At 40.5% G+C, this 60,948-nt stretch overlaps 1 protein-coding gene across 1 annotated transcript; it reads left to right on the forward strand.

Annotated features, from left to right (window-relative positions):
• The first annotated feature begins 30,949 nt into the window (after window positions 1–30,949).
• si:dkey-91i10.2 (uncharacterized protein LOC555224 homolog) lies at window positions 30,950–59,067 on the forward strand. Its single transcript, XM_041806369.1, has 6 exons — window positions 30,950–32,556; window positions 41,926–42,118; window positions 43,439–43,643; window positions 46,759–47,348; window positions 52,890–53,035; window positions 53,346–59,067. Exons 1-6 carry the CDS (start codon window positions 31,040–31,042, stop codon window positions 54,178–54,180), a joined length of 3,486 nt encoding a protein of 1,161 aa, XP_041662303.1. The 5' UTR covers window positions 30,950–31,039; the 3' UTR covers window positions 54,181–59,067.
• Window positions 59,068–60,948: the final 1,881 nt, after the last annotated feature.

Genomic DNA, 60,948 nt, shown 5'->3' on the forward strand with positions numbered 1-60,948 from the left:
CTTTTTATATCTGGAAAATCCTTATGGTTCCGTTGCCTCACAAAAAAATCCTTCATGAATAAAAAACTAGAGCAACTATAGAAGAAAACATGCAAGAATGAATTACTGCAATGTGAGTTAAAACACTTTCTACATCTCTTTCACTGCTGAGTTTGTTCTGATCTTAGAGAAGTTTGAAAGCTTTATGGAACAATGAAAGTCATAATGCTCTTTTTTTTTACGTGTCAGAGCGCTCAGAGAGGCGAGCTGCCGCTCTGACAACACAAACTCCTTTTTAATGTCCCTTTTAGTGTTACACAAAGCTTAATGTAACAATTACACATGAAATAACTCACTCTCTCCATCCATTAGTCTCTGTATTTCTACTTATGTCTCTTTTTTGTGAGATGAAGGTGTTTGATTCATCCTGCTGCACACATGAGCTGTGATAGAGACAGTAGCGCTTCATTTCTACACCTCAGAGGACAAAAACATCACTCAGTTGGAGCTTCATAGAAAATCCGCTCAGAAGATCAGAGTTTTATTCAAAGTACCACATGGGATTGTAATCACAGCAGAGCAGAGAGGAAGTTTTCAGGTAATAGAGACATAGTTGGTTTGATGTGGGTCTGTAACCTGAGTACGTGTGACCTAAGTCTACCTGTAGCTGTAAAGGTTAGCTCAGTGAAGCGCTTATTATGGATGCAGGCGTCCAGGTGAAGGTAGATCCATAACCTTCCATCATTTCAGGTGATATTATAGGAGGGCTGTGGACAGGAAGGCTCTCTGCTCACTGGGTGACAAACACATACACAGAATAACACACATGCACACTGTATTAGTGATTATGCATTTTTTGATCAAGGCTTGTTTTCCTCTGTGATTACAGAGTAATTATGGCTCACTCCTTCATCAATTAAACATGAGCAGACGGGCAGACTTCGATCTCATCTGATATTGACCACAGAAGTGTGTTAGTGTGGGTGTGAGTCTCTGTTTCTTTACTGATCAAATAACTAAACCTCTCTATCATTCAAGTGTTTTAACCAACGTTAACACAAAAGCTATGGATCTGGTCCTCATAAGTACAATGAGATCCCAAAATAAACAATTAAATGTAAATGTTTCTATTTCATAATGTCCTGGTTAGGGCTGAGCAATATGGCCAAAAATGTATGTCACTTGTTGCCTCCACCAAGGAGGTTATGTCATCGGTTGGGTTTCTTAGTTTGTTTGTTTGTTAGCAACATAACAAAAAGTCATGGACGGATTTTCATGAAATTTTTAGGAAATGTCAGAAATGGCATAAGGAAGAACTGATAAGATTTTGGGACTGATCCGGATCAACGTCTGGATCCAGGAATTTTTAAAAGGATTCTTTACTATTGGGAGATAGGGCTAATGGCAGAGGTCTGCACTGTTACCACTCTACACCAGGAGATGGTGAACAAGAGTAACTTCAATCCCAGCAGCATGTTTTTGGTGTGTTTCTATTCAAAGTTTTGGAGTTAATAGAGTTTGAAAGACGCGCGCCTGGTCGAGGAGATGAGTCAGAGCTTAACAGAGAGAAAGACAGCGAATACTCACAATGCTGGGAGGAATAGAGGAATATTCACCCTCTGCCATGACTTTCAGTTGCCCGATGAGATCATAGGTGCTTCTGCCATGACAGTTCAAATGTAGCGAAGCCAATGCTTTGCCTCACCATGTCTCCACCCCACTGGGGAGGGTGTAATCGGCGAATTAGATTTTGGGAGTGATCCGGATCACTGTCTAGATCCAGGGATGTTTTTTAAAGGATTCTTCACTATTAGGAGATAGGGCTAATGGTGGAGGTCTGCGCTCTCTGAGTGCTTTTCTAGTTTTCTTTATTTTACCCTGATGGTAACAGTATTATATTTTGGTGTTACAGAATCAAAGAGAGGAGAAATATAAATGTAAATAAAGGTGTTATAACTCCCTGTCTCCACCAAAATAAAGCCTACTATGGCATACTCAACTCTTCTCTAAGCAGAATTTTTTTGCAAGTCTATGTGTTCCCTCCTTTGTACTTGCATATGTGGTTTTAAGTTTCATTTCTCTTCTGCTGAAGCTGACACTTCATTTCCTGATAAGGGCGTTCACAATCGAGGCACTCAAACAAATATCAACTTAAGACATTCATTATGAAAAACTTGTTGGAAATATGTTGTATCATTGATCTAACTTAAGTCAGATGGTAAGTGTATGGAGCAGCTGTGTTGAGAGGGGTCTGGCTGCCGGCTGCCTCTGTTGGGACATGAGTGACAGAATTTGTCGGTACAATAAATTTGCTGTTTTGGACGGATTTTTTTTTTTTTTTACTTCAAACTACATAAGCAATGCATAATGCTGACAGCAAAGGGGAAGAAAACGTTTTTGTGATGGGAGGTTTTGGTCCTGATGGACCTCAGCCTCCTGCCAGAGGGGAGGGCCTTGAAAAATCCGTGTTCAGGGTGGGAGGGGTCGGCTTCAGCCAATCACTTTTTGTGCGGAGCAAATGATCAATGCAGCCTATTCCTGTCCCTCGCTGTGGTTGCAGCATAACAGACGGTAATCGATGACGTGAGGATGAACTCCATGATGGCGGTGTAGAAATGCACCATCATCATCTTTGGCAGGTTGAATTTCTTCAGCTGCCTCAGGAAGAACATCCTCTGTTGGGCTTTCTTGCTGATGGAGCTGATGTTGAGCTCCCAACTGAAGCCCTTGACAAGGTTTCCCAGGAAACAGAAAGAGTCCACAGTGGAAACTGAGGGCTTACAGAGGGTAATGAGGGCAGGGGCCTGGGCGGCAGCGTCCTTCAGCCATCTCAACTGTCTTTAGAGCGTTGAGCTCAAGGTAGTTCCACCAGGTCACTAGTTAGTCTACCTCCCACCTGTAGGCAGGCACATCTCCACCAGAGATAAGGTTCATATTGTCTTCAGGAGCTTTCATGGCAGCTGCTGTGGCAAGACAAGGGCCGTTACAACTAAAGAATTTAAAATACTCTGGCTTTGAAAACTGGAGTGCTCATTTTTAAATTAATTTGAGTGCCGAAATTCTACATATTGTAGCTTTATGAAATTCAGTTACTTAAGATTTAAATTAAAAAACCTCTTTAATATGTAGTCAAGGAAGAAATAAACAAAGTTTTGTGAGCTGATGCCTGGTGCTAAAACCTTTGCCATCAGCTCTATATCACACAGGCACTTCGTTTTCTTACTATACCAAGGAGAATAAGTCCAAGGTTGACTGGTTTTATTTCCTTTTTTTTCTCAGTGGCAGCTTGTCATAAAAACACGTCCTTTATAAGAATCACTCCATGACACTTTACAGGAAAAAGGAACAACAGGAAATCTAATAAGATAAATGAATAATACAATAAACCTGAACAACACTCCATTTACAGTAACAACCCCATCAAGAATACTAACCCCTATTTCTCAGAGGGGCATCAAACCCTCTGTGTATCACTTCAAAGCACTGCCCTCTCCGCTGCTCTTTATCTTTATTACACGGCCTCGTGTCACATGAGAGCTGCGGCCGTCATTTGCATGATTTGACTCCTTTGAACCGTCTCTCAGCGGAGGGAAAGACTCCCTCTTTTGTCCTCTCTGAATATCTGCTGTGCTGCTCGTGGAGAAGCTCATGCAAAAGAAGGAAATGTTTGCTTTTGGGTCATCGGCTGTCTGTAAAATGCATCCGCAACATTTCCACCTCCAAACACATGAAATATGAATGAGGCAGAGATGACCTGGAAGCACAGAAGGACACACCGGTGGGGGGTTATGAAGGTGCTTGTTTAAATGCAACAGTCAAACTTTGACTATGAATTTAAGCCTTATTCAAGTGCATTTGAATTCCTAAAATTCCATTCGACTGTTTTAAAGCATTTGGGATGCCTTTGAACATTTTGGCTTTTCTTGTCTTTGCATGTGTATGATGTAGCTTTCATGCATCTTGTGTACTCCTCCTCAAAGATTCAAGTACACATCAGAGTCACACCGCTCTGGAGAAACCACATCAGCAATGCAGAAACTGCTAGCTTGGGATGCTTGTGTTTTCTCTGCCAAGCTCCAGTACCTCTGGAGACACACTGTACTTGTAAATCATAACGTTTAAAGACCCCTGTAGAGTTTTCTTGTACTTTAATGTTTTCACTTTGAGTTAACCACCAAAACACATCATGATTTAAGCCTGATGTCACTGCAAAGACTAAGATACATCCACCCAAAAAAAAAGAGCTTTCAGTGCAGCTCTTTGCTGTTCTTCAAATAAAAATTGTTGACCAGTTCAGTTAAAAGTGCCGCCATAGCTACATCCACATTAATCTCTAGACCAGCCATCATTGTTTACAGGCTTGCACTTGCTTCAGCCAAGCCATGCCTGAAGCTACTGCCTCTTTCTCCTAATGATGCTGATTGGTCCGGCCATTCTCTGACTAGGAGTGAGTGTTTCAGCTTGAATTCTGTACCTAGTGTCAGAAATGTCATCCATTAGTTTCTGGAGAGGCATTTTAAAGCTGGATCATGCCAAATGTGAAATGCTGTCTCAACCTGGTTTTCTTTCAGTCTGTAAACAACAAAGAGTTAGAGCTGAGGCTCCTACAAGCCTCCACTTGTCAGTAAAATCAGCCTTGCCCCTTAACATGCATATTTATGCAAACTTTAAGCATAAACAATTTTTGGAAAATGGATGTAAAAACCATAATTCATTATCATACAGTGTGCACCAATCAAGACATCAGCTATTGAGACCAATTGTGTTTTTATTTTAAAGAGCTGTAAGCATGTTTATTTCTGATGTGACTATGGTTATTTTAACATGGGTGTTGCTGGGGCTTCTTCTGCTTTTGAGCCAGCCCCAAGTGGACACTTGAGGAACTGTAGTTTTTGCACTTCTGCTTAAAGAAAACCTCAAATTTTATGAGTTACTGTTTTTTATTTTCATATCTCATGAAATGCTAGTTTTAATTAGTATTTTCTGTGAACACAGTGGCCACTTTTAACCATAAAGTTATGGATTTTAATCCTGACCCTCTGAGATGGGCGTTGCGTTTACAACAAGAAGAGATGCAGGTTATTAAAAGTTGAATAATTTTGGAACCACAAATCATAGCCTCTCAATGACACTATTATTGCCTTAAAATTTCTTACCAAAGCTTTTCTAGCAATCCAGGAACTTGGTTGACTTTCCAGGAATTTAAAGATAAAATCCACATTGCTTCTGATGCTAACTTTAGATGCTAACTATCATGTTGTATCCCACAATTCTTGACAACCAATAGCAGGCTTTTCTGTCACCACATCGTGCTTTGTCAATAGATGGGGACGGCCTAAATAGCTCATAATGGAGAGAAAGAGAGTCAGAGACCCCGTGATGTGGCCCTCTATGTCTCCGAGGACAGGAACTGCTTTGACTAATGGCTCAAAAACAGCCAATATTAAAAAAGCATGGAGTTCTTTTTGTAAGTATGTAAACATTTTAAAGACTTTATGTCAAAGAATGATTATTTTTTCATATTTTGCTCCCAAAGAGCTGGGAGAACAAGTTTGTGCAAGTTCTTAGCTAGTTGCTAAATTGCCCTCATTCAAAAAGAAGCCATGGAACGAGCACAACAGAAATGAGGTATGGGTTGTTGTTTGCAGTAAAGGTAGATGAGTTAATTCCGATACCAGGTAGTCACTAACCACTTGTTTATGCATCATGTTGACCCATTACTAAAGGGCAGTCTCTTTGAATGCCAAGGAGGCTAAACAGAGCTCTTGACTTGCCCATCCCCGCCTACTCGAGATTCCTGAGCTCATGCTGCGATAGTAAAACATTTCTACTGTACAGCTCTATTCATCTCCAGAGACGTGTACCTCACACTCATACAGTCTAATTGCCTCCTCTCCTCCACACTACCACCTTTGAAGTTTGCCATGCATAGCGTCTCGCACGCCCCCGCCCACCTCCCCACCCTCTGAAGAGACTGCTAGGTGTAGCTGACAGTGCCCCCGGGTGGTCCCTCATTAACCCACATTTCACAGGCTGATGGGATACAGTGTGAGGGGGGTTACGTGTCGGTGTGTGAGTGCATGTGGGAATCTGTCTGAGAGGGAAATGGTAATACTGAATGCTGAATGTTGCCTTTGAAGAAACTCTTCAGCATTTGTATGTGGTAAAAATAGGAGTGATTTCCACAAACTTCTGCTCTGATTCAGATCACCCAGCTCCTCATGTATTTCAGTCATTATCAGTGCTAATGCTAGGGTCATTATGGCTGAAACTGGAGCTTTAAATTGGAAAAAGGATTAATTTCCAGCTTCAGGCATTTCAGTTCTTGTAGTGGAAAAATTAAAAAGATTCAGTATCAGGTTTATCCTCTCAAAAGCACTAGGAAAATGTGATTTTTACAGATCTAAGCAGCCAACACTGCATTTTTGATACCAATTTATGGGAAACAGCATGAAGCAAGATCTTTAAAATCTAATTAGTCTCCCTTGCTTGCACTTGGCACTTAAATTACCCATAATGCAACGTAACTGATATCTGTTCATCAGAGGTCTCTACACTCAAATCTTGTGTTGCTGTGATTGATTTGCTAGCTAAAAGCCACAGCTTTCGCTCATGAACTCCCAAAAATTTTTTGAATAAATTTTACCTTACTTCAACCTCCAGTTAGGATTAGGATTATGGTTGAGGTAAGGGTTAGGATACCAAAAATTTAAAGTCAAAAACCTGGCCTGAAAACTATTGAATGTTTTATAAAGCAGACTAAACGGTCTGTTTACAGGAAAAAAATCCTGTTTCCCACTATTAGGCAGCCGATGTAGCTAAAGCTAAAGCTTACAAAGCTATGCAGATAATGTGGCTACGTTGATAACAACACTTAACAATCTTAAGTGAAGATACTTAATCTATGTAGGTTACCTAGCCAGGTCTAAAGAAGTCATATTAGCTATATAGGCTATGCAGGAAACATGGCTACACAACTTACATAACTGAAGCTAGCTTTAAAATTACGTAAGTAAAGCTAGCAACGTTATCAAATATATACATTATTAAGATAATGTAGCTTCGTTAATAATGAAGCTACACTGATAATGAAGCTAAATCTTTAGTCAAGCTATGTAAACTAAACAAGTAACAAAACTAAGGCTGAAGCTAAGAAAGCTATGTTAGCCACGTAGGCTGTACAGGTAATCTACATACATAACTCATGTAACTAAAGCTAAAGCAAATGGGGCTACCATAGCTATGTTAGATTATGCTACATTTGCTAAAGCTAGACCTAGACTAGACTTTTAGAAATATACAAATGGCAGCTTGCTTTACCTTTGTTAGCTTTAGCTAGACCAGCGTAACTAGATTAGCTTATGTCTTTCGTTGTAATGGCTACTACTACATAGCTAATAAAAGCATTAGCACATCCACTTAGGGCAACAACAACAGAACAAGCATAGGAAGTGGAGCATGGTTCAAAACAGTAACAAAGATGTACACAGGAGTTTGACAGATATTAACAATTGAACTGAGTTGTAGTTTTTGCTGTACAGTGGTCCAAGTGTGGGCTGCACTCCCAGTTTTAGTGTTGCCTCTTGGTACTAAATCATTATCCAGGCACTTGTGTGAGTGTGATTATGACTATTGGACATGTTTAGCAAGGAGGAGACATTTAGTCCGTAAAATCTCTAATGTAGTTATTTTGTGAATGTAACAGACAAACTGGCAAACCTCTCTCACAGATGCTGTAGTTCTGAGCTATGATGTGTTTTTTGCCTTTATATTGGTGTAGTTCAACACAGTCACGGGGTCAATGAAATAGTGGAGAATGCTGAATGCCCCATAATGACAGTATTGGGTCACTGAGTGTAGATGGGGAAAAATGAACTCAAACAATTGTAGCACCAGGCTGCAACAGAAATGAAGGTATCTGAATACTTTCTGAATGCACTGTATGTGAATTAAGTTGTAGAATGCGTAAGGATGAGGCCTGGTAAGCTAACTTGATTCTAACTTCACCCCTACATTTTCTTAATTCATGTTTACAATGCTGAAGTTTTTCGGTAGGTTTTTGAGGCCTCTTTTTAAACTCAGTTTACATCAATTAAGGCAATTTTATATTTATCACACGCCCTTTTAAAAAATAAGACGTTTTTCATATTTTCATCCATGCAGCACCCCACCCTTTATAAAAAAATATATTCCTTATATAAAGAGGTCCTGTTGTGCTCATATTGCAAGTTTCATGTTTCTCTCACTTAATTTTAATTCCTTTATCCCTTCTACCCAACAGTACCCAGAAGTCATCCACTTAAGGCCATCTTTTCAGGGAACAAAGGTTTCCCAAGCCCATTTTCTCTGCATTTAAGATGAGTTCAAGCAGGTGAAATGAAGCGCTCTTGGCTTTAACAAGACCCTGGTCACTCCAGTGGAAACCCACTGAGTTATTCCAAGAATCCTAAGTCGATGAGGAAAGCGGCTATAGTGGAAATAGGGACACTTTTCTGAAAATGTGATGAAAGTGCATCACTGATATTTGTGCCATTTTTTGCTCTGATTGACAGTAAGTCAAAGCACAGGCAGCCTAATGTGATGGCAAACTCCCAAAACAACTTTTTTACAATCTTATCAATATGTTTTTGTTTGACAAAGAAGTATGTCCAAAAAAAACCCTTTAAGAAATAAAGCCTAGCGTCAGTTCATGCATGGTCAAGCGTCAGTAGTGACATGCCCAGCCGTGATCAGCTGGCGGCCAGCTGATCCTAATTATCTTCTCCCAGCTCCCACAGCCAATCACAGCTCTTTCTCCCAACAAATGTAAACACGACATACTTCTCACTAATCCCAGCCTGCATTGATGCTGATGCACCATGCTGCTGCTGCTGCTGGCAAAGCTTAATCTCCTCCACCCCAGCCTCCCCATATATAGCATAAGGATTGTTGCACCTTTATATTTAGTTTCATGCTACTGTGAATTAATTTCTTTTGAACTCATTTTATTGTAGTTAATACACATTGCCATATGTGGGTTTCTAGCCATGCGCTTCCTGGAAAGTCAAAGCATGTTTCTTGACTAACCCTGGGGGCATCTTTTGAGCCTTCTCCGCCAGTTTCACTTGGTGGAGAAGGCTAAAATAGTTAAATGTATGATGAGAGTTTTCCTGAATGAACTGATGTTTGTGTGGTCATGAGACAATTTTCTGCAAAATGCTTCTGAGGCTTCCTGTTGTGCTAACATTTTCAGTCCTCTGATTTTGTCCTCAGTCCTTCCCTTAATTTGCCTCCTCTCTCAGCCATTTAGTAAACTAATCCTTCTAGCAGCGTTTAATGTGCAGCCTGCACTGATCCTGCAGAGCTTTAACCTCTCCCCTCTCCTTCGTCTATCTTCCTCCTGGCAGGAGAAGGAGAGCCACTTCAGTTCATTAGTGGTATCTTATTACCTGCCGGCCCCATGCAAGCCTGAAGTCACTGCGCTTTTATGTCAATCAAAGAAAGGAAGTCTTAAATGAAGATTGATTTAGCTAGATGATCTGATACTCTGCATTAGAAACAAGACCCAATCTCTTTCAGTATAGAGGATGTTTGAATGTTTTTGAGCCGTGAGTTCATCGTTAAACTTGTAAACATCAAATAAGTTGTCTAACTCCAACACTAACAGATTTTAAAAGCTCAAATGTGTCCTCATTGTGTTCATACTCTAATGGAAAATAAAGGCTAATACATACTGTGACAGAATTCCTTCACATTTTTTTCATATTTTCTGGGTGATTTTTTTTCCTAAATAAAGGAAAGTATTAAATGCACTGAGCTTTTGAAAAGACAGAACAGATATTATAACTGAATCAGAAGAAATAAAAGAAAAGGGGGCTTAAACATTAAAAACTAATTCTGTTGATGAACTTATTGATTATTTAGATAAGTGTAGCAACAATAAGTACTAAGATTTAGCATAAACATTACTTTTTTATGTAAAAAAGTGCTTACCTGCATGCTGTAACCCTAAAATAAGAGTTTTACAACCCAATCCAAGCAGGACATTTCAGTTGCAAAGTCACCGTCTTGTTGCCACACTGGAGACTTTTCTTCCAATCACAAATCCTGCTGGTTTGCAGGAATCCATAATGATAATGGCGGTCAGGCCTTCTTATGTAAGACACTGCAGATAAGCACCCCGATCAATAGACCAAGCCAGAGCGCTGCTTATACTGCCAGGACTGCAGCTTTATGTGGATAGACGTTCACTGAGATAATGATGCTAACTGCTGGATTAACAGATGACTCACACACTGACAGATCAGCCGAGTGGGGAGCCGTCACACAGGAAGATTAACCACGCTAAACTGCAGCATGCTCCCAAATATTTCACATATGTCAGAGATGTGTTTGGTTTTATTTTAATCTGCATTGTGAGGGATATTATCTGAAATCATGCTTTTCTGAGAATTATATTTCACAAGCTACAGCTGCAAAGATTAAAATGCACTGAGTTATTTCAGTCTGGCATGACAGAGGAAGAGTTGCATCATTAGAGTAGATTAAGTCTTATAAAAGCCACTCATCAGTTGATAAACTAACATCTCTTTCCCTTCATTAAAACCCTTTTTTTATATAAATGATACCAAATTATACCTAAATATATTTGTGCGACAGTTTTTTATACTTTTACACCAAAACATATTCCTTGTAAGTGTAAACCTCGACAATAAACCTGATTCTGATTTTAAAGGTACCTTAAAACTACTACAGATTTTGGAGCATGCCGGTTCAGCACTTTGCCACATATACCTTGGTCCCATGCTGCTTTGGCTGCCTGATGACCATCATCCAGGTCTGTGCCAGGCCCATGACCCATCTCTCCAGGTATCCTCCTAGCTGATCGCTCTATGACTCACACAGCCATCCCTGATGTCTGGTCCGGCCCTCTGGGTCCTGGGCCCCCAGATGAGGTGAGCTGGACCAGGTCGGGGAAAGTGCTCCAGGGGCCTTTAGAAGCACAGCTGCTTCACCCCTTTCGAGCAGCTGACCCTTACCATCCACACTCTCCTGAGTCATGTCAGCATTAGACACATGGTCTTGCCAAAGATCCTCAAAAATGCACCCAAGAGAAGTTGTCACAGAGGAGTCCTGCCAGCAGCCTCTGGCCAGTCAGTGTCCAGGCCTTACAAGAGTAAGACCAGGAGGACTAAAGACTGAGAGACTTAGACTTTCTTCCACATGCTAAGATACCAGGACTACCTGGGTCTGAAACTGCTACTAAGGTAGTCCTGGGAAGGACCCCAGACCCCAGAGATTCTTACTTTAATAGCTGCAAAGGCTTGTGTTTTAAGATAGCCATTATACAAAAAAACTAAATTTTTATTTTCAATGGAAACGCTGGATAGTACATCAAGACTTCAAGGTATACGTCCCTCTGTAACCAGTAACTTCAAAAAAGAGTAGTTTAATGTGTTTTGTACCTTCTTAAGCATTTTCTCACCTTTGGAGTGTCTCACCTCACCTGACAGCCTCACATTCAGACTCTCTGCTCCCTGGCTGCTCTCGTTGTAACTCACTGTTGTTACAGACCGTTGTTATTGCTCCTCCAGGGACTCACAGAGAGAAACCAGTCAACTGTTTTTATTGTTCGCTGGTGGCCCGTGTCTGCAGACCTGCTGTCGAGCAAAGTGAAATATCACAGCGGCCGTCATGTTTGAGTTGTGTTTGAGTCCAAACAACACACTGGCACAGTGAGGGGAGAGCGGGCCACTGTTTTCTGTCACCTGCTGAGTGGACGACTCAGCCTGAGAGTGCAGTCAGGCACAAGAATGCACCCAAACATCGGTAGAACAAACACAGGACTTTGGTTTGACTTGTTAGTCCATTAAAATGACTCACAGGTGCACATATCTTTATTTTTCTTACATTTTTGATCCAAAGATTTGTTAGTTTGTCTTAAATTATTTCTTGATCTTGCCTTATAAGTGCAAGAAAACAAAATTAAAAGAAACTGACAGTTATTTCTTTGAGTGGTATGGGAGCCCTAAGCAGACAGACATCCAAACTGTTTCTTTAACTCCCCAATTTATGTGGTTTTCTTGACCTCCACTCTAACTTATCTATGGGTAACAATGCTGGTCGCATGTGGCATGAAGTTGATCTCCCTATATCTCAGGAAAACAATAGAAATAGCTCATTATTTGATGAAAATCAGCTTTTTAAATAAGAGATAAATAACTTGACATCTTAAGAAACCACTAAAATTGGCTCATCATCACAGAAAAAACACTTTTTACCCCAAGATACTGATATGAATAAGACAAGATCTTAAAATTGACATGTCATTTACTAATTTTCACTGGAAAACATTAGATGTTTTGATGCATGTCCTCCTCATGCTTCTCTTTACACATTTTTAGTGCTTCAGGAGAAGATTACAAATGAAAACATAAATTGCAATTGGATAAAAATTGTAAATGCCAAAAATAAAGTTGCCTTGAGGCTAAGCCTGAGAACTAGAAATCAGTGTATCCCACTAAGCTGCAAACAAGCTCCATTTTCAGTAAGAAAAACAAACAGCTGAAGGATTAAATGGAGTTTAACATAAAAATTTAAATGTATTTGTCTCAGTTTGTGAGCAGAACAGCGTCTTATTCTTTGTCCTCTCCTGTCCTGACCTTACAGTGAGCTCCTTCAGGTCTCGCCCTCCTGCTGTGCTAATGTTAGCTTGCCTTTCACTCATGAACCACACAGCTGCAGACAGACACCTGCTGAGTCACAGCACACAGAGCGGTGGTGAGAGGTGAACATAAGAAGTGTTTAAATAATGTTAAAGCACCAGGCTGTCAGACAGAAGTCTGCTCTATATTCAAATATAAGTTTGTGTATGTTTTGAATCAACATGTATGGATGGACAGGCTGACAACCTGAAAAGCTTTAAGCCTTGGCTATTGTTTGTTGTGGAAGCATAAATATAACTGTAAAGAAATCTTTATGCTGAATTGTAGGGCTGACAGTCTCAAATCGATTGGGCAATTAATTGGTCAATGACTTTATGTTCGACCGAAATCCAATTGGTTGAATAATCGCACGTGAAATACCCAAAAAGTTAAACAACATCACTAGAACCCTCCCACCAAAGCCCGTGAAGCACGTTTATACTCCGTTTCCCATTAATTGACAACATGTCGAAAAAGTCAGTGTTGTGGCAACATTTTGTTAAAAGGATTATTATTTAATTACAACATAAGGTGGTTATACTGCAAAAATCGTAAGATTTTTAAGTTCATTTTGTTTTTTTGTTTTTTTTAGGTTTTTTTTTGGGGGGGAGGGGGTCTGTCCCACGACAAATCGATTAATTGATGATCTGGTGCAATTTTAGTTGACCAGCAGCCCTACTGAATTGTTCATCATAAAGAGGCATCAGTGCTTTAGTGCTGTGAAAAAGTATTTACTCCCTTCCTGATGCCTTATTTTTTTGCATAATTTAAGTGTTTAGATCATCAAACAGATTTAATATTAGACAAGGATGACTGGAGTAAAAGCCATCCAAACCTACCCGGCCCTATGTTAAAAAGTGTTTGCCCACTAAACCTAATAACTAGTTGTTCCACCCTTGGCAGCAAAAACAAGTTTTTGCGATAAATGATAATGAGTCTTTAACATTTCTGTGGAGGAATTTTTTTTTCTTTGCAGAACAGTTTAATTCAGCCATACTGAAGGACTTTTGAGCACCAACAGCTTGCCACAGAATCTCGATCAGATATAAGTCTAGACTTTTGACTTGGCCACTTCAAACCCTCCGCCAGATGTAACTGGATGCCTTCCAAAAAGTACTACTCTTAGTCTACAGAATATTTTCATAAAAGCCTTGGGGATCATCAGTGGGAAGGTTCCCCACTGTTCCAAGTTTTCTCTATTTGTGGACAATGGCTTTCATTGTAGTTGGCTGGAGATCCAAAGCCTTAGAAATGGCTTTGTGTCTGTATCTTGCATTCACTTGGGTTATTGTTGTCTAATGTTGAATTTGTTTGATGATCTGAAACATTAAAGTGTGACAGATATGCAAAAATAGTCATCCCATATTGTCCTCTTCTTGACATGGAGGGACGAGTCCACAATCCCTTCTTCTTTATTGTTTAATTCTTTTTTGGGCACTTCTGTTGTAGCCATGATTGACACTCCTTGACCTGCCTCCACAAAGACCTATGAACTCAGTCACAAAGAGAGCAGATCACGTCATGACAACAGCATGCACTGATTGGATGGCATTCGTAATGTTGCCAGTCTGTCTACTAGGACAGGACGAGATTTTTATGGCTTAGTCTGACATGATGCTGTCGTAAAAGACCGAAATAAAAGCGCTATCTGATCCGACCATCAGGGGCCAATCTTAACTCTTGCTCTGATGCTCTTCGCCTGTTTGTTTGCTGTCATTTGAAGGGTCCACTGACAATAACACACTCTGCTGAGAAGCACAAAGAAAGAGAGATGCAGTCTCTAGTGCTGTATCCTCTCTGTACATGAATGTTGTGCCGCCTCTCTTGCAGTCTTTTTAAGCCATTGTTTCCTCTTTAGAATAACTACACAAACACATCCCTCCTCCATCTTGGCTGCCTGGCGTTCTGTGGTAACAGTGATGGATGTGGGCTGAAGCTTGACTGATTGTCGTAAGCACACGATCCCAAGGGCACTGACTCTATTGACACAGTGGCAGAGAGGAGATGATTTTATATTCAAACTCCTGAACTCTTCATACTTTATCAAGCTGTCATATTGGGTTATTGATTATAGTGAAAGGTCGATTAGAATATGAGTTGTGTTCAGCTCATCTTCCCGTGTTGTTTTCTGCATTTACACCTGTATCTCATTGAAACGTTGCCATAGCATTCATTCAGCCATGCTACCGTGATGTCACAGAGCGGGGAAGCTTATATGTTACATTTCAGAGATTTGGTCCCTCTGGATTTGCAGTTCCTATTGCCTGTGTTGTTGCCTTTCAGTAGCAGAGTGCTGAAATTAAGTCAAGATTTGTCCCTGCATCTTCAGAGTCTGCTAGTGTGCTCACAGTCAAGTCATGCTGTTTGCTCAACAGCTGTTGGAGCTATGCAGGGACCTGTTGATGGGACAGAAAGGACTAAGGAGAGGGCTCAACAGGCAAAAGTTGGACAACTTCTCATGATCTTATCCACAGTAATAGGCCTTGCTTCCAGTTTCACAACTGAAAACACATTTATGAATTTGAAAATTTAAATCAACATAGGAAAGAGAAGAGGTAGTGCTGACTGTTTCTACTTGGTCTGATTGTCTATTAAGTGTCATAAAAGCACAGACATGGAATCTGGCCAATCTATCTATCTGTGTGGCTTGATTAAGAAGAAGAAAATATGGATTAATGCATTATCCCTTTAATTTGTAATACAGCTGCAATGCAAAGGGCAAAAAACAGCCTGATAGAGACTTAAGGCCATCTTACCCAGCTCTCCATCAAGTTGATTAAGTAATATACAGTGCTTAACAAATTTATTAGACCACCTGTCATAGACCATTGTCTCAGAGACCATCCAGCATCATGAAGTGCTTTAATGCAGACTCTTTCACTTTCAGTGAGCTCTCCACGTTTTAACATTTTTAACAGGAATGAGGTATTTCAAACTGAATTCACCCAAATATGAGCCGGCTCACTGGGCTTCTCTGAGAAGTCAGAAATGAATCAAGCATAACATTCAACCACTAAAACGTAAATAACTATAATTTGACATGTTAATCAAGAAATAATAATGTGCTTTACTTTTTTTTCAGTTTTTTTGTAAATCAGTAAATTTAAAAGTTCATGGATAACAATAATAATTCAATTTTAGCATTAAAAATATCATTTTGGTTAAAGAGCTTCTACATATTGGTGTATTAACCATTGCAGAAACATAAAAAATGATTTTGGTAATTACCAATACTGTTAATTTAGGGCAGCTGTGGCATAAACATTACTCTGGGTGGTGGTCTAATAAATTTGTTAAGCACTGTATATATTCTTCTATTTTTCTGTCTGTTATTTAGTGTTTGTGGATGAGGATTAGAGTGTCTGTGGATGTGGGAATAGAGACCAGAATTGTTCATCTCCTTGAATATGTCATTTTTAATGGAAGAGTCATCTGAGAAAGCACATTTTTGAAGATGAAGAGATACAATTATTGAGAAAATTAGAGTAGAGAGATGGCATAACAGCCTCCCTCTCTCCTTGGCTGACACACAGACACAGGAGCACACACTAACAGATACACAGCTGGACCAGACAGACGGAGGCGTGAGTCTTCATGTCTGTAGGGAGCACTGAAGGTGTCAAAAACCACGGAGCACATTATTATCACCTCTTCTACCACTGCCTAAGATCTGAAAGACATTTAGTCTGCGCGCACACACACACACACACACACACACACACACAGAGAGAGAGCAGTGATAAGGCCGCTAAGAAACACTTCTGCATAGTTTTGAAGGATGTGAAGCCCCCATGAGGAGAGGATGAATGAAACGGTCCAGAACGGCAGGGAATATACTCAGTGATTTAAACGCTCGCTGGATAAAAGAAAAGGAAAAAAATAAAATAAATAAATGGGTCACTTCAGTCAGAGCTGATATCCAATTTCTCATTCCTTCTCTGAAAAGCCGATCAGTTTCAGTGGGATTGTCAGAGCGAGGTTATTCTGTGAGCAAGAGGAGCGAGAAGCCTCCCAGTGTGCAAAATAAGTGGAGCTGAAGATGCAGAACAAAGTCTTTCTGATTTAAATCAACACATCTGGTCACAAAAAAAGTGAACAGAATAGAAAAGTTTTGCAGTGTTGGAGTCAGAGTTTGCTTGGGAATCAGAGGAGGGTCCAGAGGAAGCCAGCTGTCACTCACTCAGTACTCTTGGGATGGAGGAGGGGGTGGAGGGGGGGGGCTCATTTCTAAGTGACAGTCACTTGTCAAAGCTGTGGATGCTGCAGCCAAAGCACTCTGCATCCCAGAATCCCGCTGGGGGGAGGAGAGCGGAGGAGAGGTGGGGAGGGGAGATAGTGAGTGTTTACGTCACAGATCATGTGTCCTGAGCTGAGAATGACAACATTTGGTTTTTCTCATCGTGTGGCTGAGGATGCTGAAGGCTTTGGATGCAGAGTTTGGAGCTGCGGCTGTATTTGCAGACAAGGTGGGGGGTTCTTTGTTTTTGTTCATGGTTCCTGCAGAGCTGCGTATGAGTCGGGTCTCTTATGAACATTTCAGGCTCTTTTGTTTTAATTTTAGGCACGCTGGCCTACATTGTATTCATGTCTGCTGTGTAGTTATGCCTGGAATTTGTGCCATTTCTGTCTCATTGCTGAAATTCTTCACCTTGTTAGATTAAGCATCAAAATCTCGACTTAACGCTGAGTTTTACTCTCCTGATTTTAATCACTCCAGTTTTATTTGCCTAAAGTAGATAAGCTTTGAAGGACAGAGTGGTTTATTTCTCCTTCTGTATGCATACTGATGTTTATGTAATGTATTCCACTCATTAACTGAATAATATTTGGGTCAATGCACAACACACTTTTACACCAGATTTATTTATGAGTCAATAAACTGTAGCAGAGACAGCAATGATGTGTGATGTCACTTTTATATTAAGATTTATTAAACCTGCTAATTAGGCATGTTTCACATACTGCTCCAATTTTACAATCTTTGCATTTCTGTTTGATTTAATTTGATTTAATTTACCTTTTTAAATTTTATGAATCAGGAGCAAACCACATAACACGTGTTGCTCAAGATTTATTGTATTTGTTTGCTTGTCTTCTAAGTATTCCTTAAGTGTTTATTTGATAGGGGAAATTTGTTTAATGTATTTTGATTAAATTTGATCATACACTATATAAATTCCACCACCAGGGGGCTCTCAATCAGAACAATAACAAAAAATGAGAATGGACCTCTTGTTTTGAATTTAGGGTGCTGCACAACAAAACCTGCACTCCATGTTGATATTTATTCAACAGTAAATCTCTGTTTTTATTTCATGGATGAATTTTACATGATGAGGGAGAATAGATTAAAAGTTGCCTTCCTGGTTGTTGCTGCAAACTACTTGCAAGTCCTTCTGGGTTCACTAACAGCACTGGCCAGAAAGGCCACTTTTAACAGTTTTTCTCCCTTATTATTTGAAATTCATGAAATGAAAATGGTTATAAATACACCTCATGGAGCCTTTTAAAAAAAATTGAGCATAAAGTCTGTAATTCAAAATAACAATTCACAGCTGAGGTGGGGTGTGTGGATGGTGGGCTGACCAGGGGTGCAGTCTCTACTTCTACTTCGGTTCTGTAAATTTAGCTTTAACATGCAGTGCGTAAATTCTGCAATTGTTTTTGTGCAGACGGCCTAGTAGCCTGCCTGCTACTGATTGCACCATGCCCCCACCCATTCTCTCATCACTATTTCAAACTCCACCCATTGTCCTCCTCTCTAAATTAAGGCATAAAAAATATATCTAAAGAAAAAAGTGGCCTTCCTGGTTAATGCTGTGAGTCACTCACAGAGCATGCTTGGATCACTCTCACCGTTCACCAGGAAGGCCTCTTTTAACAACCTTCTTAATCATGTGAAATGCATTCATGAAATTTAGAAAGACCATCGAATCACAATTCACCTGCTCTAGATTTTTAGGATTTTATTCCTTTTATTGTCATTTTAATTATTTACAGGTCAAACTGCTAATTTGATTCACAATAATTTGATTTTGTTAAACTATTACTGTCAAAATTAATAGCATTAGTCATTAGACACTTATTTATTTTATCTCGGCTTTATTTTCGCATTCCAATAATTTTGGTAAAGCCAGGTCAGTATCTCCCTTTAGCCACAGTGGTGTATACTAAGTCCACCACTACTCCTTTATGTCTCATTTCACTTTAACTCACGGACTGAACAGAACATTTCAAAATTCATGTTAAAATCTTCAGTCTACCTATAAAAGCAGGCCTGTGTCCAAACTGGAAGTCTCTTATTATTAGTAAAAGACAGTAGAAAAAACAAAATGACACAAACTGGATTTAAATGCAAAATAGTGCAATTTTTTAATGTTATAATAAGGTGAGATTATTCACAACTAACTACAGAAAACTAGTGGTTAATCTTTTGACAGCTTACATGCTTGGAATTAATCATTCTTGTTCAATTTATTTTTTATGCTAATTCAATAGTGTAGATTTTTTATTGTGTTTGATTTTTTCAAAAGATTTACAATCCAGAGTTTTTATGTCTTTATAAAGAGATGCATCTGGTGGTTGACGGTTTATTGACCTGGGTCAAAATCAGACATTTGTTCAAATATTTATATCTGCATGTATTTTCACTCCATTTTCACTTTATTGTGTACGATTTTTCTTTGTTTGCTGAAGTGACTCGATTCATTCTTTATTATTATTATTATTATTATTATTATTATTATTATTATTATATTTTTATTATTATTATTATTATTATTATTATTATGTATTGAAAAGAAAAAAAAGTCTTACCTGCATCACATATAGTGTATAAAACCAATCTTTATTGGAGTCCCTGCAGTTGTAAGCAACATCAGAATTAATTCCCTGTCCTACATATTGTTGTGGATGAAACATGATTATCATATTAAATGAAAAAAGCTGAACTGGTGATGATGGAAATGTAGTTGGATGTAAATAAAGCGGGATTTAATCATGAATAATGCCATTGCATAATTATCTGCTGGCTGTTTTGGACACATGCACATGCCATTTGACTCTCTGTTGTAATCTCTCTGCTGACAGAGAAACACTAATTATGTAATTGACTCAACATCTAATTCAATCAGTAAAAGGAGGACACGGTTTGTTTTACAGTATCAGGATACCTCTGGTATTCAAACCTGCAGTCTTTAGTGCTCTCTGTATGTCTCTGCTTGTCTTGCAGAGGGAGCCGCAGCAGCAGCTTTAGGCGAAGCGATCATCTCTTGTTGTTATTTTTAGTAAAAGCAGCTCATTGATTGATGTGCTTTTTTCTTCTTTCTCTCTCTCTTTACTCGTAGCTCACGGCCACGTCTGTCTGGCTCCGTGGAAACTCCAGACAGGTTCCTGAACTGAGAGCAGAGTGAGGAAGAGGAAGCCGGGCACTTTGGGATCTGAGCCAATGACCTGTGCGAGGAGAGGAGCAGCACGGAGGCTTTGATTAAAATGGGGTAAGTTTAGAGGATCAGACTGCACGCTGCCGGCTGCTGCAGGAACTGCTGGCTGCAACACGAGGACTCGATTTCAAACCTGATCTCTGCAACACGATGCTGAGCATTAGGTAACCTCTGGCCAGTCAGAGAGGAAGGGAGATGAGCCAACTGCAAAACAGGCTCTGACTCACCAACAACACAGAGATGTTCTCAGGCTCTGACTAAATCCACAGCAGCAGCTGAGCTTTGTAGCATGAGATCTGAAATAATGTGTAGAAATTCCTCCAAAAACACAGATGCTTGTGTTGTGGGTGGACTTTGAAGGCAGATCAGATCTCAGCAGTGACAGGCTGAAGTTTGTCAAGATAGGTTTGAGTTTCCTTTAGCAGAGAGGGGTGGCTTTGCTGAGAATTTGGGTTTCCTTTTTCTGAAAAGTCCACAAAACCTCTGAAAGGACTTACAGTATATTAGGGAGTATTTTTCTGTCTTTTGCAACTCACATTTTATTTATTTCTAACACAGGTTGCAGGTGTACATCCTCTTATTTTAGCCTGTGGCATTAGAAACACAAACACCAACATGACTTTCACAGTAAGAAAATGAAATGACTGGTTAAGAAACTGTAGATTTTTATTTCTACCTTTTGCAGATGATGATGTTCTGTTGGTTTCCTCTGGCTGAAACCTCCAGGAATAACTAGGGAGGTTTGCAGCTCACTATGGATTATTCTGGATGGGGGTCAGCTCCTCCAAGTCCAAGGCCATGGTTCTTAGAAGGGAAATGCTGGATTACTCCCTGGAGATGGTGACTGCATCACTGCCTCAAATGAAGGAGTTCAGGTATCTCTGGGTTTTGATCATGAGTTAGCCTAGAATGGATTGTTAGATTGACAGATGGATTGGTGCAGTGTCCGGAGTATTGCAGTTGTAGAACTGGACTGTTATGGTGAAAAGGTAGCTGGGCTTAAAGTCACAGATTTTGATTTACCAGTAGATCTTTATTCCACCCCTAACCTATGGTTATGAGCTTGGGGTAGTGACTGAAAAATGAGACTGCTGATACAAGTGTTGGAAATGAGATTCCTCAGAAGGGTGGTTGGGCTCAACCTGAATGCACACCAGATGATTAGCTAGGCATTTTTTGAGCATATAGCAAGTCATTGCAAGCTTTCACACAAACAGTGTAAGTTGGCCATGCAAAATTGCAGCCGATATCTTTTTGAACCTTGTTCAAATTTTTTTTGTTCGTTTTGACAAGTACACATCTGACCAATCAAAAAACTTGTTGCAGATGGTTGAAGAGTTTTGAGGCAAACATGCACACGCTATGCGCTATGCACACAGCTGGAGCTGTTTAGTCTAATGATAAATTTAACCTCAGACATACAGCTGATCACTGCTCCAGATCAATCAGCACCTGAAATTACTCCTTTGATCAGTCTGTAACACAATTATTATATTATATTATTAGTAACATGATTTAATTTATGAATGAAATGACATGTGACATGTTAGCCGTGCAGATCATTGTTACATTTGGAAGAAAAAGGGTGAAGCTCGCAAGCCTGAGAATGCCATCTCAACTGTGAAGTATGGGGTTGGCAGCATCATGTTGTGGGGGTGTTTTGCTATAGGAGGGACTGGTGCACTTCACAAAATAGATGCTATCATGAGGTAAGAATATTGTGTAGAAATAGTGAAGCAACATCTCAAGACATCCGCCAGGAAGGGAAAGCTTAGGCGCATGAGTCGCCAAAATGAACCAAGAGTACCTTGATGCAGACAAGATGGCTGACATACATCCAATCCATACTGGAAGTCTCAACTGGAAGTCCATGCGTCTAAGGTTCGGCTTAAGCATTGAAACCCGAGTGGTTAGGTTCAGGGTAAGGCAGTGGGGACGGTGGTATATATGAGATCCAGCACCAAAGGTTAGGCTTAGGCACAAAAAAGACTGACAAACACTGGCAGCTGAGTCTAACACAAAGAAGAAACTTCCGCTTGGGACTTCCAGCATGGGTTGAATGTATAGCGACGCCCATGTCGGCCATCTTGATAGCAGTTGGGTCCCTCTCAAATGAACAGTGACCCTAAGCATACTGCCAAATTAGTTACAAAGTGGCTTAAGGACAACAAAGTAAAATGTTTTGGCTTTGTCCATAATTACTACTATTGCACAGGAAGTGACAGCTTTATAGACCAACCAGAGGACTGCAGTGAGTCTAGCTCCACCTATAGGGTTGGATTGGTACGCTTGGTACCCCAGCATAAGGGGGACCAAAAAGTAGGACAGCACTGTTCAATTATTTATGTGTTTGTGCCAACTTTTGACAGTAGAGACACAAATAATGTTGCACCGAACTGAACAACATTGTTTGGTTGAAAACACACCATTAGAGATGGGTGGGACATTCAGAGGGATCCCAGAGTAGAGCCACTAAAAATGTATCAAAGGAGGTTTGTAGGTGTCTTTAATATTTCAGAGTCTGACAGTGAATCTGATCCCATCCATGATTTATCTCCTCATTTTGAGCCTGTCCTCTTCACGCTCTCTGCCATCATATCTGAAGGAAGCAGCCTCCGTGCATGCTGAGACATGGTGGTTGATTTACTGTCCTGCTGGTAGCGATGAGTTAGCTTCAGTGGAAGAGAGAGTGGAGAGAGAGAGTGTGGACCTCCAGAGAGCCTTTTATTCTGGCAGTAATTCAAGCAGAGAGAAGCAGAGCCAGAGAGGCACGGGGCATGCTGGGCTTCATGCTGCCTGATACTCTGGCACACGCTCCAGCTAATTAAACACAAAGTCTACATATCAGCAATTTTCTCCTATCAAAATGTGCTCACAAGCACACATTCATGTCTGGCAAACAAGATATCAGAAAATATGTGAAGGAATGCAAAGGGCGAGAGCTAAGGAGGTTTCACAAAGGTACCTGAAGGTGGCCTTATATTATTAAAAAGCCTTACATTTCAGGACTTTGTTTGAAGTAGAGTATTTTCACAGTTGTTTAGCCATTTAAATTAAGATTGTCCTGGCCATAACAGGCAGCAGCACATTTAACAAAGTTTCAGACATAAAACATAAAAACACTACACATTTAAAACAACCAAATCCTGAGTCACACAGCAGAAAGTCATCAGTCAAATCTTTTACAGCCTGATGCATCTTCCTCCAACACCATTAATCTACTTTTAAAAATAATTAAAGGGATAAGCTCCCTCAGACATAAATTTTCCTGCAGCAGAGTCCAGGCTGCAGGAGCAGTGGATCTAAAACTCATTTTACACATTTGAAGACGGACTTTTGGAACTGATCGCAAGTAAGTGTGACTGAGTCACAGAGTGAAGAGCGTAGCTTCAAGAACTTTTAACATGAGTTAAATCCCAAGTACCGCCTCGAGGTGGTTTCAATGGTATTTGAAAAACAGCTATTTTAAAACCTGTACTAACAATGTTTCTTCTTACTCTAGCCTATATGTTGCTGTTGTCTACTCAGTCAATTTGAGGAGGTTTCACATTATTTTTATGCTGACGATACTCAGACTTTTTTTTCTGCTGAACCACATTACCTCAATCAGCTCTCATCACTCCGTAACTGCTTGGCCTCTATCAAAGGATGGATGTCCCCTAAATTTCTTCCATCTTAACCTCCTGAGGTCAGCACATGCGCCACCATGTTTTCGCTATGTTTTGATTAATCTCTTTGTCATTTCACGTCGTAGAAATGCGTTTCAAACACTTCTGTCAATGGGACAATTTCCTCTTTCACTTCTCCTCCTGCTTGCCATCCCATGTGATTCACAGCCGGAGTTACAGGGCCAATAAGAGAGCATTGGGCACATGTCATCACCTCTTACTGTGTGTCATTGGTTGAATCCTTTGTCAAGATGTCAACTTTTGTCAACCAATTGACACTCTGGAATCCCTAAGACCCTCCTATCACAGAAGTGAGAGGAGTGGATTAGACCTGTTGATCTCCGATGATGTCAAAGCAACACTGAATTCATTATTCAGCTATCTCATATTTGACATTTGGTGAAAATAGAATGACAGATATTTATGCTAAAAAAAAAAAAAAAACGACAAAATTTCAATTTAGACATATTTTCTACACTTGCCTATTATTATATTCATACAGTTATGTCATAATAATAGCAGTGTGTTTAAAAAGGTGAGTAAACCTCAAAATTCTTCAAATAAATTGTATTTTAATGAACACAAATGCATTGGGGACACTGCACATTCTATTTCAAAGCAAGAAAATTGGAACAAGTAATTGAATTTGATAATATTTGACAGAAAGTCAAGAAATATAATGTTAAAAAAAAACAGCAGTGTTGACATCTTTCTTTACAAACTCAAAAATGTACTGTATAAACTAAGAAATGCTTGAAGATTCAACTTTCCTGAGAATCATAAACTAATATTTAGTTGCATAACCACAGTTTCTGATAACTGCTTCACATCTGTGGTACATGGAGTCGACCAACTTCTGGCACCGGTCAACAGGTATTGCAGCCCAGGACAAATGTACTACGTTCCACAATTCCTCTGTATTTCTTGGTTTTGCCTCATGAACAGCACTTTTTATGTCAGCCCACAAGTTTTCTATGGGATTAAGGTCCGGGGATTGTGCTGGCCACTCCATTACTTGAATTCTGTTTGTCTGGAACCATGATTTTACTCGCTTGCTGGTGTGTTTGGGGTCATTGTCTTGTTGAAACACCCATTTCAAGGGCATTTCCTCTTCAGCATACAGCAACATGACTTCTTCCAGTATTCTGATGTACTCAAACTGATCCATGATCCCTGGTATGCGATAAATAGGACCAACACCATAGTACGAGAAACATCCCCATATCATGATGCTTGCACCACCATGCTTCACCGTCTTCACTGTGTACTGTGGCTTGAATTCAGTCACCCAAAAAGAACAATCTTACTCTCATCAGTCCACAAAATATTATGCCATTTCTTTTTAGGCCAGTCAATGTGTTCTTTGGAAAATTGTAACCGCTTCAGCACATGTATTTTTTTTAACAATGGGACTTTGCATGGGCTTCTTGCTGGTAGCTTGGCTTCACATAGATGTCGTCTGATTGTTATAGTACTCACAGGCAATCTTAGATCTTCTTTGATCCTCCTGGAGCTGATCATTGGCTGAGCCTTTGCCATTTTGGTTATTCTCCGATCCATTCGAATAGTCATTGTTCTTTTTCTTCCTTGCCTTTCTGGTTTTGGCTGCCATTTTAAAGCGTTTGATATCATTTTAGCTGAACAGCCTATCATTTTCTGCACTTCTTTATAGGTTTTACCCTCTTTTATTGATTTCTTAATCAAAGAACGCTCTTCTTCTGAACAGTGTCTTGAACGACCCATTTTACTCTGTTTTTCAAGGACAAATGCACAGCCAGCATATGCAGCGTCAGTTGCCTTGATCCTTAAATAAGGGCCACCTGTTTAACACCTATTTTTTTCACATTATCAATGACCTCACTAATTGAACTCAGCACTGCTATTTTTTTGAACATGCCCCTTCCAGTAAATGATTCAGTTTCACAGAATCAGCAGCATGCACGTCATGCCTGTTGGGTCTGTTGGTTTTCTATACCTTTACTAAACCTTCTAGAAACTTACTTGCAGTGTAGACGTTGAAATTCTAACAAAAACAGTGATTTATCTTGCTAGTGATGTGGGACTGCTATTATTTTGAACACAACTGTATATTCCACTATTTTTGTGAAGCTAAGACTTTGGTTAACCTATTTCAAGCAACAAACAGTTCATCCACATGAGTGAAGGTGTGTTTTCATAAGAGAGAGAAAAAATTTAAAGATCAGATTTCAAAACTCACAGCATTTGGGTTAAAATAACTCTTTACATTGTCCTCTAGGACAAAAATGGTCCTCAGTGTACATAAGGCTGAGATTGTCATGAAAATTTTGATATAGATCACTTAGGTATTGTGTGATTTGCAAGTACCTTAAAATGGTGAATTAAAAAATAATGTAAAAATTGAGGAAATACCCTTTGATCTTGTAGGTTTACCGCAACAAATCTGAAATACTTCTGATTGAGCCCGATCGCTTCACCACATCAGTTGAACTGTTTACTGTCCCGTATCATTCTTACATCAAATCTACAGCGAAAAACCTCAGAATCAGATGTTGGTTTAGCTCAGTGGTTAGAGCAGGCGCCCTTATGCAGATGCTGTAGTCCTTGATGCACTGGTAACAGGATCAATTCCCCATCTAGGCTCATGTTTGGGGCATGTCTTCCCCTTACTCTTTCTCCCGGTGTTGCATGTCTCTCGTCAGCTGTCCTAGGCTGCCTTAGTCAGTCATCCCTGAATTGTTTACAGTCAGTTCAAAATGCAGCAGCCTAATACTAACATGTTATTCCTTTGTTGTTACTGTAACAAATATGTAACTTACTTTTACTTTTATCATCAAATATCAATTTTTCGCTTGTCATAGTCTTGTCTACCTCAGGTTATTGTCAAGCATTATTCATCAGATTTTTTAGATGAAACTGAAAATGCATTTGAAGTCATTTTTTTTTTCATACAATAAAATTTGAATCAGTCCATTTCATCAGCAAAACTAAAGACAACCCTATGAGAGTTAGCTGGTCTTTATTTTTAGAGCTAATATACTAATGCTAACAAGGCACCGTGGCATAAAGATTTTACCATTCAGCTCAAAAAGCATCATGGTGTCTCAAGACCCTGTCAAAGATCCAGGGTAAGGAATCTGCTGAGGTAGAATCAGTTCATTATTCCTGTTTGTTTGTGAAAAGTTGGACACCTGAATATATTCTGTTTCTTTCTCTGAAGGCTGCTGTTGATGAAATGAGACGTTTCCAGGAATTCATTTGCATTGACGTCCTCTGAGCTCGAGTCCTCTGTGTAGAAAGGTGTCACTTCAGATCATCTGATTAATTTCCTCAGTTTTTCTGTTTTGGAGCTTTTTCATTTAATAAACAACAAACAAATGTGGTTTGATAGAAGCGCCTGTGCTTGCTATGATTGAGGTTACTGATTAGCTCAGATCGCAGCCTGTCTTACCTCCAAGCATGCAAGGAATGGAGATTTATCTATTACTGCAAAGCCGCTGAGAAGCTCAGCGGCCTGTTCTAGCGGTGGCATTAGGGAGCGTATGAGTCTAGGGATGATTTGGGTTTTATTATTCACATAATGCATCAGGGATGAGCCCTCTGAGTCGCTGTTTCATAATCATAATCACAGCTGTAACCCTGCACTGCTGACTGTGATATAGACAGAACATGAGAAATGGATGACAGGCGGTCGACATGCTGTTTGTACTCATTATAGAGACAGAGAAGGAGCTGCGGTTCAACCGACACCGTCCTCCTAGCTCTCTCTGCTCTTGGCTAATCTACGACTGCTGTCTGATTAGTCAGAAGGAAAGAGCAGAGCGGGCCGCCAGCGGACAGCCGAGCAGTTATCTTCATTTCTGTCCCCTCGGCTTACAGCTTTCTCCCAGCGTCACACTCATTTCCTCTCCCTCTGCCACATCTTTGTCTCTTCTACCAGCTCTCCTCTTTCCCCCTCCTGCACTGTCTGTCTCACTGTATCCTCCTCTCAGTCTCGTGTTTTAATAGCCTGACAAGCAGGGCAATAATCCCTCTATTATTATTCTTGCTGCAGAAAAAGGAAAAAAGGAAAGCCTGAGGGGGGTAGACAGGGAGCCATTTATATCAAATGAATGTGATTATTCTGGTGAAGGAACCACGCTTCAGAGGCACTGTCTCTGCATTCAGAGCCGTGGTTATCCAATATTTCAATGTGTGAGTGGACTGAGTGTCGTCCCTGTGGCTGAAGACCTCTAACAAATCTCTATCACATGGTCGGAGCTGGTGACAAAGTCTGAACTGTGGAGTCAGTGATATAAGAGCTGCGCTCTACTATAATGCACAGCAGAGTGCTGTTATTACAGAAGGGGCTTGTGGTGTTGTTTCAGTCAATATTACAGTTTTACAATGAAAGTTTCTGTCTGTTTATCTCAATCACAGTATGGTACAGTACGTATCTGAATTATGCATGGATTAATGGCATATATGCTGAGTGAACAACCTCAACCTCAGGCTTTCACATTTTACTCCATTCTTCTCTGCAAAACTGCTCAGGCTCTGTCAGGTTGCAGGGGATTGGGTGTAAACAGCTCTTTTCAAGTCCAGCCACAAATTTTCTATTGGATTGAGGTCTGGGGCTTTGACTCGACCACTCCAGAACACTCACCTTGTGTCTTTAAACCATTTCTGTGTAGCTTTGGCTGTTTGCTTCAGGTCATTGTCTTGCTGGAAAATAAATCTTCTTCCAAGTTGTAGTTTTCTTGCAGACTGAATGAGATTGTCCTCCAGGATTGTCCAGTCTTTTGCCACATTCAATTTCCCCTCTACCTTTATAAGCCTCCCAGGGCCAGCTGATGAGAAGCATCCCCATAGCATGATGCTGCCACCACCGTGCTTCACAGTGGAAATGTTGTGTTTGTAGTGATGTGCAGTTTTTTGAGTGTCTGCCAAACAGAGTGTCTTGTCTGATAGCCAGTGAGTAAGCACCTTTTATGTCTCATCGGAGCAAAGACATCAGAAGATGTAATCAAACAAAGCTTGAGGTAGTTTGGACCTTGGTTGTTTGAGTTAAAAAAAACTGTGTAATGGCTTGACATCAAAATTTGACAAACTGTCACAGCAATGCCCTTCAAGTTCTGTACAAGAGCTGAAGAAATGACTTTTAACAAGGTCTTCTCAAGCTCTACACAAAATTTGAAGTTGATTGGATGTTCTCAGTAAGAGTTATTCCTTGAAAGAGCCAGGATGTGACATGACACATATCACACCACAATCCTAGCTGAAACATGCTTCTGGGGCGGAATTTTCTCAAACGTTGCAGGGGGCGCCACTGAGCCAATAAGCCACCAACAGTAATCATAACACTTTCGCACTGGGTATTTTTCTGCCAGTTTTCATTGCTCTAAATGTTTTTTTCAGCCCCAGAAAATTCTATTTCCTGTATCATGGTGAATGAAAAATTGTCATGGCCATGCCTCTTAACACCTTAGAATTTACCTTTGCAAGCCTGCATGATGATGTCTGCATGATGATTGCCAGTCATGAAGGGATTGTAATTGGAAATTCAGGAACAGTGACTTCCTGTTGTAGAGAGTGGTGCTGTGCAATATATCAAAATTTTCCATATGGAAGTGTTCAGGCCTGGACCTTTATCAAGCACATGAAATTTAGGTTATGACTGTTTGAAAAATTATGCCAAGACTAAATGGCAACTTTCTGACATCATTTTAACGACGCCTTCTGATGAAAAGTCACAGATGTATGAATGGACTTGAGTCATCTCCTGGAATGGTCTGAAATTAACGTACTGGAGACTCTGAGAATATCACATTTTTCACAAGAACCGACGTACCTGCAAAGTTCTATAAAGTTCTTAACATGTAAGGCCCTCAAAAGCCTGTTCAATGATGGAGAAAACTGAAAACTAAAAGCAGTCAATCTAAGCAATGGTGCTCTGGCCCCAAATATGGAAATAGGTACAAATAAGTAATCTAACTTTATTTACAAAATGTGAATATGAATGTGTACATGCATGTGCATCCAAATTATGAATATGTAAAGAAGTACAAAACAAGAGAATGTAGATAGATGTGCATGCACCAAGTATGATATAAACAAAGTGGCTGATACTAAAAATGTCACAGATCAGAGTTTATGTGACATGCTGAATGGGAGGGGTTACAGAGTTTGATAGCCACAGGCAGGGATGACTTTCAGTGGCTTTCTGTGCTGCATTTTGGAGGAATGAGTCTTGTAAAAATGTTAAGTAGGAATGAATTTTCAGCTGTTGATTTAAATTGCTTCGGACTTAATTCACAAAACAGGATTGGGTTGAATAAGCATGATAGGATCATATCATAATGGGATTCCAATGAGAGTTATCTGCATCGTTTAGTATCTTACAAACCAGAAATTATAGGATTTTTTTTGTCATGCTGGACCAATAATCAGTAGAAGATTAATGATGAGATAGAGTGAAGTTACCAAAAAAGATGTTTTTTTTTGTTTGTTTTTAAGAAAAAAAAATGCATCTAAAACATGTCTATATATTTCTGGACAGAGAAGATGCACAGAAAGTGGAAGATAGTTTTATGCAATGATGTAGCGACTGTGTCTTTGGAGCTTCAATAAGTGTTTTTGTTCTTATTACATAAAGGTTAGGCTTTTTTGGAGGTATGGAATCATCACAGTGCACATGAAGCCATCCGTCTATCATATCTTCAAATCTAATCTGGAGCTCCAGGCCCCAGGTTGGAAATCAAGAATGCAGAGGCATCGGTCTGTCAATAATTATCAAAAACTCCTCACTAGACCTTCAAAAACACAGACTTCATGTTCATCCGTGACAGAATGGACATCTCAAAATGGGAGATTTCAGTATTTTGTTTGTCTTCCACCTCTTGTAAAGACTTTAAAGTAAACAAATCACTGCAGGATATTAGAGAAAGATGTAGCTGTAAGTTAGCATTGATTTATAGTGAAATGTTGTATTTGCATTAGTAAAACCCCAGGCTGAAAGGGGTTAAAACATTTGTATTTCATGCTTAAAGGCATGCATAGCTCTTGTAAATGTGATTGTCTATGCTGTCTGTTTATATCTGAACATATCTTCATACGCACTGTCTTTCTGTCCCTGCAGGCTGCACATCTTCTTACCTGCTCACTGTGTGTCTGAGGGTGGCTCGCTCAGCCTGCAGCCATGCCAGACGTAAAGCCTCCATTACCATGTGACTACCCTTGCACTTCACCCGTCGCAGCCTCCGCCGGCTCTCCTGCTGGCTGTGCCTCTCCGCTCGACCTCCTCATTGACATGGAGCCCTGCATCGCCAACCTTCCCCTGTCCCCCGACCCTCTGAACTCCTTCCCCCGACACAGACCCGGCATCCCTTACTACCCAGGCATACAGGGTCCTTCCTTCCCACTCATGGCTCGATGTAACAGCAGCACCCTGCTCACTAACCTGGGTTTGAGGTACTGCTCCAGCAGACAGGGGCCTTTTGATGCGGTATCAGGTCAGGGGTTTGTTCACGGCTCCTGCGGCCACACGGGGAACAATGGCAGCAGACCTTACAGGAGCATGGAGAACCTGAACTGGAACAATGTGGCTGATTCTGGCCTGTGTGGATTCAGTGCTGCCCCCTACAGGAGCATGGACAGTGAGTTTATCTTACGTTACACCTCCTCTAGCCACTGGTGTGGGAGGTCTCCTGATGGATCTATGGTGGAGGCCCATGGCCTTGTACCTAACCCAGAGAGCCTTGCATTTTATCCTAAGCATGGACTGCCCAGGAAGGACCTACCACTTTTCCCTCAGCTGCTATTTCCTGCCAATGTCGATGAATGGGATGCAAGGAAAGGCCTAAGAGAGAAACTCCGTCTCCAGAGTGCAAGGTCATCAGTTGAGCCGTTGAAGCCCCTTCCTCTGCGGCCTCAAGTGTCACCAAGTGATCAAGAAGGTGTTCATCAAGTGAATTCACATGCTGTGTCCAGGCCGCTGGGCACGATGCGCCTCACAAACCCTGAAGACATCAAACAGGAGGTCATGAGGCGCTTACAGCTCCGACGGCAGAACAGCAGCCCCAACCTGGCTCTCCAAAGCCCAACATCGGGCCCAAAGGGGGTGAAGACGTCCTACACCACAGATAATATTGCCGGTGATAAGGAATCTGCATCAGAGCGCAGTAGACCTCCTGTGGGACGCCTTCATATCCCTACGTTTGAGGAGTTTAAGAGGATGAGGCAAAAGGAGGGAGAACAGGGAAAAGAGTCCACAGCAGGATCTGTGGTTTCTGGAAAACCTGAGGCTGATTTGAAAAAAGACGCAGAAACATTAGATGGTAAAATCTCTCCATCTGATCGGGCTTTTCAGGTAAGCTCAAGTGAAGGACACAAAAAAGACCCAGAGAAGGATGAGGGGGAAACATGCAGAGCAGAAAGGACGGACAGTAGTGAAGCTCTGCACAAAAAATCAGAAACACCTCCATGTAACATCAGTGCAGCTCCTACCTCCACCTCTACCACCAGCACATTCTCCCCCATCCGCACTGTTCCCTCTCCACGCCCACCCCTCCAGCCCCTTGCCAGCTCAGCCCAGGAGAAACACCCTGTAGCTGCGCTGGGAGACGATGGGAGCACCCGGCGTAGGAGGAGCAGTTTGGAACCAGCTGGATCGGTTCCCTTCCCACCCTGTAGGGAGAACTGGGAGCGACCCTCCAGCTGCTGCCCAGCTCTCCTTCTGGAGGGGACGGACCTGTCGAGCTATGGAGCCAAGATCTATAAGATGAAGGATGGACTCATCGGCTCAGCTTTGGACCTCATCAAGAAGAGGTGAGTTCAGTCAGACTACTTGTAATTGTTTGAAATGTTCATTGCAGCAGCAAAACATGGGTTGCATTTGCTACAATCTTATCACTCCATTACTTCAAGCTGAGGTTTCTATTTACAGATTCTGCTTTGAAATACAGAAGTTTTAGGAATTGGTCCAGCTTTTGGATTTTGGTCTTAAGTGTTTTGGTATTGGTTGTGGTTTTATAACTAGTATACTCCTAGCTGTAGGACAGGGACTGTGCATTTGGAAAGCAGCAAAAACACAATCCATCCATAATAAAAATCTGCAAACACACTAGCAGTCATCTAGCAACAAGTTAGCATTAATTCATCTCTCTAAAGAGATATCTGCATGCAAGCTTGCTAAAATCCCACATTTAGAAGTTGTTTTTCTATTCCTTTTCTGAAGTTTCTTGGTTTTAACTGGTTGACATCCTGTCAAAGAAAGACGACATAAAAATGTTGTCTTCTGCTGCCATAGAGCTTTTATAAGTCAGTCAAATTATTTAAATCAAAATAAATGAAAGGCCTGAGTCATAGTCTACATGTGTATCATTCTGCCCACTAAGATAGCCAAAATGTTCAATTCTTAAAACATTTTAGAGTTGCCATTTCAACACCTTTGATTTTTTTAAGCTTGTCACACACGCAAAGATTTTTAAAATCTGAACTGATTTTTCAGTGTAATATCAAATGTTTGATATTTACGATTTAGGATCTGGTAGGCTACGACGCGATTTGGAGCAGTAAATTCACTGTTTTGACATCACTCACAAGTAGACTACTCAGACAAATAATCGTTTGCGATGAGGCTCCAGTTGATATACAGCCCCACAATCATCGGGGGGGTGGGGGGTCAAATCTTGCCTAAAATCGGGCTTAAAATCCTGTAGTGTGTGGCCAGCCTAATTTGGCTTTTTGATAGTGCTTCTCTATGCAGAAATCCCTTCCTGACCCGAGGATGACATGACGTCTGTAAACACCCCTTTTTCTTCAGCCATGTTCCTTTTCTGCACAGTATCGGTGAGCATTTACTGTGTAGAAGTTGTGAAAGTCCTTTGTGGTTGACTCCACCTTTGAATAAAAGAAGCTCGAGGCAACATGAGGGAGAACAAAGGATCCATGAATTATTTCTCTTTCTGTTTTCACTGCTCCATACTTCTGAGACTGGACTTTTTTACCAATTAGCATGTTGTGTTAAATCCGGTTAATCCTTTTAGTTGTGAAATTAGATTCTGAGGTACACATCACACATGAGCCCTGTAGCAGCCTCCATCTACAGAGATGATTAGGCATCAGTGTTTGTGAACTCACATCCATGTGTGTGCTTGGCAGTGCCAGAGTTTTGTTTCTGTGTGAGTCCATCTGTTTAAGCCTTAAAGTGTTGTTGTGTTATCGATTTATCTCAGTTATTGTGCTAACAGCTGTCAGAGCTAACCGTGTTGGCTCATCAGACGAGGCTGTGGGCGGGCGGGTTGGCATGAAGCATGTCAGACTGGAAGACTGGCAGCATCCCCACAGACCTGCTGTCTCTCTGCTGTCTCTCACTGTCAGCTGTTGGCTAAATAAATTCTGTTTTCACTCCATCGTGGTTCATTCTGATCAAGGACAAACAAGAAGAGGGTGTGTTTTACAGCTCCATGGTGCGGGTCGGGTCCAGGTCTCCTTTCGGTGTAAATATTAGACCCAAAGGAGCTGCCTGATAAGGCCAGTTGTACAATATCAGCTCCACCCTCCCTGCAGGCTGTGATAGATTAGAGATGTAGACTGTGTCTCTCTTTTCCTGTCAGAACCCTCCAATGGCTGTCGCTTCTTTGTCTGCACTGTTGGAAGTTATGATGGATGTCTGAAGCTGCACTGCATGAAGGCAGCAGAAAAATATCTGCTGGGTTTGTCTTTGTGAAAGTGCAGAGCTGCAGTCTTGGCTGCAACAAAAGGTTATTTTTTCAATTTATCCACGAGGAGATAAAATGGTGAAAATGCCCAGGATGATGTCTTCAAATTGCTGCTCTTATCTGATCAGCACTAAAACAAGACATACAGCCAGGAGCAGATCTTCACTGAGGCACTACCAGGATGTTATTTCCTATAGAAGCCTGGAATGAGATATCTATGTTAGAATTGTAAAATGACAAAGACGACTGATGTTTCATTAGAAGTTTATAGGAGGAAGAAAATAGTATGAAGCAGCTTTATTGCCTGCTAGCTCAACTTCCTGAATAACGGCTGTTTCAGGCTGGGTGTGTGACAGCTGTGTGACATCTGCATCACTGCATGACTTTCATTTCAGCATGCATGTTAACAAGTAAGGGCTTTCGGACTGCCAGTGTGGGTGCTACCTCATGCCCTATCCATACAGGACTAGTATTACCTAAAGACCTCTGGTAGTATGTAATAATCTCTTGGGATATCTGTGTTTTTAATCCCATTTGCATCAACCATGTCTGTAATTTGTGCTGTAAAAATTCCAAGGCAAATTACCATATTTCAGCACAGACAGGTAATTCCAATAATTTAGGGTGGTAATAATGTTGTTTTTTACAGTCCATGCAGCTTTTTCTGCTCCTTTTGCTTATCGGAAAAACAACAGAGGCTTTGCAGGACATTTTGAGCAAAGTTTTGACACATATAGGTTATAAAAAGTGCTTCTCTTTCAGTTAATTTCAGCATATGTGTAAAAATTGCATTATTTTACTTAACTTGTGTATTTAAACTCTGCTGTCCAAATGTGTGTGCACACACCGCTGCTCTCTTCATATGCATACTCCTCTGCGCTTTTTCAGTTTATATTTAACATGAGGTGAACAGTATAGGACACATGAAGAAAACGTCACATGCAGAACTATAATGTGAAGAACACTGCATTTTTTTTATTTTTTATATGAATTTTGGAAATAACTATTTATTGAGTATTTCTATTGCTGCAGCCATGCAGCACCCTTATGTCCTCTTTCAGAAATGTGTAAATTTGAGTGCATTACAGATTTTGCTTATCCTGTGTGAATGCACCACACCAAACACTGATGTCAGGGGGTAATTCACAAATTACCAGAAATTCGTGGCTCCATTACACCATGAAGACAAAAGAACAGTCCTAGCAACTCAGAAAAGGTTAATGAAAAGTATACGTCAGGGGATGGATGCCAAAAAATTTCCAAGGCCCATGTGTAAATCTACCTAGATCAGGATATCCTCACAAACTGTGAGACTGTGCAAGAAGGAGACTAGTGAGAGAGGCCATCAAGAAACAAGAAATACAGGGAGAGCGTAGGGGAAGATGCACCAAACAGTGCAGGGAATAGATCCTGCAACCAGCATGTCAAGGACTTCAGCCTCTGGATATGGGCACCTGCTCTTCTCACTGAGCCAAATCAGCACCCAGACATGTTCATTTCTGATGCAGCACTCAGTATTTTAACATTGGGTGTGTGTTTAACTTCCAGGGCTTCTGCAGACAGCCTCAAGTGGACACTCAACGAGTTTTCTTACACTTCTGCAAAAGGCTTCATTTTTCATCCACACATGTTTGTGCTTGGAAAGAACTAAAATGCATGTCTGACAATCTGGAGGAAATATGTTTAACTGTGTGACAGACTTGCTCCTAGCATTGCCAGAAACGTAAATATTTTCTATTTTAAAAGTAAAAAAAAAAAAAAAAAGCTGATAAAAGCAATACCGTCACATTCAAAGGGCTTGGCTCTGAATCTTTTGCATTTTGCTCTCAGACAAATTGATCACCGGACTTGTAGATTGTCTTCTGATCGATTAGCCCACTAATCATTGGGCTTTACTGCAGTGCCCTCAAAGCCCATCGGCAGCGCCACAAGCCCACATTCAACATTGTTTATTCCCACTGAATTAATCTTTTATGTAGAGAAAACACCCAGAAAGCAGCTTCTCTCCGTGATTTAAACGTGGCTACAGGCTCAGCGAGTGTTTTAATACTTGGAGATTAATTAATTAAACATGACAGCATTCTGTGTGATCTCTGCACCCGGAGGTGTTCCACTTCTCCCAATAAGAGTCTTTGTTTTTCATGCTGCTGAAGTTGCACACAGGGCAGAAAGCAGCTTTAGTGTGTTATTAGAGTAATATTCATGTTATTACATCTGGGAGGCTTTTATAGAAATGCAGTGGAGCAGTAAAGCGCTCAGTTTATTGCATACTGCAGTGAAGGAGTTTTATATATATATATATACGGTGTGTTGATCATGTGTGCGTCCACTTCCTGTAACATGTTTTATTTGTCTCTATTAGACACACGCAGTGGTAAATAGATTAAACTCATTGCAGTGATATATGCGTCAGCGGAAATGACAGCAGGGCTAATTTCAGAGTCAAACCGTGCCGTGGTGAGCGGAGATCCATCACGTACAGTGTTAGATAGATAGATTAAGCTGCAGGTTATTATTTCCCATGCATCATCCGCCGTGTGACAGCTAATACTGTGAAGCAAAGACATTTAATGACAGTTAGTCTGAGGGGAAAACCGATTGGACACTTCAATACTGCATTAATTAAATCAAGCTTCTCACCAGTTTAATTTGGACATTTGGGCACCTTTAATCTGCTGTGATGGCTTTATTCAAAGGATTTAATTACACTTACAATACAAAGCAGTAGATGCTGACAGGTCTGCTGGTTTTATATGATCTAAGTGTGTTTGTTTAAGAGCAGAGCATTAGAGGGTTGCTGAGTGAGGGCTCAGCAGTTTCACTGGTTTAGGAGGGAGATGGCTCCAAAAAGACAGTGTTATGTAAGGAGCATTAGAATAATGAGACCTCTTGTTGAGTTGCCTCAAGGATATTTGAGGATACATTAAAGGCCAAAGTGAAGAGAAGTATACATCATAGCAGAGGTTAAAGCGGGACAAGCTAGAAATATCACCTGTTGGTTCTCTGGGAAGAATTCAAAAGCAGTGGGAGGTCAAAAGAACAGGCTGGCCTGGTCTTTGTTGCAGAGGGGTTCATATGGGATGAGCATGAAGCCTAATGACTATGATGCTTCAAATCCAACCTACATGCTTTGCGTAGTCTGCATATAGGCAGGGGCGGGCCTGGGATGTAGGTACTGTTGTGCAGTGTTAAAGGCAATGCACATGGTATATAAAAGCTTGTTGTTTCTTTGGTTTTTTTTTTTTGTTTTTTTTCAATAAAAATATGAATAAGTAGAAATATTACACTCATGCATGAAGTAGATTTTTTAATTTATTTAATGTGTTTGCACTAGATAAATCACAACTGGTAGGCACAACTTTCACAAGGAAAGTAAATTATTGTGAGTTAGTGCAGGTGAGGTAAGGAAACCTGAGATGGGCTTATAATTAAACCTCGGCATGTCATGTATTAATCATTACCATACAAGAAATGATAGAAAACAATGTTAAAATGGTTTAATGCCCCTTCACACAATATACAATATAAGAAAGAAACTATTAGCACCCAGAATTTCCAGGGAGAGGATCCCTAATAAACTGTAATTATGCCATAATTTTATTTCATTATTTAACTTCCTTTCCTTTTAACTTTAATAAATGCAAATTGCCACCAGAACTTTACTGCATGTGTAATATAAACGTAGTCCATTTAAGGGACCCATCTTCTTTTTTCATTTGTTTAGTACTAATGGTCTTGAAAAAAGCAAAAGCATGAAAAAAATGCAATACTTCTTATTAGAGTACTTGATTAATTGACAGAAGTACTCGATTACAAAATAATTGATTGGTGCAGCCCTAATAATATGGTGATGTATTATATTGTATCCTACTGTCTCCTATTGCATCGTATCATGTCATATTGTATTGCATTGTCCTGTAATATTCCAAATGTAACAAAATTTCCCATGGGGACAATTAGTGTCCTGAATAATATCGTATCTTATTGTACAGTATCATGTCCTATCCTGTTGTACATTAGCTGGACTCTGAGGTCAAGCCCACTCAGACCATGCCCTGATCCCTCATGTGTTGCCATCCAAGAACCAAAGAAGAGCAAAAAGAAAGTGATTCGGTCACAGCTGCTGGTAAAGCTTAATTACTGTGAATAACACTGATATAAAAGTAACTTTAGTGAACTAATTAAGAGTTTTATAAACATCTCTCTTCTCTCCCTTTGAATTTTGCAGCTTGAAACCACCACTATTGCATTAAGGAGGGTTTTAGTGATTAAATTCAACTGATTGGTATTGGTTTAATGGTGGCACTTCCTTTTGAATTCCTCACTGCAGCAACTCCTTTCTCATTACGTGTGGTCATATCGATTAGCTGAGCTTCAAAGTAATGCACACACCTTTTTATTTTGCTGACAGACATAATTAACAACAGGAACTACCAAGTATGCACAGTCTATTGATTTTGATTTTTCAAACACTGGTGAGCTTCACAGTCCAGCAGGCATGATCATGAAACATGATATCTGTGCAAAAACCCCACTGAAACAGCATTTTAAGTGATTCTTATTAGGCTTTCACTCAAATTAAATGTGTTTTTGTTCTTTATGGACTCTGCAGGTTTAAATGGCTGACAGGTCAAAACCTGTAATAGAGTCTGAACAACACCAGCCTGTCAGACGAGAAAGAAAGGCTTTAAAGTCTTGAAATATTGACTTTTTCTTTAGAAGGGATGTTTGTTTATGAGAGATGGAGGATAGTGTGTCTCAGGAGCAGGAGGGGTTATGTGTTGTTCATTGAAATGATGTTTGGTTTTAAGCCAATAGAAGCAGACATGAATACATTTAAGATGTGCTGATATTGATTCCGTAATTCAGCCGTAATTCACAGAGCTATTACACAATTTTTAAGAGTCCATAAAGCCTGATTTATACTTCTGCTTCGAATCTACAGCTTGGAGTGTAACTATAAGAAATTATCCAGTAAATAATATCCATCAGTGATATAAGCCTGGTTAAGAAGAGAAAAAGGACTGGAAAATAGCAGGAAAAATAGAGAAAATCTGGAAAGATTGTGATTGTGGTACTTCCTCCTGAGGCACACCTCTTTCTTAGACTTCTCCTCTCTTCTGTGTTCACTTCATGCTTTTACAAATGCATGCACAGGCCCCTGCAGGCGTGCATCTGTGCCTGTGTTCATGTATGTGTGCATTTCAGCACTGTGCAGATTTAGTGTGTGTTGCACAGCGTGTTTCACTGTGCCTGTGTGCTCCTGTGAAGGTGTGTCGGATCACATGCCGGCTGCTGTGTGCTGCAAGAATGGATCCCCAGCTGACAGACAAAGGAATGAAGGAAAAGAATGTATTCATGAGCGGGTAGTGTCCCTGTGGTCCTGGGGTTCAGGTGTTAATGTCCAATGATGGGCCTAATTGCTGCCCTATGGGGAGAGGGGGGAGATTGAGAGGGAAGGCATTGATTTGGGTGTTTAGGGGGTTATAAGGATGATGGAAGAGGAGGGAAAGGAGGGCAGGAGAAGAAGGAACAGAAGGATGGGTGGGAGCTAGGGTTGGGCAATATATCTCGTATCACATATCTGAATAGTTTAAGCTGAATGGCAATAATATGATATATACATGGAGTATATTTGTGCATCTTCTTTGTGAAGACAAAGCTGTCCCAATAGAAATGCCCTGATTTTGGAAATCATGTCTGATACCAGTACCAGTGTTTAAAATAACAGTTTAGCCGATGGCCAATACGATACAGATGGGCTTTTATTTCACACTTTCTCTTGTGTTTGTCCATGAAAACAGACCAAAGTTTCTCTAACATGTCACTTCCACTGCCCAGTAGAATCTGTCAATCCAGACAGCAGTTCTGTGCAGCATCAGTCCTGGCATAAAATTGATTTAACACAAAGGATAAAATTGGTTACTGATATCTGTTCATGCCATAATAATTGCTGATGGCTGATGTTTGTAACAGGGTCAATATGCATCCATAGTCATTACTATTCTTCTTCTGGTTTGACCTATCTTTGGTCTATGTCCTAAGTTTTATGAAAAAGCAGCACATCGATACGCCTCTGGAGTGTCATTATGTACCTCAAAAACAAAATATTTCCAAAATAAATATAATGTATTTAAATGCATTTTTAATGTGTAAGTAAATACTCATTTGTGTTTTTATTTTTCAATAAATAACATTTTATGGAAACTTTTTTATACCATAAGTGGGCAAGGAACCGCATACGGTCACTCGCTGACCTTGATTTTCACTATGATAATGTGAAATATATAAAAATTTAAGTAAATAAGTCACGGGAATCCACCAATAATATTCTAAGGCTTGAATGTATAATGTCCAAGTATTTCAGTGAGTGCACTATAAAGGGTTAAATTTGTTCTTATGTAAGTTTCAAAGAAAAACCTGTCTGATTTCTGACATGTTGTAAAACTACTGAATTGCTCTGCACCCTCTTTTGTTAGCAGGAAAAGCATTAAAAATACCTTGTACTGGACTCAAGGTATAAGAAATACTTTGAAGTGGATGTAGTGCTGCTCAAAAATGAAATGGAAAAAGACTGATTTATTATACATTGAAGACCAGAAGTGAATATTATATATATGCAATATGAATCAAAATTCATCATGCTTTTAGACAGTAGTGACGTCAGAAAAAAGTTACATTAATATTATTTGATCAAAACCTAGATTTATTTAAATTCTAAAAAAAAAAAAAAACAATTTAAATTAATAAGTTATTGCATCTAGCATATTTTAATGCAGAGAAGTTCAAAATTTAACATGTTACACAGTCATATCAGCACTCAAAAAGTTTGCGAGTGTTCTTGGATTTTTTTCTATGCCAAGAAGAAATCACAGATATGTGTTTATTTTTGTGAATGTCATAATCTTCTTAAAACTGTGTGAGTGGGGTTTAAGAACTAATTGCTTATTTAGACCGGTTTGTGAATGAGGCCCACTGAAGCGAAGTCTTTTTTGTTTTTGATGATCAAAAATGACAAACTCTGATACTCTGTGTAAATTGTAAAAAAAATATTTGCTGTATGGTATAGGGTTGATTTTCAGGGTTTGGACGAGGCCCCTTATCTTCAGGCCAATCTTAATGCTTCAGCATACCTGATTCAATATAAGCATAATTATACTGATGAAATGATATCGGCTTACCCTGTATCTTGTGTGACAATATCTAAACTCATCATATTGCCCAACCCTACAGAGAGCTGGGAGGGAAGAATGAATGACAGAGATGATCTATGGAGACAAGTTCTGCCAGAATTACAATATCAACCCTTTTGTCTCCTCTCTCTCTCTCTCTTCGCCATTCTCCTTCTCTCCTCCATCCCCATACCCTTTTCCTTCCTCTCTCTTCTTTCACCCCCCTTTTCTCTCCCCCCTCTCCTCCTCTCTCTCCGTCCATCTCTCTCCTCCGTACCGCCGTCTCCCCTTCTCTCCACCAGCTGCAGTGCAGAGATCTCCGCTGAGGCCCCCGTCAGGCTGTCAGCTGACCGGGACGGAGGCTGTGACATCACCGCCCCCTCGACCGACCGTCAGCCCTCCGCCGTTGCCATGGCAACGTCGGCAACGGCCTGCGGAGCTGAGGCTGGCGACGAGACGCCTGCAGAAGGAGGAGGAGAGGAAGCAGCAGAATGCGTAAGGACTCTTTCTCATTTCTTTTCCCCTTTTAAATGTCTTAAATGTTCTGTCTTTCCTCGCTTTTCCTCGCCACCTGTGAGTGTTGCTTCCTGGGAGACAGAAAGAGCGTTATCTATTGGTATTCAAGGATGACTGGGACCAGCAAGGGGACTGCGACACACTCAAACACACATACAGATGCACATCACTCACACATCCTGATGCAGAGGTATTTGTTGAGACAGGGATGAGCATGCGGTGCGCTGTCTTCCAGCGACAGCTCGACGTCTGACGGTGCAGTAGAAAGAGGATCAGCAGCTGGTAGCTGGTAACTCTGCGCTTCCTTCCTTCCTTCCTCCTCTCTGTCTCTGCATGGCTCCTCTTCGCCTCAGCTGCAGCTAGCATTGTGCTTTCTCTGCAGAACAGATACAGGCTGACATGGAGTCTTTCTTGCATGCTACAAGATTTCAGGTAGTTTAGAGAACAGATGTCGGGGTGCGTTTTGTGTCTGCATTTCTGAAAATCTTCTGAATCCACAATGGAGCCTGCATCTGCATTCCCAAAGTAAGAGCTGCCTTTGACATGAATTATTCTCCTTCATTTAGGCTGATAGCTGCAAGCTGTATATCATGTTGTTTTCTGTTAGAGAGGGGTGAGAGCCTTTCTTCTTTTCAGTCATATTCAGTAGCCAGTAGCTGTCAGAGCTTAGTCAACATTTGAGGAGCTAATCTTTGATGTAAGGCCAATATGATTAAATCTAATGGATGTAGGTGATGTCTCCAGGGGAAGCAGTTGCATGTCAAAGTGAGGACCTTTGAACCTTCCTCCTAAGGTCACCTCTCAGGGGCTTCAGAGGAGGATTTTCGAGCCATGGGAGGAGTGTTTGTCCATGCCGGATACTGCAGCATGTCGGGGAATTCCTCCAGAAAAACCAGGAGATGCTTTGAATCGTCACTGATGGGACGTCTCTTCTTTTCAAGGCTGAGCGCTTTTAAGATGTGATCAGAGCACATTTTTGGCTGCGTGGCCTTGTTGCATTTAGCGTCTGTCACAAGACTTGGCAGACGATTAGTGCTGCTTCTCGGTATGAAATTTGGATTCTTGGCAGTTTTGCAGGCTGAGATCAGAGAGATAACCAAGATTTGTTATGTAATGATGTAATGACAGCGAACATGGTGACATTGCACACAGAAATTCCTCACACAGACGCACACACCAGCTCTGATCTCCCTCCTGTCATCCTTCTCACCTTATCTGCTCCTAGCATTGTGCCCTTTTTCATCTGTTGCCATAGCAGCCTAACCGTCTGATTGACACACATGTCCTTCCAACCGGCAGCACACCGGTCTGGGCTGCAGGCGCTCCAGCTCGGACGCAGCCTATGAGCTGGCTGAGACAGTGAGGGCTCAGCGCGAGTGTCGTCTCAGGCCTCACTACAGCGACCCCATGCCAGCAGACGCCTCAAAGCGCAAACAGCTGGAGATGAAGATCGCTGCCGCCGCCAGACTCCACGGCCATCGCCGGGACAGAGACAGGGACAGCGGTGAGTACATGACACACAAGGGAATACTGTCGCTTTGTCCTCAGCTAATGTTCTTTATAGCTAAGTTTCCACCTTTTATGTTCAAAGATGTTTATCAAGCATGCTATAAAGCCCAACAACCCCTCAAAATTGATCGATTAGACATTTTTTTCAATTCTTTTGTCTTTTTTCCCATCTGCATCAGTAATAAATCATATCAAAGTCTTTTGACAATCATCCTGATGATGCAGAGTGCAGAAATTCTGCTCAGAAATAAGAAATTTAAAACAGTGAATTAAGGCTTGGTTATGCATTCTGCGTAGATGGCCCCATGGACACAAACTGATGCTAGATCATGATGTGGAAACGTCTGGTGCTTTTATATCTAGTGCTTTCTCCTCCTCGCTGCAAACCAACATTCTCCCAAAAGCTAGGGGGCAGTGTTGTCAGAAGTAGATGTCTGACACAGCTACATCTGTAAATATTTTCAGAGATGTGCGCGGCCAGGCGAAATTTGCTGCACGGGAGCCTCATGAAGGGGCGAGTCTGAGGATTTTCCTTTACGTTTGACGTGTGGACACTCGTGACTCCCTGGTGTGTCAAGCATAAAACAGGCTTTACCATCATTGTAACTGGAGCATCATGCAACTAAAAAGCTAACATATTTTGCTGGAATGTCATCCATCCACATGTCTAAATTTGGCTTCACCAAGGCAAGTAACTCAAAAACTTTATGTCATGTATGCATCTAAAAGCAAGAAAGAAACCAGCGATCAGGAAATAACTATGCATACACACGTCTCTCGTCTTTTTGTGGGAAAAGATTAACTCTGTGAAAAGTACTTCCTAAAATTGTGAAATCAGCAAGTTTAGCAATTTCTTGATGGAGTTTGGTTTGGAACATTGGGGCCACTGCTTCAAGGCTGGTCGCTTTAGAGGCGCCAGTTCACTTCCTTATCGCTGTTGAGGTATGGCTGTGCAAGGCACCAAAACCAAGGGTTTTTTTACATGTTACTTTTGCTTCAGCATGAGTCTTACCCAATGGCTATGGTTTTACTTAAATTTTTGTAAGAATAGGTAAGATATACTTTTTCAAATTGTTCTGAACTGTCTTGTTTGCTTGAAGGAATCTAATGACCCCGTCTCTGTGTCTTGTGACCTCCTTAGGGGTCCCTCTCTTTTACCAGGATTTCTCAAAACTATCAAAGTTCCACTTTCCTGACACACCAGATTGACTGTTTTAAATATCCGTTGCATGGACATACTTAACAATCCTTTCCCAGTTCCCATACAAAGCATCTGGGAAGGGTAGGACTTTTCAAAATAATTCTTAGAAGGTGATTGGATGAATGTTCTGTCCATCACATTCATTAAGGGCCAATCAGAGTGACAAGACAAAATGAGGTAGCAGACGTGAGCAGCTCCAGTACTACCCAGAGCTCTTCAGGCTAATGCTGCCGTAAAGTGTGAGGGGCGGATCTTCCTTGGTCAGTAAAATTCATGTCAAAGCCTGTTGGGAGACGTGCAAAAGCATCCACTCTGCAAAGACAAGCTTTCAGAGTGTCTCTTCAGCCTTGTTTGGATAAAGAAATGTGGCCCAGTTGGTTAAACTGCTGCTGTACTACAGCTACATCCAAGCTAATAGCTACCATGGCAGCAGCCATTGGATACACCGGCAAACCCCACCAATAACGATTGCGAAGTTATGCCAAAGCAGGTCAGGAAAAGAGCAAAATTACCATTTCCATCATGGAAAGCTTTTAGGGTTTTTTGCTCTTTATTCCATGCAGAGACGTGGTCCAGTTCTGATAAAACTGCCCCTATACTAGAGCTTTATCCAAGCTAATCACTGCACTAGCGGCAGCCATTGCTATCAGCTTCTGGTACAACTAAGAAAATCTATTTCTGCAGATAAAATCTTCCTTTGTTTAGTGTCTTCACTCATTTCTAAGATCGTCATTGCACTACAATGTAGGGCTGCGCTGAGCCCTCTTCTCCTGCAGTGTATTTCATATGTTTAAGGCATAACACCACCTACTGCTTCACCTGTTGAGTCTTTATACACTTATTGTATACATACCCAACGCTGATCTTCCCAGCTAGCTCCACCAATCCAGTCTCACTCCTGTTACTTCCTCTGCTGTAGGCACAGAGGAGGATCTATTCAACCCACATTATGCCTTTGTGACACCTTGAACTATCAGTCTTAACAGGACATAAAGCCACAGTTTTGTATCAACAGCTATAATTTGTTATTTTCTTCCTGTGCAGAATGACATGCTACCCACTCTGTCTTTAAATATAACTCTAATTAATGTAATTAGAGAACTCCATGTCCTCATTACACCTCCCTCACCTCTTCAGGGAAGGTGAGTCACACTTAATTTTAATAAAACTTCAACCAGGCCTCATATTAAAGAGTCAGACTTATTTAAAAAGACTATTCAGAGCTGCTTTTGTCTTGTTTGAACCCCTCTTATGCAACTTATTTTCATACATGTGTCTGCATATTTTGGCCTTTGCACTCACCAAACATGCACAGAGTTCCCCTGCTAATGTTGAGTCAACAGAAGCTCTTTGACACTGGACGTCGGCCACAGAATGTCAGTCAATATGGCATATGCTAATGTTGACCTTGGTGCTTTTTCCAGTGGATAAAAGCAACAGTGACAGGGAATATTTGTGTCCTTAGTGTCAAAAATATCAACACCAGCCAGGTTTTTCTTATCAATGCAAAATTACCATCTGGTTATTCCAGTGAAAATGTTGATTGATTGCAGCATTTAAACTCTTTTATTTGCAGCTTAGTAAATGGATGCAATCTCGTGGTTTGAGCTCAACCTACACACATATCCACACAAAGAACAGTATTTAATCCATGTGGTCAAAGGTTAAGTCTTTGGGTTGAGGGTTAGAGATCTAATTATCAGAGAAAGATGATATCAATAATAGTTGCTTCATTCTGACATGACCAGTAATCAGTGGTCCAGATTAAGTGGGCATTCATGAGGGAACGTGCTATTACTGCTGCATGTGAAAGCCTTTTTGCTGTGTGAATAACAAGGCCTGTGGAGAGTCAATCCATAAACATCATGGGCACTAATGAATCTGACCTCCCACACTTCCCTCTCTGCAGCTCCAGCAGCTATTCGCGGCCGCTCAGAACCCCCTGGAGAGGAGCGACAAGCAGGTCTGGGAGTGACTCGAGCTGGGCAGCATCGCTGGAGCACCATCAGTAGCCTGAGCGCCGACAGTGGAGTGGTGGGCCTCAGCGACGAGCGGGAGGAGGAGGACAGCGAGCCTCGCCGCCACCGAAGAACCAGAGGAGCCGAGGTGGAACGAGTGGACAGCGGCATCGGCCCAGGTCTGTCACGTACATGGAAGAGACCGTCCTCCTCCCTGAGGGCCTGGGAGGCCCAGAGACCCTGTCCAGACTGTGGGATGAGAGACGGGGCATCCAAAGAGCGAGGGGAGCGCATGTGTGAGCGTTGCTCAAAGCTGCGGACGGAGCGAAAGGAAGCCATCCTGGAGTTTCTCAACACAGAGTCGAGCTACGGCGAGGACCTGCGGATCATAAAGGAGGAGTTTTACTGCCCCATGCAGAGCGCCGGACTGCTCACCGCAGAGCAGCTTGCCGTGGTGTTTGGTAACGTTCAAGAGCTCATAGACGTTAACGACCGCTTCACTGAACACCTGCAAGACAGCATCGACCAGGCCTTTGACCAGGTAACCCATACTCACCTCACACAAACACAGTTTTTGACAGTGGTGTCAGAGACAGGAAAAGCAGGGACAGAAAATGACATGAGAGAGGCTCTAGCTTAGCTTTAATGGTGCATTCTTGCAAAACTGATTTGATTTTCTATGCTTTTAAATCTTGAGAATCTGCTATTACTACATTAGTCACCTCAAGGGTCGCATTTATAGACATTAGATGGCAAAGTCTCTTTAAAATGAAAAGACCTACATTATGCTGCAAAGATTTAAATCCTAACAAAACAATTCTGGGCCACTTTGCGTTATTTTCCTTGGATCCGAGTACATTTGACCCTAAACTGTGGTTCCATTTGATCAGTTCAAACTCAGTTATACTGTACTCAAGCACCATGATTGGGTCTGCTTGAAGAGGAAGTCTCAGACATGATTCATGTGTACTTGAAAGCACTACAAGGGAGATATTAATGCAACTGATCCACAGTGCTGAATATTCATGGACAAGTAGAGTTTTAAAGGCTATTCTGAATCTTTCCTTGCTTTTCAGAAATTGTTGTATCTGTGCAGCACAGGTCCATTTCATCTTGTGAGCTGAAAGATTGATGTGGAAGTAGGATGAGGGTTGTTGTCGCATTGTCAAAATAACAGAATTATTTATAGTAGAATGGTCTCCATTGTCCACACAGAGCGTAAACAAAAGTTGACTTGAGTGTTTGGGACGGTTGTGTCTTCTTCTTGGTGGATCTGCAAACCAACAACGTAAATCCTGTGTCGGATTGAACACATACACAAGTGTGCATGGGACAGTGTTACTAATTTTATTATTATTATTATTTAGCACTTATTTGACATGGACACACAGTAACATTGATGCTGTGACATTTAATCATACACAAGTCCCAGATGCACTGCTGTTTATAACAAAGTGCTAATTTTCAACACCTGTCCATGGGAGACTTTTAGAGATCAAAGTTGTGAAAAAGTGAAATATTAGAAAACAACAGAGATACCTAAAAGACAGTACATTAGCAAATCCATCAGAGTTAAAATATCCAGAACAGATAAAATACAAGTCCAACAAAAAAAGCTGTATTGGAGATGGTTCTTTCAGATAAACATGTATACAAGCACGTGTTTTATATGTGGGGACAGTATTGCTCCTTCAGCCATGATCTTATACCTTTGTTAAAACCTTTAAAGTTATGTTGCATTTTCAGCTCGGTGGGTAGATTATTTCAGAGTTTTGCTTCTGTGACAGAGAAGGCTGACTGTCCAAAGGATGTTTTGCCTATTGGAATTCAACAGTTACCATTTACAGAAGCCGTTGTGTTGGCTCGATTCGGGTCCTGATATCTGCTAACAAATTTACCAAACATAGATGGAACCAGACTATGTAGACATTTAAAAAACATTTTAAGATTACAGTAGGTAATGAAGCTTTCAAAGCTAAGCATATTATGTTTCTCTAATACGAGACAGAGGTGCCATAGAACAGGTTTTTTTGTCCATGATTTTTATTGTCTGGTTATATATGGATATGATTGGTTTTGTTTGTTTGTGAGGCATGGGACCAGGAAGTTAGGCAGTATTACAGACGTGAAAATATCATAGCATGCATGTAGAGCCTGGCTGTATGTAATGACAGATACATTCTAATGATCCTAAAACAGTTTAAGTTGGATTTAACTTTTTTGCAAACATAATTCACTTGTTTTTCAAATTGCAGGTGTGAGTCTAGAATGAATCCTAAGTACTTAACATCATTAACCACATTAATGGGCTCATTATTGATCTGAATCAAGTATGATTCTTTTTCATGTAGTTTACGTGTAGAGAAACATATTGAGACAGTTTTTTTAATGTTCACTGTTAAATGAGAAGACTCGAGCCATTGTGATACAGAGTGCAACGAAGCATTTAACTGCTCAGTGGCTTTCTTTGCTGATCTAGCTGGTGTGTGAGGGCTGTATCATCAGCATACATTTGGCAATTGACAGCAGGACAAATCTCAGGTCATTTATATAGTACATGCTAAAGAGCAGGGGACCAAGAACTGACCCCTGGGGTATCCCGATGCTGTTACAGCAGAACATAGACTTTTGTCCACCGACTCCGACACATTGCGCCCTCCCTCTGAGGTACAAGTCAAACCACCGTGTAGCCTGATCAGAAAATTAAACTGTAGAGAGTTTGACAGTAGTACATCATGGTTAACAGTGTCAAAAGTTTTTTTTTTAAGTCTAGGAAAACTGCTCCTACAATGTTACTGCTGTCCAAACAGCCCTTAATTTTTTCAGTTAAATAGAGGTTTGCAGTCTCAGTAGAGTATTTTGGTCTGAATCCAAATTGTTGTTGTTGCGGTAGGTGATTCGTCTCAATATGTAACATAAGTTGCTCTGCAATAACTTCTTCTAATATCTTAGACACAACTGGAAGAATGGAAATTGGTATATAATTACAAGTCAAATCTGTCTCACCTGACTTATAAATTGGACTGATAATAGCTTTTTTCCAACAATCAGGGAAAGTTCTTGTTTTGATTGACAAATTTACCAGATGTGTTATTGATTTAAGTAGCTGAGTTCTGTGTTTCTTAATCATTTCACAGTTCAGGTCATAAACATCCCTTACTTTTGAGTTACTTAGCTTACTCATAATTTTACAAACTTTTTCAGAATTGACCTCTTGAATATAAAATAGATTTGAACTGTTCTCACAAGGTATGTTTGGTGTCAACTCCACAAGTTTAAAAGTTTTAGACAGTTCTTGAGCTGATTTATTAAAATGAATATTAAACTCATTTGCGATTAATGCATTATCAGAGATATATTCGTTGTTTATTTGTAAACCCTTTATTCTCTGCTTTTCGGTATTGGAGTTGGTAATACTACTGATGTGTTTCCATAGTGCAGAGCTGTGTGAAATGTGAAAGCAGCCAACATATTTAAACAATTTGGAGGTAGTCAAAGTGAAGTCCTAACTGGTTTCTGAAGAGGCGTTTTTAAGCTAAACAATGGCAAACACTATGCTAACAATAAATTGGAAATGCATTCCAATAAAGGGTTGGAGTTTAAATGTCTTTGCTGTAATACAATACAAAAATGTATCATACAGCAGTGGTTCCCAACCTTTTTTTTTTTCCACTGAGCCCCCCATCTTCACATATCTAAGAGTTCCTTGTTCGCTTCCCCGTCAGGGCCTTTCTGTGCGGAGTCAGCATGTTCTCCCTGTGCACGCGTGGGTTCTCTCCGGGTACTCTGGCTTCCTCCCACCAAAGACTGTGGCTGTGGTCTAGAGGAAGAGTTGGTCACCTCAAAACTGGAAGGTCACAAGTTGAGTGTCCTTGGGCAAGACACTGAACCCTAAATCGCTCCAGCTCCCATCGTTTTGTATAAAGTACGTTGAGTAGTTAGAAGATCAGAAAAGCCCAAGACAAACCAAAGTCAATTAATCAATCAATCTTTATCTGGTAGGTGCCACTTAATAACCTCAAGACACTTTAAAAGAGGACAGACCTAGACAGTGCTCTCTCCTATATTAGTAAAGTCCATTTAATATTTAACAGCCAATACTGAAGTGAAAAATAATCTTTTGAACCAGGTTGTAAATTATACTGTAAATTATACTGTAAAAATGGTTAGGTTGACATGGATGTGAATAGGGTTGCATTGGCTTTTAGCAGCCCCCCTCAAAATTAATACAGAAGTAACAGCATTATTCTGTACTTCAGTATGGGCTTCATTTTTCAACAGCAAGGGTGGATGCATGGTCAATAAAAAAGTTTTTTTCAGCTGCTACAGTTTATTCATAAAGGTACGTAATGCAAGAACTGTTCTGACAGTTTGTATACTCAGTCATTTGCACTCATACTCATATTGCAGAATCCCTGCCAAACATGTTCATACACTAATAGAATTAAAGTCAGTTGATAGCAAATAGGTAGCATCATGCACAACAGCAGACAGAATAAGCTGGGTTTTAAGCCTGGATCACAAAATATCAGAATAACAGGACTCAAGAATGTACACATTAAGTTCTGGGAAAGAAAGACAGGCAATGAATTACTTTTTTTAAATTAGCTGTACAGTCCAGATCAAGACCATTGGCTATGTGAAATATAAATGAGCCCTATTGGTGCAATATGCATTCTTCTGCCACAAATCGTATTTTTTAAATTTCATCCCATTTTACCACACAGCAATCCACCAATTCATTGTTTCAGAATGTCTAATTGTAATTATTTACCTAAAGACATTTTCTTTTTTTGAGGGGCCCTGGCCTTGTCAGGAACAGGGGTCTCCCCCGGTACATTTTCAGTTAATCAAAATTCAAAATATATTTTGGTAGCATTTTAGCTGCTTTTGGCTGTTTATCACATTCAAAATACACAACTTAATCATTAAAAACAGCTTATTTTAATTTACTTCATATTCGATACACACTTATATCCATGTCTTGAGATCCCTTGGTGAATGAGGCCACTGGTATTTACTTACCATTGCCTGATTGTAATACAGCCTTTGCTATTAATGTTTTTTTTCTGAGAGACTGGACAGTGGTTGGGGTAGAAAACCAGGTAGGAAGAGCAAATAATGTTATACTGGAAAGGAGCTGAGGGTTGATGTTGAACCTGGGGTAGCCATTTCAAGGGCAACTGCCTCTACACATGGCCATGTGACCTAACCATTCAGCCAACCGGTTCCCCTTGTCGTAGTTATTTTGAAATCATGTACAAGCATTTAATTATTTTCCATACCGTAAACCCAAGCCTAACTGTTTTACATAAATGGAGAGAGCCCAATTGGTTTAATTTGTGTATGTGGCTCAAAGAGAGTGCGACCATTTCTTGTACAAATTAGGTGGCCTTTCTTTTAGTTAAGACTCACTATTATGAGATTGAATGCTCATTCCTGAACTTGGGAACAGTGGTGGGTGAAACAACAAAAGCTCTGCTAGAGCTACTGAATTGGTATAGTGGAGAAACTGATTACTTAATATGACAACATAATGGTCTTACATGATGATCCAGGTCATTTCCATTGCCAACACGTTTTAAAAACAGAAAATCTCGTGACAACTTGGTAAATGAATTTCTGATGATTGCTTGGAAGCTGCAGCATAGATGTTAAAGAAGCTTGTGATGTGGCCATGTTTTGGTCCTTTTCATCAAGATACCAACAAAGACTTCTATAAAAAAAAGAAAAGACTGTAAAATAGTAGTAAGTCCAGTGCAGCATTTCAAATATTTTCAAGATTCCTTTACCAAGGCTCCTACTCAGTCTTCACCTGATGCTCTGTAACTGCAGTATAATAACCTGAGGCGGCCACTGAGGCAAAACTCTTCGGGCCAGGCCATTATTTTCAGCTTCCACTCATTACTGTGTTAAGTGAAGTCACAGTCAAATAAATGGACCAAATAAGGGCTGTATTGCCAGGTTCTCCACAAAGAATAATGAACAACAATGACTTGTTAAGATGAATTGTTTGTCCAGGGAAATACAGAAATAAGCCAAACATTAACTTGACCATTGCCTCTCCTGTATTTGACCTCAGGGAGATGAAGATCTGCTGACAGTGTACATAGGAGAAATCTTCCTGGAGTTTGTCAACATGCTGCCTGCCTTCCAGACCTACTGCTTACAGCAGTCCACCTCGGTCAACATGCTCAACACGCTCGAGAAGGAGAAAGAGCTGCTGAGGTACAAAGTACAAGACTTCATGTTTCTCATTGCTTGTGTGATGATGAAGTTACTCTGGGAGCTTTCTCTGGTTCCTGCTAAAGCTGTTGCATATAATTCTAACTGGAAAAGACAGCAGGTTATTATTTATTCAAAAGAAGTGCTATTTTGAGAGTAGAGCTGCAATGATTCACATTTTTAGACAGAACTGGAGCTCACCCATGAGTCAGGCTGTCCTGTGATTCCCATTAATCAATTTAAAGGGTTTTACTGAAAATTATCATTAGATTTTTTTTGTTCCTGGCTTATTCATTCTTGTTTGCTCTTTCAGAATCTTCCTGGATGTTTCCCAGAATGACAACACTGCACTGCGCCGAATGAACTTACGCTCCTTCCTCATGGCGCCTCTCCAACGTGTGACAAAATATCCGCTTCTTTTGAGTCGAATCATTAAAGTAACTTCTGAATGTCATCCTGACTACTCGCGTCTACGTGAAGCTAAGAGTCGGGTTGAGTCCCACCTGGAGCACATTAACATGAAGACAAAGCAGGAGGGCAATGGCGTCACTTGGTCACTTCGATCATTCCGCCGTGATAGCCGTAAAAATCGTGAAGTCATCAACATAGAGATGCGGGAGGTGTCGATGAAGACAGTAGGCTGGGCGAGAGAAAACACAAGATTTGTCATGGAGGGACCCCTTCAGTTGTCCCAACCAGCCGATGGTCAGTGGGTGAAGAAAGGCAGCAAAGCCCTAAAGTTTCAGAACGTCCAGAGTCTGCTGATGGTGAGGACACAGCGGGCTGGGGAAACCCCAGGACAAGGCACCGACACTGGGGCAAAGGTGGATCAAGTGGAGGTCAGTGGAGAGAGCATTCGAGATGGAGTTCTGGTTCTAATCAAGGACAAGAGCAGCGGGAAGTTTGCTGTGTTGAGAGAGCCAATACGTCTGGGAAACTGTGTGGTGTCAACAGATCCGGACAGTGAGGACACATTCGAGGTGCTTGATATTCGGAAGGAGTCTTTCGTTTTCCGTGCCTCGGACAAATCTCGCACCCAGCAGTGGTTCCACCAGATAAAGAGGTACGCTCGAGACTTGGGCACTTGGAGGAAACGGCGCAACGCTTTGCCCAACATCATGATTAACACGAACCAGGCTCGCTCCTGAGACTGACCAACCCCTCCGCCTTTGTAACACTGTAAATAACCTGAATCCTCCTACTGCAAAAACAAACTGACAGCAAGAAGCATTTCTGAGTGAAACCACTGTTATGACTCAGTAGATTTCAGTAAAAAATGTTCTCAAACTTTCATAGGTTTAATGAACTGTACAAGAGAAGTGGACATAGCTCAAAGACTGTGTACGACATGAACGTAGGCTCAGTGACTCGACCTTATGGTCTCTACAATAGCAGGCAAACACATGGAGCTGAGACAACCTTGGGCCTAAGCATTAGCCTCCTGGCTAACAGCTAAAATGCTGCTTCCTGTGAATTTTATTAGCCACACCCCTAATCATGCCTAACCTATAGCCTTAATAAAAACAAATAAGTTTCTTCAAAAGTCATTCGTGAACAATGTGTACCAACAAAGAAATAAGCCAATGTATCAAAGAAAAATTGGAATCCAGCTGTAAACATGTTTATTTCTTATGGAAAAAAATTGATATTTTAGCATGGGTGTTAATGAGACATGCAACATTTTGCAACCAACCTCAAGTGGACACTCAAGGTACTGCAGTTTTTTGCTCTTCCACATTGGCTTACTTTTTCAATACTGGAAGTTACCACCTGACAAAACCACAGTGGCATCAACTTTTAATTTGTTTTTCACCTTCTAATCCTCACGTTTGACATTTTTACCCTCACTACTGTGATAATTTTGACCCAGATTTCACTATGTTTTGAAGAGAGGGTGGATACACTTCATTCAGTCTCAGTCCTGGTTCTTTGGTTGCTACTGTAAAGGTATGTCCATTACAGACCTATCTTTGTTTTTATTCAAAATTGGAATATATGCACAAATTGAAGCATGCTGCTATGCTAATAAGATTTCAGACAAGTGACATAAAGCATGAATATTTACAAAGGCAATAAATCAACTGTAGGGAAGGCTCTTTTGTCTGTGTGGCTGCATACGAAGATTCCTTACTTCGCAACACAATAGACACTCTCTACTGGGAATTAGGAAGAATACAGTTGTAAATAGTTTCTCCTAGGTTTCTCTTTGGAGATTAGGGGTTATGTCCACTTCTTATATACAGTCAAAAGGTTAAGATTCTACACTTTTTCTTAACAGATATAAAAGTGCACCATACTCATTAAATGAAATATGGAGATTTTGTTCAGTAACGCTGGAAACAATTCTTGGACAACCAAATATCCTGGGCTGCACTCGTCAGCCTTGATTGTAAAGACTGTTTGCTCCTGGAGAAAGAGAGCTGTGTGTCTGAAAAAGCATGTCTGAACATGACTGACTGCAAAAAGAAACACTGTAACGTCTTTTTATACAAGGCATTTGTTGGGGGGTGAACAGTTGTTGTGTTGTATGAAAAGGTGAAAATGTGGTTCAAAGCTTTGTTCAATGGTTTCTGTTTGTTGTCACTGCCCTCTCCTGTTTTTGCACCGCCACCTCTTCTGTATGTCGGTGGTAGAGCAACCTTCACTGCCACAGATGCAGTTGAGCAGAGCCTCTTTAACAGGCTGAACAGACCTCCTGGACCACTGTGTTTGAAATTTTAAATGAGGACTCACAAAACAGCAATAATCTCTGCCAGTTTCAAAATAAGTAGCTACTGTTTATGCATTTTACGTCCCAACATTGTCCTTCAGCATGCAGGTTTGCCCTGCTGTAATGTACTACCAAGTTTATCAGACAGATTTAATGCAATTGAAGTCTCAAATCTGGTCCTGCTTGTTGAAACCCAGTAACATTGCCTTTATTGTAAGAATACTAACTAGGTCTCTGTTCCAGTCGATCATGGGAGAAATCGTCTTAAAGCAGTGAAAGCAGTACATGAGAAGTTTAATCAATCTTTCTGTGTTAAAGTCATGATGAAGAGTTGAACACAGTTACCCCTTTGTATTGTTAAATGTTAGTTTTACAGCCTTGGGTTATGGATCTCATAGTCAGGACAATGGGAAAGCAAAATCTTGCCATGAAATCCAGATTATAAATCACACCTTTATAAAAGTTGCAGTAAGTTTTGGGGCTTTCGCAGAGGTAAAAAAGGTTACATTTTTCTTCTTGCAGGAGGATTTTCCAAGAAGGATGCACTTAGCCAGCCAATCAATTAAACGTCCGATCCTGTGGTATTCAACACCAAAATAAGCCCTCTAGTCACTTAAGCTAATTTGTTATATTTTTTACTAGTTAAGGCCCACAATCCCAATCATACACTTTCTAGATTGTAATGCAGCCACTCCCCACTAGTAGCCACTGAAGCTGTCATTAAATAGCTACTGCCATGCCACCATAATGCTCTGCAACCTAATGTAAACAGCAGATGGGTAGCATTGATAGCACCTCTGAGGAATAGTGTGGTTTAGCAATATTTTGATCCAGAAACTGGGGGAAAAGTTTGAAAAAAAACTGTCAGTTTAACCACATTCAGCGCAGAAATATAGTCATTCACCTGATGATGCTGTGATCTCATATGTAAAAGTGCTCAATTTCCCCTGGTTTCATAGTGTTTACTTTTGTACAGAAGAGAATTAGGGCCAGAGGTGAAGGATACAATAATGCTGCTGCACTTCAAGATAAAGTTAAAATGATGAGAAAAAAGTTGAAATACAGTTTTGAGAAAAAAGTTGAAATTGGATCTTAGACACTGTTTACAAGCAAAAGGAGAAGGAATCTCATTGTTATATATAGTATAGTTTCACATGGGCATTGATACAAGGCATTTTGTAAGACAGTCAAGATTTTCTGTTTCTTGTAGTCTTCAGTTCTTTTCGCACAGGATTAGTATTCCCTGGTGACCTGTTGACCTTTAATAATTCATGAATGACAGTGTTTGGTGCAGTGCATTTGCACTGGATAGATAAATCAATGCAAAACTTACTGACAGTTAGGAGGTAAAGCATGAAGGTGCTGCATGACAGCAGCACTAAAAATACATGATGAATTTATTCTCAAAATTTGACTTTATTATCAAAGTTTACAGCATTTTTTTCATCTCTGGTCCTTATCCTCATACTTTAGACCAGTCAACTAAACACAAATTAAGTTTGTGTTTAGTTGATTAGAGATTAGATGCCTTGGAAAATCAAGCAATGCCCACTTATTGAGTGCAATTTCTGTGGAGTGGTATACTCTTTTCCATCTGTTTTCACCATAAATACTTTGCACTCCTGCTAGCTAAAATACAACAGGCGATCTCTCAGCCTACAGTGATTTGTGAAGTACAGACACACAGCCTGTTAGTTGCTCTGCCTGCCTTTCCTGGTCACTTATTGTCTTTAACTGAAGAGTCTTTCAGTCAAACCAGCTCCCCACAAGATTTATTTACTTGTCAGTACCTTTAAATGCAGAGTTATGACTTAAGGCAGGCAAGAGTAGCTCCAGCCACAGCCAGCTTGGCTTGCATTATGAATCCCAACACATTCATAGCAGTGAAGGGGCTACTTATGATAATTTTAGGTCCTGTGCAATGTGTGTTGTTGGCGGCTGCTCTTGCAGTCATGACAGTGTTTCCCATCACTCTACTGTATACTAGTTAACTGACTCAACTAGAAAGAAATAGGTATAAAAGGTGCATTTACACACTGGATATAACAGTAATTCATATAATCCTTTGGGGTAGAAACTTAAAAATAGTGCAAAATGTGCATCTCTGTGTACATAACTAACAGTACAGTACAAATCAATACAAATCTGGACAATTTCAATAGATTATACAAAAAATACATACTGAAATGTTCTTTTTAACCAGCAGAGGGTGATATCTGCTTTGGGCTATGCTGTTAAGCAATTAGGTTACATTATTATTAAGCAACAAAATCAAAAGAGGTACTTAAATTGATACAGAAAAATAAGAAAAGGTTTTTTTTCTAGTTTTATTCGAAGAACTGAAATAATCACATTTTGTTAGGAAATTTTCCTCAGTTTCTTTTAAAAATGAGAAAACCCTAAAAAAAACATGACAAAATCATGTTTTGAATCCCGTCTTGTGATAGATATTGTTTGTGAGTTGGGGGCATCATTTCATCCCAACTCTGAATGGTCCAGAACTCAACTTTACTGAATTAAAAGCTCAGGCATGGACACAACACATCTGAGAAACTGGAGAACTTTTTATTTTCACAAATTTATTATTTGAGTGTCCTGACAATTTTTGTGTAAAAAGGTTGAAAAACTGTGGTTACCCGGCAAACTGTCATCAGAAAATCATCCCGTCCAGACAAGGTTTTAACTGTGTATTAAGTGGCCTAGCGATGAGCTGTTGTGCCTTGGTACTTGATTACTGTTATGCTTAGAGGTACTGAATCTTTTGCAGACTGTCACAGTAGCATTTATCTCTGAGATACAGACAAGGCTGCCCTCCACTGGCACTTGGTTGAGTTCATTTTACAGGCAATATAATTATTCCTCTGACAGTCTCTGGCTGCTGATCTTCTCTCTTCTTAAGCGTGTTTTTATTTATAAAGGCTTTATTTTGTTTAATGCACTTTATTAAAATTCAGTAATAGAATGCTTTCAAGTAGAACATGTTACACAATCTTGTTTGTTTATAATTCTTCAAATGAGAAGAAACCTTACTGACTGAAGCAGGTTTTTGACAATATTGTCAGCAAATCAAAACTAATGTTTTAAGACTGATGCTGTTTTTTTTAATTGCTTCAAAGTAGCACTAGAAAAAGGTAGCAAATCACTGTGTTTTGGAGGGCAGGGAGGCTCGGCTACACATCAGTTCTCGAAAAATGCTGTTACAAATTGTAAAAAAAACAAAAAGTTTTAAATGCCTGCCGAGTTGAATACAGAGTCTTTTGTTTTCCTTGTTTGCATTTTGACACCTGCTGTATTATTTCCCCACTGTAATATATTGTGAATTATATTAAAAGATTTTAAACACATCTTTACTCATTTGATTTTTGTGCAATAGTCAAAACTAGGGCTGGGCAACATATTGAGTTTTTGAAAATAGAGTTATGCATACTTTTGGCATTAAGGATTCGTCACCAGCTCTGATGTGCCGCAACCCAGGGTTGGGGCGTTGGCCAAGGTCAAGTTCAACAAATTTCAGCTTGTATGTCACTTGGCAGCCAAGGTCAAGCTTCTTGGCGTTTTTTGTTCAGACATTTTTACCCCTCATTACATGCCTGGTGACAACTAGCAGTTTTTTGGCCCTCGAGACATCTACAGCAAGACCAGGGGCTCGTGGCAACCCTACTCCTCACCCAGACGGTACCGTAGGCCGTGTTTGCTCAACACCCCCCCCACTAACTCCACCCTAAAGCTGTAGACTTCGTTATTTTTCAACAAATTATTTTCCAATGCCTTTGGTAATATGCAAGGACATCAAGAACACCAGGGTTGTGTCAATCCTCTTTTCAGACTCAATGTTGTTTAGCCTAAGCATGCCTAAAACTTGTTGCAGTGGTCCTTGTAATGCAAGGTCCTTACATTATAGTCTTTACTTTTAGTCAAGGTATTTGTCAGCCAAATTGTAAAATTTCAATGTGATTTAATGCTCTGTCAATACTTTAATTACTTTAAAATATACTGAAGAAAGTACTGACATACCATATATGCACAGTGGAGAATTATTAATCCCATTACTATTATTTTTTTGTCAGTCTTTATCAACAACAGTTTTTTTTTTAGCTAGCGTTAGTCTAGTCTTCCTCTTGAGAAAGTTACTTGCCATATTTTTAGACATAATTTTAGTCAAACTAAAGGGATATTTCAGTGTTTTTGAAGTTGGTTTGTATGAGGTACTTGGTGATAGTAGTACAATCGGCCTCCAGTGATTTTAGTAAGCATTGCCCCTTCAAACAGGGCACACTTTAAAAGCTAGGCTACATAGCATAGCAGATGGGTACAGTTTCTCTGCGTAATGTAGCGATTTAAGGTAAATATGGACCAAAAAAACAAGCAATGCTGACTCAAATGTATGCCATATTTAAAATTTTTGAAGCATTTTATTTTTCACCCAGAAAGCATCTGTGTTTGGGACCACGTTGCAATGCAAGCTTCGGCTATGTGCTCTTCCACCTCAAGGTATCTGAACAGCTGCTTGGATCTGATATCCCTTTTTTTTATTTAATTTTTGGGCTTTTTATGTTTTTATTGACAGTGGAGGATAGTGGACAGAATCGGAAACAAGGATGAGAGAGCTGAGGGGTATTGCACAAAAGTAGGATAAAGACATCCAGGATAATGAGCAGGCGCGGCTTGACCTAGCCTTTCTTGGCTTAATTGATTGCACGTTTGCCGAGCCAGGATGAAAAGACACGGCTTAGTCAAGCCAGGTGAAGATCTTTGGGATAATTGCGTGTTCACGGCGTAGACAGTACAAAGAATTGGACAAACCCCGTGTGACGTCAGTCGTCTGCTTACAATAGGCGGACTCAAACGGCTCTTGAAGCCAATCCGTGGAGGCTTCCATATTGAAATTGCGGTCTCAACCAAACTTTGGATCAACCTAACGGCCTGCCCACTAAACGCGACTTCCTGTCAGCCTGCTAGCTAGCATTCCAGGTGACAGAAACGGAGCCTCTCCCTGCCGAGCTATCTGTCAATCAAATGAGACGGGCCAATCAGCTTTCATCCTAAATATAATCCAAACAATTGTGGTACAAAAAAATTCACCCCCCGTACAGTGGGAGCACAGTAAGACACTAGCTAATGAGACATCTTTGGTGTTTTGAACCAGGCTGTAAACCAGTTTATTTTGTGTGTCAAAACCGGCTGTTTAGCATATGTGCTGACAGAA

This window comes from Cheilinus undulatus, linkage group 15 (assembly GCF_018320785.1).
Source record: "Cheilinus undulatus linkage group 15, ASM1832078v1, whole genome shotgun sequence".
NCBI lineage: Eukaryota > Metazoa > Chordata > Actinopteri > Labriformes > Labridae > Cheilinus > Cheilinus undulatus.

Excerpts from the sequence above, each read along its gene's own strand:
- si:dkey-91i10.2 (XM_041806369.1), top strand. The coding sequence starts at position 31,040 with ATGGAGCCCTGCATCGCCAACCTTCCCCTGTCCCCCGACCCTCTGAAC. Across the intron at positions 32,557-41,925 it reads TTGGACCTCATCAAGAAGAG|CTGCAGTGCAGAGATCTCCG; the intron begins GTGAGTTCAGTC and ends TCTCTCCACCAG. Across the intron at positions 42,119-43,438 it reads GAGAGGAAGCAGCAGAATGC|CACACCGGTCTGGGCTGCAG; the intron begins GTAAGGACTCTT and ends TCCAACCGGCAG.